Source organism: Myotis lucifugus, unplaced genomic scaffold (assembly GCF_000147115.1).
Source record: "Myotis lucifugus unplaced genomic scaffold, Myoluc2.0 scaffold_70, whole genome shotgun sequence".
Lineage (NCBI taxonomy): Eukaryota > Metazoa > Chordata > Mammalia > Chiroptera > Vespertilionidae > Myotis > Myotis lucifugus.
In genome coordinates this window covers 4,090,818-4,155,995 of record NW_005871118.1, presented here as the reverse complement: position 1 = coordinate 4,155,995, position 65,178 = coordinate 4,090,818, and the positions used below count along the sequence as shown (strand labels likewise).

General features: G+C 38.5%; 1 protein-coding gene, 1 non-coding gene and 1 pseudogene across 2 annotated transcripts; all 3 read right to left on the bottom strand.

Annotated features, from left to right (window-relative positions):
• Positions 1-8,226: 8,226 nt before the first annotated feature.
• Positions 8,227-56,154, bottom strand: GPR149 (G protein-coupled receptor 149). The gene is made up of 4 exons (XM_006090331.3): positions 55,141-56,154; positions 54,027-54,216; positions 51,145-51,599; positions 8,227-8,799 (listed from the first exon to the last, which is right to left on the bottom strand). The coding sequence occupies exons 1-4, from the start codon at positions 56,152-56,154 to the stop codon at positions 8,227-8,229; spliced, it is 2,232 nt and encodes a 743-aa protein (XP_006090393.1).
• TRNAH-AUG lies at positions 45,286-45,357 on the bottom strand. Its single transcript has one exon. It is a non-coding gene; the product is annotated as a tRNA-His (tRNA).
• Positions 56,155-62,341: 6,187 nt separating the features above from the next.
• On the bottom strand, positions 62,342-62,620 carry LOC102440289 (annotated as a pseudogene).
• Between the last annotated feature and the right edge of the window lie 2,558 nt (positions 62,621-65,178).

The window sequence follows — 65,178 nt, the reverse complement described above, 5'->3', positions numbered from 1 at the left end:
AGGAAGGTTGAGAACCACTGTTCTAGGGCTACGTCTTGGAAACTGCCTGGCACCTGTTTCAAATATTTAATTACGTATAAAAACGTCCCTGCCTTTCTAAAAGGATTATCACTACTACCTTTATCCAACAGCATGAGATGAGCATGTTCAGTACAGAGCAGTTAGGCAATTAAACATCAGTTGAAGATTCATAAGTTCATATGAAGTTCTTTGTTGTTGATTGACCAGGCCACTAAGTGTCTAGCTATTCTTGAATAATCAACGGACTGAGACAGACAGGCGTGGATGCTCACAAAGAGTTAATCAGTTTATTTGCACATTTTACTGATTTAAAGGCACTAGGATACTCACTGAATAAAGGAAGTAGGGCATCAGCTTTCGTTTTGTGCAATCTTGAGAAAATAAAGGCTAAAGAAATTAGTGTGCAGTGAATTAAGAAAGAAAATGCCATATGCTGGGAAGGGTTGCAGAATACTGCCTCTGTGGCATAAAACATATTTTGAGAAGATAGATTTGATTTCCTGAAATTGCTTATCTGCCTAAAAGCAGAGCCTCCCCAAAGAACTCAATTTTCATAAATCCCTTCCCTGCGGGGAGGAACCAGGGAAGACTAACTCCTACCACTGGAGGCTATAAAGTCAGCAACACACCTAAACAGACATTCTCAAAAAACTATCATATCTTCCATCCACTCTCATAATGCCCATTTCTCTTTCCTAAAAGTCCTGTGCTTTCCCATAAGAACCTTTTCTTCCTCTTCTTCCTCTGTTAAAATGCCATTAAACCTCAAATTCTAATTCCTTTCTTGAGTCATATTTTTCTTTGAATTCATTTAGGTGTGACTAAATCTTGTCTGTCCTCTTGCTTATTTGTCTGTTGTGGTTTAATTTGCAGGCCTCAAGAACTAAACCTATGAGGATAGAAGAAAAGTTTTTCTTCCCCAACAGCCATGAAATGTTATAGCAAAAAGAATTTAATTTAGGAAGTGGGTAGTCCTTTCTAAAGAATGAGAGGTTAAGTAGTGAATTGCTAGATAAGTAGACTTTTACCAGACTAATGATGAGGGGAGAGATTATTATAGGTGGAGGGAACAATGTGTGTGAAGAGAGATGGTAAAGCATTTGGGAGTGAGAAAACTCTACACTGAAACTTAAACACTGATGGAGAAGGTCAAAAATCTTATGTGGCATATAAAATCATGGAGGACCTTATATGCCACATGAATAGCAAGAGTTCACTTTGAGGAGGGGAGTGATTACTTTGGCTCCTTTGAGTAGAAAGGAATGGAGGAGACAGGAGTGGATGAAGAAAGACTAAGCAGGCTGTGATATAGGGAGGCAAGAAGGGATGACAGAGAAAGATAGGATGTGGTAAGGATTGGAATTAAGAGATAATAGGAGATAATATTGTTAAGATTTGATAATTTATTGAATGTGGGAAAAAGGTCAGGTGACTTTTGAGTTTAAGATTTGAAAGTCTTGCCGAAACCGGTTTGGCTCAGTGGGTAGAGCGTCGGCCTGCGGACTGAAGGGTCCCGGGTTCGATTCCGGTCAAGGGCATGTACTTGGGTTGCGAGCACATCCCCAGTAGGAGATGTGTGGGAGGCAGCTGATCGATGTTTCTTTCTCATCGATGTTTCTAACTCTCTATCTCTCTCTCCCTTCCTCTCTGTAAAAAATCAATAAAATATATTAAAAAAAAAAAAAAGATTTGAAAGTCTATCAAATGAGGAAGTACTATATCCTGAAATGAGAAACAGATTTTTTTTTTTGGTTGGGGAAAGGGTTGAGTTAATGTGTTTCAATAATGTATGTAGAATTTGAGGAGCCTATAAAACATACAAATTGAGATGTCTAGAAAGCAGCTGGTTATGTGAGTTTAAAGTGCAGAGAAAACAGACTAATATTATACATATGGGAGTTTTGGGCAAATATTAAGACCATAGGAATTAATAGTTTCAATTAAAGTACCCATTGGGCATGCCTGATATGACGATATGTGAATTATTCAATACATAAGATTAGGTAGGCATCTTGGAGATGGTAGGGAGAAAGAGTGTGGACTTTGAGTTGAGAGAGTGTTATGGACTGAATGTGTTCCCTCGAAAGTCATATGTTGAAGCCCTAACCCCAGTATGACTATTTGGAGATGTAGCCTCTAAGGAAGTAATTAAGTTAGATCATAAAGGTGAGACACCCCCTCCTCCCAATCAGATAGGATTAATGTCCTTATAAGAAAAGACAACAGACAGCTTGCTCTTTCCTCAAAAGGTCATGTGAGGGCAGAGGCTGTCTTCCAATTAGGGAGAGAGCTTTCACCAGGAATCAACCTGCTGACATCTTGATCTTAGACTTCCCAGCCTCCAGAACTGTGAGAAATAATTTTCTGTTGTTTATGTCACTGAGGCTTAAACCTGAGGTACTTTTAAAAAATATATATTTTATTAATTTTTTACAGAGAGGAAGGGAGAGGGATAGAGAGTTAGAAACATCAATGAGAGAGAAACATCAATCAGCTGCCTCCTGCACGCCCCCTACTGGGGTTGTGCCCGAAACCAAGGTACATGCCCTTGGCAGGAATCGAACCTGGGACCCTTCAGTCCGCAGGCCGACGCTTTATCCACTGAGCCATACTGGTCAGGCCTGAGGTACTTTTTATGGCAGTCTGAGCAGACTAATACAGAGTGTAGGAAAAAACTAGCATTTATTGGTTGCTTAGCATTTGCTAGGGAGTTGGCTAGGTGGTGCACATTGATGATCAGCAGAATAATGACCCCCAAAGATGGTCAATTATAATTTCTGGAATCTGAGAATTTAAAGTTGCTAATTAGCCAGGCCAGCGTGGCTCAGTGGTTGAGTGTGGACCTAGGAACGAGGAGGTCATGGTTTGATTCCCCGTCAGGGCACATGGACTGGTTGTGGGCTCAATCCCCAGGTTCAGGGCGTGCAGGAGACAGCCAATCAAGGATTCTCTCTCATCATTGATGTTTCTCTCTCTCTCTCTCCTTCTCCCTTCCTCTCTGAAATCAATACAAATATATTTTTAAATCAATTAAATTGCTAATCAGCTGACCTTAAAATGGGGATATTATCCTGGATTATCTGGATGAGCCCAGTAGTTATGAATCCTTCAAAGTGGAAGAGGGAGGCAAAAGAGAAGTTCATAGTGATGTGATATGAGGATTCAACCAAGTGTTGGTGGCTTTGACGATGGAGGGAGGGGACTATGAGCCAAGGAATGCAGATAGCTTGTAGAACAAAAAAAGAAAAAAATGAAGGGATCTCCCTTAGGGCCTCCAGAAGGAATACCCTGACAACGCCAGTGAGGACCCTTGTCAAAATTTCTCTGCTATGTGATGGTAAACAAGTAAGTTGTGTTAGTTTAGATTATGAGTTTGTGGTAATTTACTATAGCAGCAATAGAAAAGTAATGAGAGTTCATATTTCATACAATCCTCATGAAAACCCCAGAGAGAAGTTGTGCTGATTCTTTTTGCTGATGAATTGTATTATTTCTCTTCACCTCATGTTTGTTGATTAGCAAATTACTAATTTTTCCTGATGTCTTCAGCATGTAGTACAGTATTCATTGAAGTTGTTGCTTTAGGCAGACACTTAACACAAATGTCATTGTAGTAAAAATCTGCACAAAAGAGTGATTTTCAAGAAAGATATTGGTCAGAAGAAAAGTGTCTTTTGTTCCTTGGTTATTGTTTTTCCTGCCTTGGTTGGAACCACAGGAATTCTTAGGTTAACTAATGTCAGAAAACAAATGGTGTGATTGGTTCATTATAATTTTCATGGCTACTCTTACTGGTGCTTTGCCATTTGTGTGCTCTGGGCAGGCTAAATGTTGTCTCTTTCAAATGTCCTGTTCATTGATTTGTTTTCAAACTCACAGTGCTTGATACTAACTTCCACAGGCATCCACCTCCTAGTCCAGTCACCTCTAATATGCAGCAAGGGGGAGCTACATCAAAGCACACCACTGTGAGAAACTATTACAGTTTCCCAATCTCCGGGAATCTCCTATTCTTCATCTTCTTTACCCCAACGCTGTGAAACAACTCTTGTGTCCTTTGTCATGGGTCTAATATTCCTGAAGGCCTGGGCAGGGATTTTTTTAGTGTTCCCTTGGAAAATGTAACTCTTAATTGATTCTTACTTCCTCTTGAGGTGGGAAGACAAGGGGATATGCTGATATAAGTAATCTTAGACCTCTATAGAACATAAAGATGTGGCTATGTGAGGATGGGAAAGGGGAGAAAATGTTTGTTTCTCTCTTATATCAGGAAGGATATGGAAGAACTTATTATATAACTCAATAGAGTGTCTTTTCATATAACATTTTTTAACTCAAATTGGAAAAGTTTGGTTATGCTGAAAATGAATTTGTAGAGAATGACTCTTCTTGACTATAAGTTATAGTAAAATCACAAATTTATTGAAAATACAACAGAGATGGGCAAAGAAAATGTGGGGTGGGGGGTTCTCTTAATTTCCTTCTTGCTAGAGAAGAAGGAAATAGAGGGAACATCATAAAATTACCAACTCATTTTTTTGTTTTGTTTTAAGTAATTATGAAGTTGCTCTCTCTCTTAGGCCTTTTTTACTCCTTCTTTCCTCTCTGCAGTGGGATGATAGTTTGGGGCCTGAATCATTTGCAAACATCTTCATGCAAACATCTCATGGTTGATGCTGGTTTGGAGCTAGAAACTAGGCTGGTTATGGGCTGGAATTCCTACATGTAGCCTCTCCACTTGGTTTCTGTGTGTGGCACAGTTTCATCCTCCTCCCAGAATAGCAGCTGGGTTCCAAGAATAAGTGTCACAAAGCAGACTGACATATTGATTAACTGGCTCAGAAGTCATGTCTGCTATACTATATTATTTGCATCAGTTATAGATGTCCACCCAGGTAAAAGGGCAGTGAGGCTTCACCATGCTATGGGAGGAGAACCAAGGTCACACTATGAGAAAAGCATGTGGGATGGGAGATATTGTGCCCATCTTTGGAAGATACAATCTGCTATACATCCTCATTCAGGCCTTCTGCAAACGCATGTTACACCACCATTATGAGAATTTTATAGACTTCTCGTGTTTGTATTATGAATTCCTTTTCCCATTTCAGCTTGCCACATTTCCTGCTTAGAGCTTTGCAATCAGACCATATTTTTAATGTATTTATGTGTGTGTGTGTGTGTGTGTGTGTGTATGTATGTATATATATATATGTATAATCATATAATCTCTGGTTATAGATTTCAGTATGTCCAAGCTAAAGAGAAAAATTACTCATTGAAACCTTGTATTCCCCTGGAATTCTAGATTTTACTTTTTTATTATCTCAAATTGATCTGTCCTCCTGTATGTCTGTTCCTACTACCAGCTTCTCTTGCCTTACTTACCTTTGGGGAGTCTTTTTCCTGGTCTTAATACTAAAATTTGTGAGCATTGAGGTCTCTTCATTCAAGAATATGAAGTCTTTGCTAGGCCCAAATCCATTAAGGATATCCTTCTTGAATGAAGAAGAGAATCATGTAATCACAGTAGGTTTTTGTTTAGCCTTCATTTAGTATCTTAGAATGGCTAAAATGTTTTAGAGATCATCTAATCTTTCTGGGATCACTTCACCCCTAATCTTTCTAACATCTAGTCTAGAATAAACTGAGTCCTGGAGAGTTTCAGTGTGGTCAAACTGTGGTAAAGTCAGAATCAGAGATTGAAATTAATCCTTCTGATTCCTAACCCCATGTTCTTTCCACTGTATAAGCAAGATAGTTATACACATTGAGGCCGGGAATGCTATCCATGACTCCATGTGGAGAGGACAACAGAAGCTTCACATTTAGACTTTTTCTGGATTCTGCTGTGTGTGCTTCTTCTCTTGATTAATTTTAATCTGTATTCTTGCCATGCAATACTCCATAACTGTGAGTGTACAGTTTTCAGTGAGTTCTGTGAGTCCTTCTGGTGAAGTATTGAGACTAATAGTGGTTTGGGGAACATTCTGAACTCACAATTGGTGTCAGAAGTGAGTAAAGTTCTGTGTGGACTATGTTGTCTAAATTTGCAGTTGGCTTAAACACACAGTATACTTATATTTGGATTGTTTTTGTTCACAGTTATACTCCTAACTACCTAGAACAAAATCTAGCATGTAATAGGCATTCATTCAATATTACAATAAATAAACGATTGGAAGGCGCTGACTAGTATGAGAAATTAAGAGACTGCTTATGAAATGCAATACTACAGAACCATGTTGAGAAAAGCTTCCAAATAATGCAAACCGGGTCTCTTTTTTATTATATTGTGAGTAATACCGTGATGTTTGCTGTCTTCAAAATGGTTACCTCTGTCAGTCACAACTCTTGGAAGTCTTTGGGATTATATATTATGTGTTTATATTATTACTAGGGAGTTTTAGAGATTAAGTCTTTTCAGTTTATATGAGTTACCACCAGATGGTGATATTTTTATTAAGTAAGTAGCTTTTGTCTGTAGATATATAATTTATAGAAAAAAGAGACAACTTATATGAAATGTAATATTTATTAATAAGAAGAACAATAGAATAATGCAAGGGTAAGATATTTAAATATAGCACAAAATATCTATAAGGGTGTTATATCATTTCTTATTATATCAGGAACACATTTTTATAGTCACAATGACATTAAAGTGTAAGTGGATTTTACACTGATGTAGCTGAACCTTCTCCTCTCTGATCAAGGCTTGGGAGGAGGAAACACTCAAGCTTAGGCACAGCCCCTGTAGAGGGTTTTTGTAGATTCAACCACTGTTGGGTTGGAGTTTGATGTGTTATAGGTTACTAATGTGATACTGATTAGCCTTCCAAGCTGTGGCTTTGGGCTAAATTATCCTGGTATAGTGTCAATACAGCAGAACATTTAAGTGTATCCATGGTGTGGTTAATTCAACAACCAAGTTGTTTTTGTTTTTCAGTTGCCACAGCATAGGCCCAGTTACAGTGGGGGTAGGGGTGGGGGTGGGAAGGATGGGGACACAGAAGGGAAAGAGGATATTACTATTTTCCAATCAAATTCTCATGCTCTTTAAATATTGGTTTTCATTAATCTTAAAATATGTACCTAACAATCATTTAGTAAAATATATTGGATTGTTTCTTTGCTTGAGATACTCATATCTTTGAGAAAGAAAAAAGCACCTAAAGTTGGAATATTATTTGAACTAAAATTTTCTGTGCTTTAAAAATGGCTAAGAAAGTTTGTCAAATCTGCAGCTTTAGAAACAGACACTTTTGTTTTGGACTTAGAGGATTTTTCTCTACTTTACCCAGAAATTTTGTTAGTCTAGTTGGGTGTACCTCACAGAAAATAATTTGGCAGTTTTTCCTCAATTTCCATTCAATTAAAGTGAACAGTTCTAGAAATGATGAAGTTTATATTTACAACCTTTCCTAATAATGTTTCGGTTAAAGACTATTTGTAGTTCCACTTGTAACATACAAAGTATTTGTTTTAAAGGCAGTCTTGACATACTGAAAAGATGAAAAGAAAACACTGTTATATTAAAGAGAGAAAGAAAATTTAAAAATTCAGTAAACAATTTGTATTTTTATAGAAATGAAGGAAACAACTATTTACAGACTAGGGGCATGCATGGTTTGAAGTTGGAAGTTAATTTGCAGTTTTATACAAGAATATATTTTCTAGACATCAGTGCAAAGTTAAAGCTGTAACTGTAATAAGCTTGCTTTGCTAATCACATTTCGGCAAGCCTCTTCCAACACAACTCAAGAGTTTTGCTACATTTCTTTCATTCCCCAAATGTCTTTTCCCCCCTTGCAGTTTAAAGCCCAACATTATGTGTAGAAACATGCATGGGAACAGTATACTCATTAAGCTTATATAATTTTTTGTTTACTCTGATGTTGACAAACATTGGCAAAACATTAATAAACTAGGCCAAGATTTGATTTAGAAAAGATTTTTAGAAATTGGATAAGAAACAAATCTTTTAATTACCACAGTGTGTGATCATTAAAGTGACACATCAAAAGCACTTAAATGTTTGCACTATTTCCAGCTGTTTGCAGTACAAATAAGTAACTAGTATATCTGTAAAGCTTATGTAAACCAACAAATGAAAAAGGAAATCAAAGAGCCTTAGAACAAAGGTGTTAGTTTAGCGGGGTGAAGTTGAGGCACCATTCTTGCCTGTACTAGACCAAGTGGTCACTAGCTACCCTTGCTTTCTTCCTCTCTCTTCCTGTAAGCTTGATTTAACAACTGGATTTCCTCTTGGTAGCCATCCCTCTCTTGATGCTGCCTTTTACTGTTCTGCCTGTGTGCTTCAACGGTGTCTGGGATGGAGATGTTGATATTACCATCAGGATTACTTGTGGGTAAAAAGAGAGAATACGAGGCTGTTTCTCCTAAGTCACATGAAACAAATCTGTTTTCTTTCCGTGAGTAGCGTAGGGATGGAGATCGGACCTGTGTGGAGGACTGGCTGATGTTGCTAATGATCGACACAGTGTCCAAGGCCTCTTCATTATCACAAATTTCAAGAACCTCCAAATGTATTTTTACACTGGTGTCCGCAAATGTGGATGGAGAATCTTCTGAGTTTGGTTCATGGCCAACACTTTTGGATCGATAGACTTCTATTTTCTTAGAGGCTGGGGTTATTTTCTGTCCTTCTGTGCTTACCTCATAGGTAGAAAGAGATAGTGTTTTCCCTGTGGGGGCCTGGAGAGACACCATCCCCTGGAACGCACACAAGGGAATGGCAAGGCCACCACCGGAACGCTGGGGACAAAAACAAAATAGTGATTATTGAAAACTAGTTTCTGAGATTAGGCCATTTAGAAAGTCGTTTTATTCATCAAAATGGTAATTTTTTGCTAATAGAGATCTATTTCCTTAGAAGCCTTTTACAGATAATGGCTTTAAATTCTTCCATCATGCAGTTTGTTCTAGATCAAATACAACATCTAAATGAGGGCAGTCAGGAACCTTTCTTTGAGGATATGGGAGATATTTCTATTGCTGAAAACAAAATTTGTGTATTGATGGGCAGCAGGAGATGTTTTCAAGAGAAGAATATGAGCATAAAATTAAATGCAATTTATAATCTAGAATTGCTTTTATGTATTTGCTACATAGTAACATTGAGAGGTTTGCATAGATTGAAAGCACCCCAGTCCCCCTTAGAATGCCAGAGAGAACTATGATTCAGGTTAGGTACAAAAAATATTTCAATGGTTAGGTTTGCGCACACAAAAGAGGAACCAAGTTTCACTGAAACTGTGCTACAGTATGCTTATTTTTCCACAGAGAAATCACAGTCGTTTAGTAAACCCAGTGATCAGGAACTCCCCCAATATCTCTGCAAAAACTTGCCTAAAAATTTAAACCTTTTTATATTTAAAACTTTGTGTATTAAACTTTTTTAAAAATTGTACTCACCATTGAGAAATATTTAAGAAATGAAGAAAATACCAAATTTTATGATAGTCTGTACTTTATGTTGTTGATTCATACCTTTATTCTTTTAATGGGCTCCTTTTTTGATTACATGTTAGCCTCAGAAGAAGATATGCCAAACTACTAGAGCAGAGGTTCTCAAACCTAGGTCTCTAGATCAAGCATCATCAGTATCACCTTGTAACTTGTAAGAAATGTGATTTTTGAGCTCCATTCCGCAACTACTTAATTAGAAACTCTGAGGGTGGAGCTCAGTAATCTATATTTTATTTAATTAATTGATTTTTTTTTGTTAATCCTGACCTGAGGATATTTTTTCCATTGAATTTTAGAGAGAGTGGAAGGGAAGAAGGGAGAGAGAGAGAAAAACAAACAAACATTGATCAATCTGTACTTTAAATAAGCCTTCCAGGTGATTCTGTTGCATGCTGAGGCTTGGGATCCATTACTGTAACTAAAGAAATGACATAGCCCTTCATTCATTCAAAAAGAAGGGGCTATGGGATGGTTAACCTATACATTTATACATGTGTCACCTGTAAAGCCTGGAGATACTAACTGAGGAGTGTTAAGAGTGTTGGCTTAAGAGTGTTTTTCCAGTAGGGGAATTAGCATGAAGGCTCATGGTGTTTTGCCAATTTAGGATGATCAATCTCCCCAGTGTGTCTGTGACTGTCCCAGTTTTAGCACTGAAATTCCAGTATCCCAGGAAATCTCTCTATCCCAAAGAAACCAGAATGGTTGGTCACGCTGTTAGCCATGGGCATTTTGTATATGGACCTAAGAGTGGCTAGAGAAAGTCCAGGACCAGGGTCCTGCTATTGGTGAATAGTTTGGATTCTCATCTACTTGGAGAATTTTTACAGGAGGATGCCTCATGCCATCATACCTCACTCCTTGAATTTAGGGACCATGAAAAGTACAGTCTAGGACATGTGAGACATGTCACTAGGCTTTCCGTTATTCCCTATGGAGAAATCTTGAGCTCTGTTTATCTATCAGGAAACCTGGGAACCTAACTTGAGGGCCTTGTCCTTTCATAAACTTTGAAATCTTACACTGTAAAGATCAGTTTACCCTTCTGCTGAGGCAAAGAACTTCACCAGCTTCACATGTGTGATGTTGACTGAAGCAGGAGAGACAGAGGGACAATTCTTAGGTTCATTGCAGTACCAGAGAATTGTTTGAGTGGCAACAACTTTTGGCAAAGGAGAAGTGACTTTTATTTATTTATTTTATACATTCATTCATGAAACATTTGCTGAGTACCTATTATGTGCACTATCCTGAATTTAAATTGGTTGTACAGATATACTATAAACTATACATATAATACATATCCTATATAATAAAAGCTTAATATGCAAATTGTCCCCTTGACTGGGAGTTCAGCCAAGGGGCAGGGCTGGCTGCGGTGTTGGCAGGTGACAGCCGCTAGGGACCCTACCCATGCAGGAATTTCATGCACTGGGCCTCTATATAAAGATTTACTATACTTGATTCAAAGACTTCACAGGTAATTGGGTGAGATAGACGTGAAGAAACAAAATAAAACTCTAAGTGTCTATTAGAGATAGGAACCAAGTTTTGTGGGTTTAAGTAAGGCATGACAACATCTGGTAGAAGATTTCATATAGGGTGGTATTTGACATGGATATTAAGAATCAAGAAAAGATTTAGGCCCTGGCTGGGTAGCTCAGTTTCTTAAAGTGCTGTCCTAAAATTCCAAGGTTGTGGGTTGGATTCCCGGTCAGGGCACATACAAGAAGCAACTAATGAATGTGTATAAATAAGTGAAACAATAAATTGATATTTATCTCTCACTCTCCCTTTCCTCTTTCTCTCTAAAATCAATCAGTACATAAACATTAAAAAAGAAAAAAAAGATGCCCTGGCTGGTTTTCTCAGTGGTTAGAGCGTCGGTCTGCAGACTGAAGAGTGCCAGGTTCGATTCCAGTCAAAGACATGTGCCTTGGTTGCGGGCACATCCCCGGTGGAGGGTGTGCAGGAGGCAGCTGATCAATGTTTCACTCTCATCGATGTTTCTGGCTCTCTATCTCTCTCCCTTCCTCTCTGTAAAAACTCAATAAAATATATTTTTTAAAAAAGAAAACAAAAAAAGAAAAGATTTATAGTTTTAAATTTACAGTTTTGAAAGCCATTCTTTCTGAGTAATAAGTCATAAATTAAAGGGCCAACTTAAAGGTTTTCCATCCTGAGAAAATCTTTGTTATCAAAGTCAGAAATTTCTGGTTTTTTTAAAAATAAAAATTGACAGACATTTATATAATCAGAAAATCTGACTGTCATTTAATAATGTGAATTATAAATACCTCGCACAGCCTTCTTTATTCTGAAAGCTAGTTAACCTGAAAGCTGAACTTCCTTACATTACAATTTATTGGAAGAAGATAAAAAAAACCCTACATCAGAACTTGAAAAATTGTTTATAAGTTTTCTCTTTGATATAGAATGTTGCATAAACAGAGTCCTATGGATTATTATATTTAAAAAAAGAAAAATGTGCCCAGCCACTGTGGCTCAGTGGTTGAGTGTTGTCCTATGAACCAGGAGGTCAGGGTTCGATTCCCAGTTAGGGCAGATGTTCAGGTTGCAGGTTCCATCCCCAGTAGGGGGCCTGCAGGAGGTAGCCAATCAATGATTTTCTGTCATCATTGATGTTTTTCTCTCTCTCTCCCTTTCCCTTCCTCTCTGAAGTCAATAAAAAATATATTTAAAAAGAAAAAAGAAAAATGTGATGAGAAAACTGAGTTACCAGTGCCCAGCAGTATTGGCACATCTATTTTAAAAGCACATTTGTTAGAGCATCAACAGCATAACATGTCTTTATACCATATACCAACTTGAATCACTGATGAGCAGTTAATATAAAAGCAAATATGATAAATAATTTTTTGTGTGTCTGGTTTTATACATCCACATAATGCACATTTTAGTAACTCTCCCTTGCTAACCTTATCTTTAAATGAACAAACAAGCTTTACTGAGTTATCAAATGACAGCTCATTAAAATTGGTATTTGAGAGTTGCATAGTGCCAGAGTTTTGCTAAGTATGAAGTCTCATTATTCTGAAATAGCACACTAAGTCTTTTGTTATCAAAATTATTTTGTGACATCTTTTTTCTTTCATGCATGTTTATAATAGCTGAATATATGTGCTGACACATTGTGTATATATCTGTACATGTAACACACTAGTAACATGAATATGAAATATACATATATTTTAATGCAAATATTGAAACATTCTGATTTAAAATGATGGTCTCCACTTGAGAGTCATAAAAGTAAAAACACAGAGACAGATTATATAGAAACAGTTCTGAGCATATATCTTTATACTATTAATCCAAAACTGGCAAGTTAGTTTTAGCAAAATAGTACATTCACTTAAGGCTAATTCAGTAGTTTTAATTTTATTGGTTATGAAAGTATTTAATGTTTAAGTTGTTTTGGTTTTAGATTTATGTAAGAAGTACTAGTGTAAGGTTTATGCCAAATTTTGTTTGTATGTCTTTAATCAAAATCAAAAATTTGATTCAATAAGTTCATAAAAAATGTTTTCTTTAAAAGAGACTATTATTTAAGTTAGAGAAACATTGCGTTAGTGGAGGGAAAATAGGAGCTTGGACTAAGGGAGTAGTAATAGGGATAGAGATTCAGGGAGGGACCTGACAGAATTTGAGTAAAATCAGCAGAATTTTCCACCTCTTTTAGGATATGGAGGGAGGGCTAAAATGGAGAGAAATCGGAAGCTGTGAGAACAGACATTCAATTACTATTAAGTGCTAGCACTGGGCTGGCTGGTAGGCCTGTAGCAAGATGAAGAGGCTTTCAGGTCTTAAGAGCCCATAGAATACAGAAATAACGAAGCTCGCAAACAATTACATTTTCCTGTGATTCATGCTACAGTAGATCCAAGCTGAAAAATTGTGAGAATGTGGAATAATAGCACTTAACCGAGGTGGAGGGAGGGAAAAGGAGGCCTAAGAATCCTTCCCAGAGCAGAGCTCAATTTTTATAGATGAGTAAAGATACCATTTTAAGTTATAAAAGTAAATTGTAAAATAATATTAATAGTATGATCCAGTTTTCTTGTAGAAAAACACCTACCAGAAATGAATCCAGTAAATTATATGTTTACAGGCATAAAAAAAATAGATACACAGGCATACACATATACATATTGTAGGCATAGGAAAAGGTTTGAAAAAACTTTTTTCTGGAAGTAGATGGGGAAGGATTTCAACATTTATATTTTACTAGAGGCCTGGTGCACGAAATTTGTGCATAGGAGAGGGCGGTCCCTCAGCCCAGCCTGCATCCTCTTGCAATCCGGGACCTCTCAGGGGATGTCCGACTGCCAGTTTAGGCCTGATCCCTGCAGTCAGACATCCAGCAGTCGGACATCCCTCTTGCAATCCGGGACCGCTTGCCCCTAACTGCTCGCCTGCCTGCCTGCTCAGTGTGCATGATAGCGATTGGTCATTATATGTGTATATATACATATATTTAGAAATATATGTATATATTTCTAAATTATATGCTGCTATATATGTATATATGTGTATATATACTTAGGTAATAGAGGGGGCAGAGAATATGAAATATTACTAGAGGTCATCAAGATACAGGGGTAGAGTAATGAGTGTGGGTTGCCTCTGATGGTAGTCAACCTCAGAGTTCAGTTTGGTAGTCAGTTTGGAGTTTGTGTTGCTTTGGGGATTTGTGCTGTGTTTGGGGTTTGTTTTGCACTTGGGGTTTGTGAACCAACATTCTGTATTTGGGTTTGCACTATTTTTAGGTTAGGAGAAAGGAGACAAACCAGATGGAGAAAATAATTATCAGAAAGGAAAAAGATCCTCCGGCCCTAGCCAGGCAAAAATTTATAGCACTTTCACAGTGGCCAGGGTCTGTATTAGATTCTCCGCACTTATTTTATTGAAAAAGTATTATAAACATTTGAGTCTAACAAGCTGTCAATGTTAACATTAAGTTAAAATAAACAGAGAATTCCACTTCAAAAAAATAATTATAGTACTTGAGTCACAAGCTGCAATGTAGCCTATAGATTTGCAAACCATTGATAAAGTTCAAGAACAATTTCAAAAAAAGACTAAAAGTAAAAAGCAATAAAACCTGACAAGAAAATTAACATTAATTGTAAGAAGGAGATAATATAAAAAACTGTTAATATTGGTTTAGTTTATTTTTATCTTTGTACTGAGTTGAACAGTGTCCCCTCCAAAGTTCATCTCCACCTACAGCCTGTGAATATGACCTCATTTGGAAATAAGGTCTTTGCAGATATCATCAAATTAAGATAAAGTCATACTGGATTAGGGTGAACCCTAATTTTAGTGACTCCTTTTCTTTTAAGGAAAGAGAAAATTGGACATAGACTGACACCGGGAAGATGGACATGGAAAGGAGACAGCAGTTGGAGTTACGTTGTCATAAACCAAGAAGAAAGGATCCTCTCTTAGAGCCTCAGAGGAGTAAGGCCCTGCCTACACCTTGATTTTAGACTTCTGACCTCCAGAAATGTGAGTCAATAGATTTCTGATGTTTTAAGCTATCTAAGTTTGTGGTGATTTGTTATGGTTGCCCTAGGAAACTAATGTAATGTTTCATGCAAAATATTACTAAAACACATATGTGAATAGACATTTTACAGAGTTTGATAACTGCCCGTTTTCTTCTGGAGATTAGAATTGTGGCATTTCTGTTAAATCCACATAGACTGAAGTCTCCTTAAAGGAAGATTCCTTGTTGCTCTTTATTTTCTCTGCTATCTATCACAGTGGCTGGCATATGGAAACCCCTTAAAAATATGGGTTAGCCTGGCCAGTGTGGCTCAATGGTTGAATGTCAACCCATGCACCAAGAATGACCAGTTTCACTCCTGGTCAGGGCACATGCCTTGGTTGCAGGCTCGAGTTCCAGTAGGGGGCATGCAGGAGGCAGCCATTTATATTAATGTTTCTCTCTCATCGATGTTTCTGTCTCTGTCCCTCTCCCTTCCATTCTCTCTCCAAAAAAGGCAATAAAAACATAATTTAAAAATATGTATTTAGTTAGGTGAATAAATGTGTGCATGACAATGAATCTGAAACAATGACTTTGTAGGCTTTTTAGATCGCATATTTTAACTTCCTAAAGCATAAAAAATAAGATAATCTTTTTAAAATGTTGCTGCTTAAAATTCATTTTTTATATTTTAACAGTGCTATGCATTAAATGATAATAGTTACAAGTACATCAGAAAAACATATAAAAACCTATTTTTTAATAAAAATAAAATAGAATATTAGGGGACTGAATTGTGTGCAAAAGTTTTGTGCATGATAAAAAATGACAGCTTCAGAGAACATAAAACTTCTCATTTAGTACTCTCTGCTTTCTTTCCACTTGAAAGTCAATGAATTAGCATAAACTGTTGGGAATAATGACAATCCATTATTGTTGTATTCCTGAGTGTAGGTGGCTGGAAGCTTTTTTGTTTGAAAATGAAAAGCAGTCTCTAAATCTCAGAAATGCTTCAGGAGGAGAAAGCATGCCATGTAAACACATTAGCACAAACAATCTGCTCTGATAATTGATTCAGACTGACTGGCCTTGGGTATATTGAATCTTTTTTCTTCTTCACTTTAAGCCTCCAGGTGAATTCAGAGTGAAATTACAATATAAAAGAGTTGCTCCAAAATTTTCTCCTAACATGATGAAGTATGCTGTTGATTATCTAAATCATTCAAGAAAAACATATTGGGATAGCACATAGGATCCTAGCAATCAGCAGAGATCATGCAGTTTTAGTTTCTCATTTGATATTGGGAGAACTGACAGCCCTGGATGGGAAACTGCTTGCCCAGGGTCACATCTATATATATAAAAGACTAAGCGACTGTTACTACCGAACAACCGGAACGACCGGTCAACGAGTTGCTATGACATGCACTGACCACCAGGGGGCAGACACTCAATGCAGGAGCTTCCCCCTGGTGGTCAGTGCTCTCCCACAGAGGGAGCATCGCTCAGCCAGAAGCCGGGCTCATGGCTGGCGAGCACAGCTGCAGCGTCAGGAGCCTCTCCCGACTGAGCGGTGGTAGAAGGTGCAGTGGGCCAGGATGAACACAAGCGGCGCCCAGCCCTGGCTCGGGCTCCTCCCTGGCCACCTGCTGCTTGGCACACTGCTACATCCCTCGGGGGATGTTTGACTGCCAGTTTAGGCCTGCTCCCTGCAGGCCAGGGTTGCTGCAGGAGAGCGTAGGCCAGGCTGAGAGCCCTCCCTCCCCTGTGCATGAATTCGTGCACCGGGCCTGTAGTAGGTAATAATATCAGGACTGGTACCAGGTCTCAGGTTTCTCTTTCCACTGCATCATGCTGTCACTTTATAAGAAATCTGCCTTAGCCCTAACCGGTTTTGCTCAGTGGATAGAGTGTCGGCCTACGGACTCAAGGGTCCCAGGTTCGATTCCGGCCAAGGGCATGTACCTTGGTTGTGGGCACATACCCAGTAGGGAGTGTGCAGGAGGCAGCTGATCGATGTTTCTCTCTCATCGATGTTTCTAACTCTCTATCCCTCCCCCTTCCTTTCTGTAAAAAAATAAATAAAATATATTTAATAAAAAAAGAAAAAGAAATCTGCCTTAGCCAAGAGTGGATCATGGGTTTTCTGCCCTGGAAACTAGAATTCTGTTATTAACTCATGAGCAATTCAAGAGACTGACAATTTTAATATAAATTAAGATCGTACAGATTATCTCTAGATGATTTGGGTAACTTAGGCATGTAAAAGTACAGTACTTTGAGTAATAAGTCATGTTGACCATCTAAGGTGGTTTGGGAGATAAGAGACAGGAACACTTAAAAAATAGCAGGGAGAGCAAGAACTCTGTGAAAAAAACAATTCACTAGATTTTTAATAATTTACTTTTGGAATTTTATTTTCATATATTCAACTCCCAAATATTCCTGTGTCATACTGTCACCTTCATTTAAACATTTAGTAAACCTATGTTTGCCCCACCCTGTACATTTTCTTATATACTTTTCACATCAACCATATAAAATAGAAACACTCCTCATCCCAATATTGTGGATGACATAATTGAGTCATGGGGAGATAACTCAAGTTAGTAAATGTCATAGTCAAATCCAAATCAAGGATAATCTGCTCTTAGCTGTTCTGCTCTTACTTCAAGTCATAGTGTTGGCAGATAAAATATGAATAACACCTCACTCTCCTAATCTACCTAGAACCTGCAAAGTCCTATGGGAACAAGAGAGTGAAGTACTGCTATAGAGTCACATACACCTACTTGCCTTTGAACTCAGTTGAGCCCCTATCCCTGTAATCCTTACCTCTCCAAGCTTCAGTTATGTCACTTGCAAAATAGGAAGAATAAATGAGCTCATGCATGTTAAATGATTAGTTGAGTGCTTCACACAAAGTGCTCCATAAGTATTGGGAGGTGAGAGAGGAATCCATGACATTTTTGAGATTTTTAGTGCTAGTGTCTACTACCGGTAGTTGATATAAGGAGCTTAGGAGGATATAGGTAATGTAATGTTACTTTTAAAATGTTCACGTACTATTCAGGCAGCATATTCCTCTGCCCTATTTTATTCTAATTGTCTAAATATACAAAATAAAAGCCAATGATTACTGGAATGGATTAAAACATGACCTGACTATACAATGTCTACACAGAACTCACTTCAAAGGTAATGATATAGGCAGGCTGAAAGTAAAAGGATGGAAAAAGATATAGCATGCAAGCATCAATCAAATAAAGCAAAAATGGCTATATTAACATCAGATAAAATAGACTACAGAGCAAAGAACATTACTAGAGACAGGAAGGATTATTATATAATGATAAAAGAATCTATCTACCAAGAAGATAGTAATTCCGTGTATATGTCAAACAACAGAGCGGCAAAACATGTAAAGCAGACTGCAGAAGAGAAATAAGAAGTGGTCAAATTCACAGTTATAGCTGTAGACTTCATCACCTTTCTCAATATAGATGCAGACATCCTTAACAAATATTTGCAAATGGAATTCAGCAGTCAATAACAAGAATTATACTCTATGACTATGTTGGGTTTATTCCAGAACTACAAGGCTAGTTTCCATATTCGGAAGTAAGTTGATGTGATCCACCATATTAATAGGCTGAAGAAGAAAAATCACATGATTACATGAATTGATGCAGAAGAACTATTTGACAAAATTCAACATCCATTTATTATGAAAGAACACTAGGAATAGATAGTAAGTACCTCATCTTGATAAAGAGCATCTATAAGGATGCTACCACTAACATTATCCTTAATGGTGAGACACTCCTTTCACTTAAGATCAAGAGCAAGGCAAGGATGTCAGTTCTTACCACTCCTATTCAGCATAGTGCTGGAAGTTCTAGACAGTGAAATAAGTCAAGAAAAGGAAATTAAAGGAACACATATCAGAAAGGAAGAACTAAAACTGTTAATAATACTTACAGATGACATGATTGTTCATAGTAGAAAATCCCAAGGAGTTTACACAAACTCCTAGAACTAATAAATGAGCAAGTCAAAGTTGTCTATAAGTTAAACTTCCAGAGTCATTTGTATTTCTATATAGCATTTAACATATGGACATCACAATTGAAAATACCGTACCATTTATAATTACTTAAAAAGTGAAATACTTAGGTATTAGTCTAACAAACCTGTATAGTACTTATATGCTGGGTACAATACCATTTATGAAAGAAATGAAAGATCTGAATAAATGGAGAAACATCATGTACATGGACTGGAAGACCTGACATAGTAAAGATGTCAGTCCTCCCCAAATTGATATATGAGTTTAATGTAATTCCTATTAAAATCCCATCAAAATTTTTTTGCAGATATACACATGATTATTCTAAAATGATTATTCCAAAATTTCTATTCAAGAATAATTAGTTTCCCCCAAATGGATATAGTGGGAATAATAAGTCTACCTAACTTCAATTTAGCTACAATAATCAAGACTGTGTTATTGGCGGAGGGGATAGATCATAGATCAATGGAATAGAAAAGAGAACCCAGGAGTAGTAGACCCACACATATATGCCCAACTGCTTTTTAACAAAGGTGCAAAAACAATTCAATAGAGAAAAGGTAGCCTTTTAAACAAATGGTGCTGGAGCAATTGGATATCCATAAACAAAAAAATTAACCTAGAACTAAGTTTCATACTTTATTCAAAAATTTACTCAAAATGGATCATAGACTTAAATGTAAAACTATAAGACTTTTATTAAAAACGTAGGATAAAATCTTTGAGATCAAGGGCTTGGCAAAGAGCATGATCCATAAAAGGAAATTTATAAATTAGACTTCCTCAAAATTAAAAACTTTTGTTCTGTGCAAATGCAGATTCTGACTCAGTAGGTCTGTTGTAGTCTTGAGACTCTGCACTTACTAAAAGCTTTCAAATGATGCTGAGGCTCCTGGACCACACTTTGAGTAGCAAAGCACATATAATCTGTAAGGCTCTTTATAATACAAATATTACATTATTTTGTGGGTGAATGGATTTTATTTTATAGTGTTAGCAATGCAGAGAAGTAGAGAAAAGAATTCAAGTTCAGTTGAAGGAATAATAGAAGTTCCCCAAAGAATTGAAAACAAAGTCTTATCTTTTCAAATACCTGTAATATATTCTGATGCTTTATTCAGATGACATCTATTGCAAATGATGAACCATTCTGATAAATAATCTGATAAAGAACCATTCTGATAAATAATCTGATAAAAATAAGTTTCAGCATGAATTTTTATTCTACATTGATCTTATGGCCAAAATATAACCTCTAAAATGAATATAGCACTGCATTTAAATTATTTTTTATTTATGGAAAATCATATTCTCAAATTTTCAGTTCATACTTTTAAAAATTTTATCTGAGCCCATGAGCACAACCATCAAGGTTATAAGAAATCCAGTGGGAATTTTGAATTTAAGTGTGTTGTTGTTCTTGAGAATATTGGATAAGTTTTTCCATTCTCTGGTGTAATAGATGCTAAATCTGTTATCTCTAATAATGACATTTCAACTCAGATATGATATATACAAATATATATATATATTTGTATATATATACAAATTTATTTTCATGTGTTGCTAATTATTTTTCTAATGAAATAGAGAATAAATTGTACCTTGAAAGGAAGCATGCGTTGATTTTATTTAGAAAAGAAATATGATTTTTATAGAAATAAATGAATCCTAAGAAATGAAAGTTTTCATCATATGATTTCACTTACATGTGGAATCTAAAGAACAAAATGAACAAAACAGAAACAGACTCATAGAGAACAGACTGACAGTTGTCAGAGGGAAGTAGGCTGGGGGGTTGAGAAAGAAAGGTGAAGGGATTAAGCACTACAAATTAGTAGTTACAGAATAGTCACAAAGATGTAGATTACAGCCCTAACCGCTTTGGCTCACTGGATAGAGCATCAGCCTGCGGACTGAAGGGTCCCGGGTTCGATTCCGGTCAAGGGCATGTACCTTGGTTGCGGGCACATCCCCAGTGGGGAGTGTGCAGGAGGCAGCTGAATCGATGTTTCTCTCTCATCGATGTTTCTAACTCTCTATCCCTCTCCCTTCCTCTCTGTAAAAATCAATAATAATAATAATAAAAGATGTAGATTACAGCATACAAAATACTAGTATAGTCAAGAGTTTCGTGATAACTCTGTATGGGGCCAGGTGGGTACTTGAAGCATCAGGGGGACCTCTCTGTAAAGTAAATGATTATCTAACCACTTTGCAGTATATATGAAACTAATACAGAATAATACTGAATCAAAACGAAGTGAAATAGTTTTTTATCTTAATAATAGTAATTCAATTGGGTATTGTATCAGTTTGGAATATATACTGAAAATGGTTGTATGAAAAAATTTTCTCATACTTCATTGACCAGAATTAGATCAGGAATGAAGACATATTTTAATTTGTAACACAGTTTCAAAAAATAAATACAATGTTTTTGGTAATATTGCTCTTACCCTAGAAAAGATATTAAAATCATGTTGATGTTATTTGTAAAAGTATAGAAAACAAAAATGTTTTTATCAGACAGCATGATATAGTAAAAAGATCAAACCAAAATAATTTATGGAGACAGATAGTTGACTAAGAATATCCTGGGACAGGGGATAGTGATAGATTAAGAGTAGGTGGGCACATGGGAATCTAATTGGTGTAAGAAAAAGATTTTAAAATGGATTTATGGTGATGATTACACCACTTGGTAAATTATTGACTTGTACATTTGAAATGGCAGAATTATATAATATGTAAAATATTCCTCAATAAAGTTATTTTTGAAGAGCATTTCAGTGACATTCAGGAGACCCTGAAATACAGTACATGCTCTGACACTAAATAAATAGGTCTATAGTGAGTACACTAAGGATAACTTCCATGTGACTATAATTGTAAGAATTTTAATCTGTTTTGAAAAAAGAATCATTCAACACTATGTAGCCTATATGGATATTACAAATTATATAAATTAATGGGATTTTCTTCTAATTTTTTTCAAAATTACATTTTTTACAAAGTGTGAAAAAATTCTCCACTTTCTTTTATATATTTTATCTAGAAAATTATTTAAAAGTCTAATGTTTTATACCTTTAAAAAAGACAATACATGCCATTGGACACTGATGTTTTTTAGGCAGTATAGCTAAGCTGGGAATTCCATTCTTCAGAATCCCCTTCCTGTATGCTTCCAGGTTAGACTTGATCAAGACAGGGACTTGCTCAATATTTGGAAGGTGGAAACAGAGCAGTGGCCATAACCATATAAAGCTCTTTTCACAGGCAGATTCAGAGACAGAAGAGGTACCTGGCAAGTACCAACTTGTCATCTACCTTTCCTGCTCCTCATCTATAGTTTCTTCCTGACTACTGGGATTGTTGATCGGCAATGGCCTTGATCTACATCCAGATACTTGGCTGTGGAGCCACAGAGGTTGTAGCTTATTCAGAGGCAACAGTTTTTCATAGACATCTACACAAATTCCCCCTTCATATTCTTACTTTGGTGGCTGGACATACTTGGCTTTCTCAAGTTGACTGATTAGTAACTTCGTCTCTGACCTTCCAACTTCTTAACCAGACCTTCACTTCCCCACAATTCTGAATGAGTCTCTTAGTCTCTTATCCCATAACAGTCATAGTGCTTCTGTTCCTCTGACTAAATACAAAATGCTGCAAAATGAAAGAATAGTAAAAAAAAAAAAAAAAAAAAAAAAAGCAGTGATTTTTAATTAATTAAAAAAACCAAATGCACTTATGGGTGAAGGTGGTTGAATATAGTTCAGCCACAGAATCTCATCTATACTAATAAAAGGGTAATATGCTAATTAGACTGGGAGACCTTCCAGATGTTCTTCTGGACAAAGCCATGGTGGTGGGGCCGAGGTAGAGGCGGTTAGAGGCCAAGAGGGGAGGGCAGTTGTGGGTGATCAGGCTGATGGGGGGCAGGGCTGTTGGGGGTAAGCAGACCAGCAGGGGGGCCAGTTGGGGACAAGCAGGCCATCAGTGGGGGTCAGTTGGAAGTGATCAGGACAGCGGGGGGGGCAGTTTGGAGTGAGCAGGCCAGCAGGGGGACAGTTGGGGATGAGCAGGCCAGTGGGGAGGGAAAGTAGGGGCGAGCAGGCTAGCAGGGGGGGGCAGTTTGGGGTGATCAGGCTGGCGGGGGGGCATTTGGGGGCAAGCAGGCCGGCAGCGGGGGGGGGGAGCAGTTGGGAGCAAGCAGACTGGCAGGCAGAGTGGTTAGAGGCAATCAGGCAGGCAGGCAGGCAGGTGAGTGGTTAGGAGCCAGCAGTCCTGGATTGCGAGAGGGATGTCCGACTGCCGGTTTAGGCCTGATCCCTGTAAACTGGCAGTAGGACATCCTTCGAGGGGTCCCAAATTGGAAAGGGTGCAAGCCAGGCTGAGGAACATACCCTCCCCCGTGCACGAATTTCGTGCACCGGGCCACTAGCTCAATAATAAAATGAAAAAAAAAAAAGAGAGAGCAGCCATGATTCAAGCAGCCACCAAATAAAGAGAGCACTCAGCCTCATGCATAAGCTTTAAAAGTAGTGGCTACAAAAAGAAACAAAAGATTCACCCACTTCCATAAGTAGTTGTACAAAAAGAAGGGTCATATTCTTAAAAATATCCAAGAATTCTGGAGTATAGACTCCATTTTGGCAAGAGGGGATTTGGAGCGTTGGTTCTTAAAATATACAGATAGTCAAAACTATTTTCATAATGCTAAAGCTAAATTATTTGCCATTTTCATTATGTTGACATGTTCACTGATGGTGCAGAAACAATGACAAATAAAACTGCTGGTACTTCAACATGAATCAAGGTGGTTGCACCAAATTCTACTAATAGGCATTGTATGTTTCATTACTACACATATGTGCATGCGCGCGCACACACACACAATCCAGTTTCACTTAAGAATGTCCTTGATGAGGTGATTGTTATTATTACCCCCATCTTATAGATGAGATAACTGAAATACAGAGATCTTAAGTACCTTTTCAAGGTTAAACAGATAACAAGTGGTAGACAAGAGATCCTAATCTGGGCAGTATGGCTCCTGAAAAAAAATTATACAATCTAATCATTCATTCACTGTATTTTTATTGAGTACTTAATATGAGCCAGACACTATTCCAGGGACTTGGATTATAAAATAATGTTCCTTCCTTTCTTTCTTCCTTTCGTCTTTCCTTCCATCCATCTATCTATCCATCTTTCACTCTGTATATGTGCACAGAGAGCTATGTTTCTTTCTAGGTAGTATAATTTTAGGTTATTTGCCTCTCTCTTCTTCAGTACTTTTATGTATTGTTTGATTTTAAAAAATAGTGAGCATATGTCATTTTTATAAAAACAATGAAGTCATTGTTAAGACAAAACCTAACAACTGATTTTGCTTTTGAAGAAAACAGCAAGTAAAATTTCGAATCTTAAACTCAAAGGAGTATGAAAAGACTGCTTTGTTCTTTTGTCTCACACTTAAATTTTCTTTCTTCTCATGACTTACAAAGCAATAGAACATGAACTGTGGAAATTGTTTTCTAAGGCTGATTTAAAAGACAAGGTCTCCAAAATCTTCCCATCCCACACAGCAAACACTATAGTAGTTCTTTTAAAAATATTATTACAAAGGTTCTTTAGAAAAAATTAAATAAAAATCATAGTGATATTATTGGATCTCAAAAAAAAGAGAATGCTAATGATGCAGTTATACATAGAGCATGAGCCATATGCACACTCTGGGAAATTAAACACTTGCTTTCAGTGGAAATGGGTTCTTGAAAGTAAAAAGGATATACTTGACTAGTCTTTTTATTCCTATGGAAAGAATAATCCTATATAATAAAAGGGTAATATGCAAATCAACTGAACAGCGGAACAACCGGTTGCTATGATGCGCACTGACCACCAGGGGGCAGACACTCAATGCAGGAGCTGCCCCCTGGTGGTCAGTGCGCTCCCACAGGGGGAGCGCCGCTCAGACACAAGACAGTTTTTCCAGTTTATAAAATTCTTTCTTGTCTTATGTGTTTATATTTGTCAGAATTGATAATCAGATTTTTTTGTTGTTATTCAAGGAAATTTGGTCACTGTATATTTTAGGAATGCACATAATGAGAATAAGAGATAGAGTTCATCCTGTCTTCCACCTTCTTGTATACAAGGGCTAAAGAGAATGTACATGGCTTGGTTCCAGGATTCTGTATTCTTTTCTGCTTTTCTCTGGACTCTTTGTTTTATGCAACTACACCTTAACTCTTCTGCACCAGAATGATGTGTGGGATTTCAGAAAACAATAATGATCCATGGAGAGAAGTAGATGTCTAGTCGTTGCTTCATTCTTAGTGCTTAAGACAGTGTTTGGCATGTAGTTGTCCCTTAATATTTATCAAATGAATGAATGAAAAGGAAATGGAAGAAGCAATTTTAATCTTTATATCTAATAGAAGAATGGGGTGGGGGGGAAGCTGCTATGGAAAAAAACACAACAACTCCTAAAGAAAATAACTTTTGGGGTGATTAGAGTTGTCTGGTCAGTTTTTAAAAGTCTGAGCTCTTTAAGAGCTTGTCCACATAGCTAAAGAGACTCACACAAGTCTTAACATTCTCCAAGAGTCCCAGATAGTCAGTGATTGGGGTAAGGGCTGTAGTTCCCCATAACACCCAGGAATGAAGCGGTGTTCCAGACTTATACCAGGCTTGGTCAAAATACACAAAAGTGAATATCATATTTTTTATAACAAAGGAGAGGAATACTGACATGCCAAATTTTTTGGATTAGTGTGTATAGCCCAGGGGGCATTTTTAAAAAATATATTTTTATTTATTTCAGAGAGGAAGGGAGAGGGAGAGAGAGATAGAAACATCAGTGATGAGAGAGAATCATTATCGGGCTGCCTCCTGCATGCCCCCTACTGGGGATCGAGTCTACAACCAGGGCATGTTCCCTTGACCGGAATTGACCCCCTGACCCTTCAGTCCACAGGCTGGTGCTCTATCCACTGAGCCAAACCAGCTAGGGCAGGGAGTAAGTTTTAATAGAAGAAACAATTCATGGCAAATCTTAGGAAGCAATGAAAGATTGAAAAGCAGTCAACTGCTGGCTTATCTCTTACTTTTGTGGTACCATGATTGGAAGTGCATCTTCAATTCTCAGAGAAACTCGTGGAATGGGCTGAGCAAACTTACTGGCATTTCCAACAAACCACCCAACCTTCCTAACAAAATACTATTGCAGAGGCACTTAATAGGCTTGTTCTCTCCAGGTAGCCTTCCAAGTCTTACATAATGTGGTACAGTTTGGGCAAAGAGAAATATTTAGAACTAGCTATTTAGCAGCTTTGGACAGAGGTCTGTTTCTGGAGATTCTAATATCCTGTGCTCCTTAGGAAATATTAAATATGAAATTTCAATTCAAATGTTCACCCAAGGGTCAATTTTTATTATTGCTTGCTTCCTTTCCTTTGAGTATTCTATCTGTTAATACGCAATTTTATTTGTGTTACATAGGAAACATTACCTTAAAAATTAATATATGATTTGAAAACATTTTGTCCTTAATAGTTGCATGCCAAAATTTTACATTGTATAAATATTGTATTTTTTCAAATGACTTCCATCATTTAAAAAGCTTTTTTCTCTCTATTGAACTCTATTCAGTACCATCATCAATGCTCACCATAGGGCTCTGTGTAGGTATTAAATCTATATAAATTTCTGTCCAAAATACCTTTAGGCTATTTTGTTATCTTGAAACTAGGACATTATTTTTACCAGAGGACTACATGTGGCAGAATGTTAATGTTTAACATGCTGAATGGATCCTAATACTGAGAATTATCATGAACCATATTATATTTTCTCATAAATCATAAAGTTCATTCCTTTTTATTGCCAAATAGAATCCCATTGTATGGGTATACCACAGCTTTTATTTATTCTCTACTTGATGGACATTTGTACTGTTCACAGTTTTGGGCTATTATGAATAGTGCTTCAGGAATATATGTTTTTATTTCTCTTGGGTATAATCCTAGGAGCAGAATTGCTGGGTTGTATCTATATATGTAAAAGCCCAGCGACCAGAACAACCAGAACAATGGGTGGCTATGACACACACTGTGGCAGCTAACCAGCCTGATCTGGGCCCCGATCGCCCCACTCCCTGCCCCTGAGCTCCACCCCCCACCCCCCGCCGGCCCAGCCCAACCCCACCCGTGCACAAATTTGTGCACTGGGCCTCTAGTGAGTTTATATTTAACATTTTTGGAAACTACCAAACTTTTTTCCAAGATGGGCATACAATTTCACATTCTACCAGTATTGTTCCAATTTCTTTTTATCCTCGCTAACACTTATTACTGTCTGTCCTGTTGATTGCAGTCATTTTAGTGGGTGTGTAGTGGTATGTCATTGTGGTTTTAATTTGCATTTTTTCTAATGATGTTGAGGATGTTTTTTATATTTTTAAATTGAGTGCCAACAAAATAAGTGTGTGTGTGTTTTTTGTTTGAATTGCTGTATTTTAAAGTTAATTCTGTTCTGTTGGTCTCCAAGTTTTTCTTATAACCAATAATTATTCTTAAATGTTCCCTATCATATCAGAAATGTCTAACTGCTATAAGATGTTTAATACAAAGTTATTACATTTGGTGGGAGTGGGGTGAGGAACTGCAAGTTAAAACAGATTTTGCAATGTATAGTGTGGAACGAATTAACAACTTATTAAGATCTAATTGGGGAAATTAACAACTTATTAAGATATAATTGGAGAAATAAAGGTAAGGATTTGAAGTCCATTTATACAAGATCAGGGAAGTCAAATGTTATTAAGTTATAACATTCAAAATTAAATTTGGTGATATGCACTATTTTTCTTAAAAGATGTGATTAAATTCTATCACAAATTTCTTAGGAATATGCATTTTTCTTCACAAGGGAGTAAGGGGAAATATCCTCAATCTAAATCAGTGGTTCTCAACCTGTGGGTCGCGACCCCTTTGGCGGTCGAACGACCCTTTCACAGGGGTCACCTAAGACCATCCTATATATCAGATATTTACATTACGATTCATAACAGTAGCAACATTACAGTTATGAAGTAGCAACGAAAATAATTTTATGGTTGGGTCACAACATGAGGAACTGTATTTAAAGGGCCAGAAGGTTGAGAACCACTGATCTAAATGAATCAAAATGATACCAAAATTGCCTATTTTGCTGCCCTACTTCTTGTATCATTCTCCAAACAGTAAGAAATCTTCCAACAAGGTTATTCTGCTAAAAACCAGAAAATTTATTTTTCACAATAGGGAGTTAATATGCTAGTATTTCTCTGTTGGTTTTCAAGTTTCCTTATAACTCTGGCATTATTATTATAAAGTAGGAAATTTTTTAAAACTTAGTATTTGAAAGAAAAAGAGGACAGGCCTTTGGGTCCACTGTATTTTGAGATTTATCAGTGAGGCCAAACAAGAGGGAGTGGGGAGGAGGAGTTGAATCTCAGCACTATGTGTCTCCATTTGGGTAAGACGAGATAGTTAGCATAGCATTTCAGTCACATAGCTAAGACCCAGCTACATCAGGAAGTGGCGTTCTCCAGTCAACACCAGGGACCAGATGTAGCAGAGCTCAGCCAGGGGTGGGTGGTATAGGAAACACACAGAAATTCTGAAAGGCTGACCATTGGTTTAGGACAGTGATGGCGAACCTATGACACGCATGTCAGAGGTGACACACGAACTCTTTTTTTGGTTGATTTTTCTGTGTTAAATGGCATTTAAATATATAAAGTAAATATCAAAAATAAAAGTCTTTGTTTTACTATGGTTGCAAATATCAAAAAAATTCTATATGTGACACGGCACCAGAGTTAAGGTTTTTCAAAATGCTGACACACCGAGCTCAAAAGGTTTGCCATCACTGGTATAGATCAGTCCATGGAAGCACAGACACAGCACCCATCTGGCTCTAGATCCCTTCACCAAAAGTCATTTTGCAGAAAGCCAATTTATTAAAAGATCAATTTTTCACGAGACCATTTGATCAAATTTACTATTTATAAAAACCTCATGCAAAAAAATAGTCCTTTTGAATATATTCAATTAATACATTTTTCTCTAGCTGTATTTTAAATAATGTTCAATTTAGTAAATGCTGAGGGTCATAAGGTTCATTAGTTCATTGATGGATTCATAAAAGGAGTATTCAAATTTAATATATTCAAGAAGAATATATTCCTGATGATATCCAAGTAAAACTTGAATATTCTTGAACATATCCTCTATAAGGATATATCCAAATTTATTTAATATATTTAAAAAGAATGTTTCTTAAAACAAATTGTTGTTATATTGATACAGTTATTAAACTGAATGAATTAATCATTCAGAAATTGCTCCTTCAGGAAATTGATTGTTGTTGAATTGCTCTGTCTTCTACATGGACTCTGTAATTGGGTGGTAGGGTTAGGGCTGACAAAGAGTAGAAAATGCAGTTTAGATCATAGTGAGGGCAACCCAGGACACAGTGCCTGTGCCCGGTATCTGGTGCCAGTTTTCAGGAAAGGGGCTGCTATAATAAGCCTGAATGAATGGAGACACTGGGCCTGAGGCTACTTATTTATAGCCTACTGAAGCCAAATTGCTCTGAAAATAAATAGTGAGGCTGGATCTGCAGAAGATGAAATGAGTTGACTCAGCTGTGGGAGAACTGGGGAACGTGTAAGCTCTGAAAATAAGCACGGGGCTGGAACAGGCCACATTTAAACCCTCTCAGACCACATACTATCATCTCTGCTTCCTTTAAGTCACGGGTAGTCCCAAGACAGGAGACCATTCAAGTAGGGTTTGGCTGAGGCTGTGAGTACCTACTTCTCTCCTTGAAAGGAAGTGCCATTTTCAATTATTTTGTTTCCGTCTCTGGTAGTGAATATGGTATTGGGCACACTGAAAGGTTACACGTGCTTGTTGACTGGATATAGTTATATGATGACTCTGGAAAACTTTTGTCAAGTCACTTATGGCCTTTCTCATGACAAAGTTCCAATTTATACTCAGTATGGCAAATTCCCCAGTAATCAGAGTCGTATATTCATTCCACAGGCATATGCTTGAGAAACAGAGGTGCTACAGTCATACCTTGACCATTGAGGAGGAAAGAAAATAAACACATAATAAGAAATACCAACCGACGCAATGATATAGTTTAGGCCACGGACGCCTAAAAGTTGGGTTTACATAACTGGGGTAGAGAAAACCCTAATGCTTTGGAGAGAGAAGCTTTTTGAAGTCAGATTTCGGGACACTGCAGTGTGTGGAGGAATTACAGACCACAGTATCTTAAGGCTGGAAAAGACCTGAAGGTTATTTAGTCCCAAACTTTGTTTTTCTTAAATGTCTCATTTTTCAGATGAGAAAACAAAGGCAAAAGCCTGATTAGTGTCACATAGTTGGTTCCAGAGCCAGAGCTAGAGTCCAGATTCTTCCCAGCCACAAGAAAATTATCCAAGGTTCTGGGGCTTATATGCCTTTATGTATAATTACACCTCTGTGTCAGGGTAGAGCTAACTTACTTAGATGGTTGGGATTCCATTACCAGGATGACTACTCTTTTTAGCTACCTAATAACGATAGAATAGTTATTAGTACTTATAGGCAGAAAAGGAGGGTACGTGGGTCACTGCTGACTCTTCTTCACCTTCTTTCCTACCAACCTCTCTTATGGACTCCCCTGCAATGGACATGTAAATAAACAACCTCAAATGCATATTATTTGCTTTGTAAGTATGGTTGTGTGCATGCCTGTGCTTTGAAAAATACTATTTCTTAAGAGGATATGAGTGTGTTTCTTAAAGGATACATGTGTATAGTGCATATCTGAGCTGATGGGTTGTATATGGGCAAGTCTGTGTCTGGGGACTTGGTGTTTAGATGTTGTTAGGTAGAGAAGTTAATGGCTGAAAAGAAACTTGGAGTATGCTTGCTATAGGAAAAGGAAAGGATAATGACTTTGCAGGTTATTCCAATCTCTGGGGACTCTTTGGAGATCGAAAATCCAGAGAAGGCATTTCTGTGTTTTGTTCTAGTGTTGAGTACTAGGAAGCTTACAACTCAGAAGAGGAACTCTTACCATAAGCATGATACCCTTGGGTGCTAACTCATAAAATTTCAGTAAGTCAACCATTTGTCCTCTTTCTGTGACTGCCTAGTCCTCTAATAGCTGCTGGGGGGGAGTGAGTAGGGAGAGAAGAAAGGTAAAAGAGAACCTGGAGTCTGACACTGGGTAGAATCTTGACCAGACTGCTCACCAGCTGGGTGATTTTAGGGGAGCTCCTTTATGTTTCTTTACTTACCATCAAGTCTTCACATGGACTATACCCTTAGGAACTGTTTGAGGGATGGTCATAAATATAAAGCTCTCCAATGCAGTAACTTCCACAAATTTCTATAACTTCCTGACTTTTTGGTGCAGATAAGGGGAATGACTAATGGCTTATAACAAATATTAGTTGGATGAATACATGTATATTTAATGAATAATATTTGAAAGATGCTTCATACTTTTAGTTTATTTCACCCCAATACCCTGTGAGATGAGTATTTTTATTCCCTTCCAGTTGAGGAACTTGAGGGTCAAAAAAGGATGAATTATAGTTGTAGATCAGTAGAAAATTCCAGAGACCAACAGTTACAACTTATACAACTGTGAAGAGGTAGACATCATTTCTGAAGACCCAAGAATACATGTCTGCCTTTGTCCTGACAAGTTCCCACCAAAAAGATTCAGGCCTGACCTCAAGGAAACACTCAATGGAGGAAGGAGTGTGGTGCTGTCTCAGGATGGGACTCCTGATCATAGGAACAGACATTTTAAAAGATATCAGGAATCCACAGTTGAGCTGTTTTCATCTCCCTGACTGCACAGGGAGGCCCTTTGAGGTGTAAACCAGTTCCCTAAGGCAACATTTGTCAGGCCCTTAGGAGAGACCACCTGTCACTCTTTAATTCCACCTAGGGCTTGCCTTAAAGAAACTGTACTTTCTATTGGACAAGAAATCCCTGTGAAAGATATTGCCGAAAACAACACAGGATCAGGTACAAAAAAGAAACAATTTAATCCTCATGGAGCTTACACTAAGATTTGGTTGTCTAAAAGTATTAATTTATAATTGTTCTTGCAAGGGCATTTATAATTAATAAAATTAGGAATGTCTGAAGAGGAGAGTCAGTGTTTTAAAAATATTATAATAATGTATATATTTCCCTTGTGTTCATCTGGGATTAATTAACTTTTCTCTTTTGGAAAAAAGGTTGAAGTATATTTTTGTTTTCTTTTTCCCTTTGAAAGAAATATCCAAGAGAATTTCAGGATTATGTGCATTGCATGTTAAATTTTACTTGGGGTGGTAAGCACACAATACAATATACAGATGATGTATTGTAGAACCGTATACCTGAAACCTACATAATTTTATTAACCAATGTCACCCCAATAAATTCAGTTAAAAATGTTAATGTGTAACTGAATATATATAAACAATACTTATCACTGCAATTTTTGAACAGAAATTTTATACCAAAATGAAATGAGGAAAGTTCCTGGCCTCTTTATGCCTCTGGGTGTTGGACTGTGCTCTCTTCCTCCCGCCCTTTCTGCAGGGTGAACTATTATTCCTTTTAAGGCTCACAGTGAAAGCTGTGATGATTTCAGTTCTCACTCCGGCAGAATCAGCTGTGCCTGTAGCACTTTTGCACAAACCGTAGTAATCAATTATCTTGAGATACTGTCATTGTCTCTGCCCTCTCACTCTTCCTGATCTTTGAGTTTCTGGAGGCAAGGGCTGTCTTTTTGCCTTTGAATATTAATACCTAAACCCTCAGTGAATGTTTGAGTGAATAATAGAGGCCCAATCAAAAGTACCCTCACATTCTCCCCATACTGCCTGAGGTCGAGATACAGTGACCTAACAAACTCAAACCTGACTGGACCCAAGCACAGGTCAGATCTCATGAGTCCTTCAGTTTCTGTAGAGTAGGAATCAGTGAGCCTAAATTATTTTTCCAGTTCAATCATCTACTATCTCTGGATGTTTCATTTCATTTCAGAAAGCTGTACCTTCTTCTCCATTGTGGGAATGGTGGAGTACAAATGAGCTCCCATCTGAAGAACCAGGGTTTCTTATGAGAGAGTACATTATCATCATCACACCAGGCAAGCCTCGGCACTCTCCAAAGTGCTGAAAAATCTATCCTGAGAAGAAAGAAACAGCCTGGAAATATGTGCTGTTCTCTATTATTAAACAGAACACATCCTGCGAACCCCTATGCTTTCACTAGAAAAATGAAGTGAAGGACAAGACAGTGAGAAAAATAAGCCTGAGCATGGTTTGTGTGGAGGACCACTGATTTTTGTAACTCGCCTTAAGGCACAGAAGTATTTAAAGCAGTAGTTCTCAACCTTCCAGCCCTTTAAATACAGTTCCTCATGTTGTGACCCAACCATAAAATTATTTTCGTTGCTACTTCATAACTGTAATGTTGCTACTGTTATGAATCGTAATGTAAATATCTGATATGCAGGATGGTCTTAGGTGACCCCTGTGAAAGGGTTGTTCTACCCCCAAAGGGGTCGCGACCCACAGGTTGAGAACCATTGAATAGTGATTTTTTTTTTTTTGCCTACTTTGATTTGGATGGAGGAAAGCATACTGATGTGTGAACCATTTGGAAACATAGCCCTTATTCCCTCCCCAGCAAGGTCTGTGGAGCTGGCCGGCAGATCATAACCTATTACTTACCATTCCCTGACTCTCTTCTATCTGACTCTATTGCCCACAACTTGACTTCAGTCCATCCGTGTGGGTTGGAGGTTGACTACACTAGCACAGAACTGTGTCGTTTTATGGCCCAGATGGGGGAAGAACAGAATCCTTACTGATGAATTGACTGCTATTAGGAAAACCAGGATCACTGTTAAGCTAAACACTTCACAAATGTAAACACATAAAGTAGAGAAATCACTTTGTTCATATGAGGGCACTCCCTGGTGAGTGGAAGTGGGAGTTAATGCAGGAGAGGAGGAAGAACAAATGGATTTCATCTGAGTTCCAAGAAGATACAACCACTTGCAGGAAAATCTGATAGTGGTTGATGCCCAGATGATTTATTCATTTATCATTATGAAATATTAAGTTCACATCAGGCACCACACAAGACTGGGAAATATAAAGATTAAAAAAGATTCAATCATAATCTAGTGGAGATAGCAGACACATAATTACAAAAACTTATAACTGAAAACAGGGTAGAGAGAGAGATGCATTTTAAAAGGTATAAAGGAAAAAATGATCACTTATGCTGGGGATAGAGTGCATCCAAACTTACCCAAATCACCTGGGAAATGGGTTCAAATCATCTTTGGAAATGACCTTGCTTATCCCCCTAAGGAGAGATGAGCAAGGGAGACACTAGGCCTGCTGGGATCATTATACTTGTATGTATATCAATAATGTTCTTTCATCTGGTGACTTGTGCTACAGTGGGATGCTTAAAAATGTTTCTGTCTATAATTAAGTTAACTTTACTATTCTTTGCTTCAAAGTCTTCCTAAATCTAAAACTTACTGTAACTCTTATTGGGCAGTACTCATATAAATTAAACATTGTATAGTTTGATAGGGTATCATATTCAGATGTTTAAAAATCAAAATTATATCTGGAGGTAATTATATCCACCCACCTGAACCAGAGAGGGAGATAAGTAAAAAAAAAAATGAGAATGATCTATCAGTTCCTTCTTACTTTAAAGAATATAGCTTTTAAAAAGATTACTAAACATTGAACTAAATGATATGGAATATTGATTTCATTTCATTTTACTTATTTCTTAAAGCAAATGAAATCATCTTCCATGACTGTCTAGAGAGAAGATAAGATTAAGCAATAAATGTGAAAGTTCTTTATACATGGTTAAGTGCTATACAAATAATAACTGTGCTAATGATTAAAATACCCTTTTTCCTTCTGATAAAAACATTTTCAAACTTTAAATGGAAAGAATCTTTATTCTTTGAAATAAAGACTCACTGGAGAAGAAAGTTTATGAGGCTCATAGAGTTGTATCCATTTCATCAATCTCTGATATTTTTCTTGCTAATTTTTATGACCTTTAATTCTAAACTAAAAAATAGACCATTTAGAATGGTTATTTCTATTTGTATCTGAATTGAAACCATTATTGTCTCCCAATATACACAGTTGAAAACAGGAAGCTTTGAGTGTAATCTAAAAAAGAAAAGAAAGACAACATTGATACATCATGGGGAAATGAAGTAAGCAGACTATAATTACTAAAATTGAAATTTGGCTTAAATGGAAAGTTCAAAAGCCCAACTATTTCTGTGTATGCTCATGGATCTTAAATAATTAAAAGTGGCCATTACTCATCTCAAGCAATACCATTTGTTCAGTGATGCTCACAGTTATTACCGCTTGATTGAGTTGGCAGGCAGAAGAATGGGTTGTCATCCCTGCTTAGTTTTCACTGTTTGTTTAGATTAACTCTATGATGACAGAATGTCTGTTCTGTTAACTGCTCGATCTACCACTAGCACCAAGCATAGTGCCTGGCATCTATACATTCAAAGAATAGCTGCTGAATGCTGAATGAATGAATGAATGAATGACATAATAGTCTTAAGTGTAGTATGTTATACATTATACACTGAAATAAGTATTTGATATGCATTATTTTATCTAATCTTCACAATATCACTTTTGTTATTTTCCTATGTTTTCAATGAGGATACAAGGGCACAAAAAAGTGAAGGCAAGACTGAACTCCAGCCTGCCTGTTTCTGAGAGGAGAGGCTGGTTCTTCAGGGGGGTGAAATACAAAACACAAGGTTATTTTCTAAAATTCTTAAAAGATTTTTCTCTTTTATTTTTATAACTGCTTAAAATGGTGACCTATCATAAATTGGTGACTTGTTAGTAAGTGGTATTAATTCACTCTTGTTGTTTTTTCAAAACTGTTCTGGTTTTGCAGATGGTGTCAGTGAACTGAATTTAGACTGCTAAATCATGGCTTAATATATAGGAAAGATGGCTCTGGGATAGAGATATAGTCACGAAGGCAGAATCTGTGTTTGCCTAGAGGCAAGATAATATTTTCCAGTGACTCTGCTTGGAGGTATATTTAACTCTAAGGTAGATAGTTTACCATATTTTTGCCTTGCTTTGTTAACACTTTCATCTCATAGAGAGTACAAGAGGCAATAGGGAACAATTTCTTATAATCTAATTAGAGGCCCAGTGGACAGATTTATTCACCGGTGGGGTCCCTTGGCCTGTGGGGGTCAACCCCGACAAATTGCCGGTTTCAGCCAACATCCCCTGAGGGGTCCCAGATTGTGAGAGGGCGCAGGCTAGGCCAAGGGACCCCACCGGTGTACGGGGCCTCTAGTATGCATATAAGATCTTTGGTTAATCTCTTCCCGCCCTTCCCCTTCCCCCCTTCCCTCTGAGATTCATCAGTCTGTTTTATGTTTCCATGCCTGTGCATTGAGCGTCTACCCCTTGGTGGTCAGTGCACATCATAGCTACCAGTTGAACAGTCGTTCGGTCACTTAGGCTTTTATATATAGAGATTCTGACCAATATGGGAAAATAATTGGCAAAGTAGGAAGAGTTGGACACATAAGGAGACAGATAACTATTCCTAGAATCCATGCTGTCTGGAAGGGAAAGCTTGGACAGAGTAAACTGTATACCTTTAAATTTTCAGAAGGCAACTTTGAAAAACAACAACAAACCAGATATGAATGTCAAAACTATAATTCTGGCCCTAGCTGGTTTGGCTTAGTGCAGTAATGGTGAACCTATGACACGCGTGTCAGAGGTGACACGCGAACTCATTTTTGACACGCGAACTCATTTTTTTGGTTGATTTTTCTTTGTTAAATGGCATTTAAATATATAAAATAAATATCAAAAATATGAATCTTTGTTTTACTATGGTTGCAAAGATAAAAAAAATTTCTATATGTGACACGGCACCAGAGTTAAGTTAGGGTTTTTCAAAATGCTGACATGTCGAGCTCAAAAGGTTCGCCATCACTGACTTAGTGGATAGAGCATCAGCCTGCAGTCTGAAGGGTCCCCGGTTTGATTTCAGTCAAGGGCACGTGCCTGGGTTGCAGGCTTGATCCCCAGTAGGGGGCGTGCAGGAGGCAGCCAATCAATGATTCTTTCTCATCATTGATGTTTCTATCTCTCTCTCCCTTTCCCTTCCTCTGAAATCAGTAAAAAACAAAAGAACTATAATTCTGTCTATATAACTGTAAGTGATGAAGTTATAGAAGAAAAAAGTATATTCTATACTTCAGTATAGGTTAGGTCTGTCTTAAGGGGGACCTGTAGAACAAATGACTCATTGCCAAAGATGGAATGATTGGCATTTTGAAGGCTAAATTAAGAAAATGATCTGTGGCTTATAAAAATCGTAAGGGCATCAAAGAGGGCTTTTGGAAACATGTTCAGATCAGAAGATCAAAGAAAGGGATAGGCCCACTGATTGCAGTGAACACCATTAAGTCAAGAGATGATGCAGAAAAGCAGATATCCTCGTTCTAATTTCCTATTTGTGCTTTGTAAAGGAATTTTAGAATATAGAAAGACCTCATATAACTCAACACCAAGCAAATACCAGTTAAAAATGGGCAGAGGACCTGAATAGACACTTCTCCTAAGAAGACATACAAATGGCCAACATATATATGAAAAGTTGTTCAACTTTATTAGCTATTAGGGACATGTAAATAGAAAATACAATGAGATACCACCTCACACCTATTAGAATGGTGTTGTTATCAACAAGATAATTAATAAAAGTGTTGGAGAAGTTGTGGAGAAAAAAGCACCCTCATTCACTGCTGGTGGGAATGTAAACTATGGAAAACAGTATGATGACTCCTCAAAAAACGAAGAATGGAGTTACCATTTGACCCAGCAACCCTTCTTCTGAGTATCTACATGAAAATTTTGAAAACTTTTATTCACAAAGATATATGTACCCCTATGTTCATTGCAGTATTATTCACAATGGCCAAGATTTTAAAACAACTGAAATGTCCTTCAATAGATGATTAGATAAAGAAGATGTGGTACAAATATACAATGGAATATTACTCAGCAATAAGAAAAGATGAAATACTGCCATTTGTGACAACATAGGTGGATCTTGAGAATATCATGCTAAGTGAAATAAGCCAGATAGAAAAAGTTAAGAACCATATGATTTCACTCATAAGTGGGATATAAAACAAAAAGCAACAAATAAACAAACAAGAAAAGCAAACAAACAAAAACTCATAGACACAGACAGTAGTATGGTGGTTACCAGACAGAAGGGTGGTGGTGGAAGGTATTAAAGGGCAAAGGGGGTCAGATATATGGTGATGGGAGAAGATTTGACTCTGGGTGGTGGTCACACAATACAATATACAGATGATGTATCATAGAATTGTATACTTGAAACATATAATCTTATTAACCAATGTAATTCCCATAAATTTAATAAAAAATAAAGAAAACATTTGTGAGGACAAAGGAAGTACAACTTAAAACAAGAAACAATAGGAGAGAACCTTGCTACTGCAAAAGAGTTCAAGATTTCTCTTTCAGAAGAGTTGCACTCAAAAGTTACTAGGAAAAGTTGCTGTATACACACTGTTGATGACCTTTAAGCTAATGGGAAATTGAACACTGAATATGTGCAAATGTTACTCATTTTTCAAATGAGAAGAAGAAAAATCAATACACTAGACAAGTGATATTTACATCTATTCCTGGAAAGTTTCTAAGATCTGATGAAAATTTGAGAGCCAAGAAAAGAAGTTATAAGATGATGACACAGTTTAAGTTTACTAAGACCATGTCTAATTAGACCAATTCCTTTCTTCCTCATGGCTGCTGGACTTATCAATCTATATCCTCTGTGATATAAAAGTACATTCTCTATATTCTGTCTGCCCTTTTCTCACTGAGGTGCAGCTCTCAGTGAAAGTACACCTTTTTTATTTACTTTTTGTTGTTGTTAATCCTCACAAGAGGATATTTTTCCATTGACTTTTAGAGAGAGTGGAAGGGAAGGGGAGAGACAGAGAGAGAGAAACATCGATGTGAGAGAGACACATCCATTGGTTGCTTCCCGCATTCACCCCAACCAGAGTGGGGGATCAAGCCTGCAACCGAGGTACGTGCCCTTGACTGGAATCGAACCCAAACCCTTCAGTCTTCAGGTTGATGTTCTATTCACTGAGCCAAACTGGCTAGGGTGAAAGTACACCTTTTAGGAGGTATCCTTGAAAGTCTAATTCCTACACGACTGTGAAGGCAGGGAGCATATATCTTTATATCCATATTGTTTCTATGAATAGTATTTATGGACTAAACTAATTAACAGCAGATAAAAGAAATGCATTAGAAAAGTTGTATTAGTATTTCATTAAAGCATGTCATAATATCCTAATGACATCCATATGAACAAGAGGGAGGAACATATATTGATTGCAAGGGCAACTAAAGAGATTAATAACTCTTAGAACCAAAATATTAAAGTGTTTTTAAGTAAACCAAAATGAACAAGGGGAATTGTTTCTAGTAGTATGCAGCAGGCCTGTCTTTGGCCCTGTCTTGCTACACATTTTTAACCAACAGTTAGATAAAAATACGGAGGGTGACTTATTAAACCATGGGTAATACAAATTTGGAACGACAGTATACAAGTTAGGTCTTAGAAAGAATCAGCATCCAAAACCATTTTCAGTAGCATTAGAACAAGCTGTTGAAAGTAATAGAAGAGTGGACTAAATGGAACAAGAGAAACTGAACAGAGATATAATTGAGTCCAAAGAATAGACTACAAATGTACCAAATGGATAAGCAGCAGCATGAACAAAGGCCTTAACGGTGATAGTGGATGTTAAACACTATCACCAGCAGTGCGATATGGCTGCTAAGTGAATGTGATCTTAAGATGCATTAAGAGAAGTATGGTTCATAGAGTGAAGGAAGAAAGACAAGTTTTGTGCATGGTATTCTATTATAAAAATACTAGAGGCTCAGTGCACAAAATTCATGCATTGGGGGGGGGGGTCCCTCAACCCAGCCTGTGCCCTCTCGCAGTTCAGGAGCCGTCAGATGGACATCCTTAGTGCTGCAACGGAGGCGGGAGAGGTTCCTGCCACTGTTGATGCACTTGCCAGCCGTGAGCCCGGCTTCTGGCTGAGCGGCGCTCCCCCTGTGGGAGCCCACTGACCACCAGGGGGCAGCTCCTACATTGAGCGTCTGCCCCCTGGTGGTCAGTGCGCATCATAGCGACCGGTCGTTCTGCCATTTGGTTGATTTGCAAAGTAGCCTTTTATTATATAGAATTTAACAATTTATCCATTCTAATAATGGACTTTTATTTATCCTTAAATGTTGGGGCTATTACAAATAGAGCTTCCAGAAACATAAACATGTTATAGGGTAGCACTGTCCATTAGAACTGCAATGCTAGAAATGCTTTCTATTTGTGCTGTCCAACACAGTAGCCACTGGCCACATTTGGATATTGAGCATTATGTTGTGAGTCATGCAATTACAGAACTGAATTTTAATTTTAAAAAATCTTAAATTAATTTAAATTTAAAGAGCTATGTGTGAATAGTGGCTACTGTATTGGATAATGCAGTTCTAAGGTATATACCCGAGAATGGAATTTCTGGGACATGAACCATGTATTTATATAACTTTTATAGCTATTGCAAAACTGTTTTCCAAAGTGTTTTTAAGAATTTACTCAACCAGTAGTTTGTGAATTTCTATTGTTCCGCATTCTCATCAATTCTTGGCATTGTCAGACTGTTTAGTTTTGGCTATTCTTTGGGTACACAGTGGTCTCATATTGCTATTTTAATTGAGATTTCCAGATGGCTAATGATGTGGTGTTTCTTTCTGTATGTTTACAGATATTTATATTTCCTTTTATGTGAAATACTAGTTTAAATCTTTTGCTTATATACTGTCAGGTATCTGTCATTTTCTTATTGATCTATTGGTGTTCTTTATAAATTAAATATTCTAAATAGAAGTCCTTTGTTGGTTATATATTTTGCAAGTATCCACACACAAAGATTTAAAAATATTGATACCCCAATCTTATTCCAGACCAATTAAATCAGAATTTCTGTGGGTGGGGTGGGGGCATATTTAAAGGTTCCCTGGGTGATATTAATTGTCCTATGTGAGGTGAATAGAATAGAAATTAGTGTAAGTAATGATTTTCTAGCCACAAACTATCCTTTGAAGCAGTTATGGTAATGGATATGTGGACTGTCTCTGGAATCAGATTGCCTGAGTTTGCTCCCAGGCTCTGTTCATGATAGACTTTAGGCTTAACTTTTCTGTGTTCCAGTATTTTTTCATTTGTAAAACTGGGTAATAATATCTGTCAGATAGTCCTTGTGAATACTAAATGAGCAATTATATGTAAAGTGCTTAGACCTATATATGACACATAGCAGATGCTCAGTAAGTGTCTGTGTTATTTGGTGATAATAGAACTCTGTACTATTTTTAAAACTGTTTTGTAAATCTAAAATAAGTTCACAATAAAGTTTTTAAAATGTAGTGAGTTTTGCCCTACCCAATTTTTCTCAGCATTGGCCTATGGACTGAAGGATCCCTGGTCCAATTTTGGTCAAGGGCAAATGCCCTGGTTGTGGGCTCGATCCCCAGTGGGGGGCGTGCAGTAGGCAGCCAATTAATGATTCTCATCATTGATGTTTCAATCTCTCTCTCCCTTCCTCTCTAAAATCAATGTGTGTGTGTGTGTGTGTGTGTGTGTGTGTGTGTGTGTGTGTGTGTATAAAGTATGAAGTGAGCCTGCTTTTAAAAAATAAATTGAGTTTCCAGGCACTTGAGGACACATAAGGAATAATCTAGCCACTCAATAAGAGGTTGTAGAAAGGATTCAAGCCCGATGGGGTGGTTCCAATACATAGCCTTTAAGGTTTTTTTAAACCATGAGTTTTTTGTTTTTAACAGAATTCTTAGTTTAAAAGGTGAATTATAGGATTCCACACAAACTTTGATCTAAGACTAATCCCCTTGGATTTATAGAAAGTGAACAATAAGATAGCTCAGTTTTACTTCATTTGAGCAAAGATGCATACTGTGAGGATCACAAAATGTGTTATGAAATATTTGAATTAGTTTATTCATTTCCCTTCATTTTAAATACTTGTGAACAAATTTACACTCATAGATGTTTTCAGCCATACTCAAAATAGTTATTCTAAACTATACCATATATTAGAACACGGGGCTTGAACAATTTAAATCAGGTGAAAATTATACTCTGAAGTGGAGAAAAACATTTCAAACAAAACATGCAATATGATCCATTTTTGTCAAAATTATAAGAAAGAGCTTAGAATTTTATTAGATAAAATGTAAACAGTGGTTAGCTCTGGATGGTTGCAAGTGGGTGTTTTTCTTTGCTTATCAGCAATTTCTAAATTTTCTATAATAATTATATAACTGTATAATCATAAAACAATCCAGATTATAAATGATTATTTTTAAAAGCAGTGTAACAAATTTTCAGATATCTGAACAGTGGAGTAATGAATGAAATACTCCAGACAAATGAACATAACCAGATATAAAACATCTGTACTCCTGACAGTCATTTGTGTTAGGATGACTGCCTTGAAGCTACAGATCTGATAGGTGAATTTTTCTCCAATCTTCACTTTAATTAAAAATGTTGAAAGATATTCAGCAAATAAGTGAAGCATTTGCAATTGTTAAGCTAACAATGTCAGAGAAAACACTTAACATCTCAATGCCCAATTTAATTTTTTAATAGTTTCTTTTTTAAAATGTAAAGAGAATATACACTTTTTTTTGGGGGGGGGAGGGAGTAAAGAGATTATGTATTGGGGTATTTTTTCTAGTCTTATTTCACTTTATGCAGCATAGATTAGAGGGTAAATTTAGCCCTGCTCTTTATTTTTATTTTTTAAAATATATTTTATTGATTTTTTACAGAGAGGAAAGGAGAGTGATAGAGAATTAGAAACATCAATGATAGAGAAACATCGATCAGCTGCCTCCTGCACACCCCCTACTGGGGATGTGCCCACAATGATGGTACATGCCCTTGGACCGGAATTGAACCTGGGACCCTTCAGTCCGCAGGCCAATGCTCTATCCAATGAGCCAAACCAGTTAGGGCTAGCCCTGCTCTTTAAATTAATATCCATTTCCTAGTGATTAGACGCTAACACAGTACTTTTTAAATTTTAATGTGCATCCGAACCAACCCAGGGATTCTGATTCTGTAGGTCTGGTATGGGACTGTGATATAGTACCAGAGTCACCTGTGGGTTTGTTAGAAATGCAGAATCTTGGACCCTACCTTAAATCTACTCAATTACAATCTACATTTGAACATCCCCATTTGACTTACTTGCATATTGATCTTAAGAACCTAATATAGTCTTATTCTACTTTCAGTTTCTACAGTTTTCTATGAAAATTTCTTAAATAAATAATCCTATATAATAAAAGCCTAATATGCAAATCGACGGAATGGCAAAGTGACCAGTGGAACAACTGGTCTCTGTGACATGCATTGACCACCAGGGGGCAGACGCTCAATGCAGGAGCTTCCCCCAGCCCGCAGGCCCCAGGCCAGCCAAAGGCAGGTGCCAGTCGGGGGCCCCTGATCGCCCCACTGGTCACCGTGCAGAGGGAGGCAACTGGTGGCGGTGGCAGGAGGTGGGGCCCTGATAGCCCCGCCAGTCGCCCCACAGATTATCCCTGATTGTTGGCCTGGCCTAGGGACCCTACATGTGCATGAATGTTATGCACCTGGCCTCTAGTAATATTATAAAGATTATAGAAATCAATATTAGCAAATAATGCAACTTGTAAAACTATTCTTAGATAAAGTATTTTTCTTAACATAAAATTTCTTTGATTCTTAGGTGACTTTAAAGTTACTGCTTGTTGGTTTATTCTACCTAATGCCAAGTGGTTTGTGTAGCTAATCAAATGCAAGCACTTCCCCTGCTTATACTCATTTGAGAAGGTTTGTTTCAGAACTGTTTTTCTATATTCTACTGACATAGTGGAGAGCCTTTCACCAAGTGCTATAATGATAGAATTATCAGTGTGATTAAGTGGCATAGTTACCTCATATCTTTGTTTCTAATTTATAATAAATAAATGAGTTTCTAGAGCTTTAAGACAACATGTTAAAAGAAAAGAAAATGAAATCCATGGGAAATTTGTTGAACTTCGTATTAAAAGAGAAAATTATAGTGATCACCCACAAGCCTCTAAATTATTTTATAAATCCAATTTTCTTTATTCACAGATGACAAGTCTTTGGGGTTCTGGAAAATCATTATTTCATTTGAGGTACATTCATACCACATTAAAACTATAACAGAAGAACTCTGACATTTCTGACTATTTTTCTGACTATAATGAAAATTAATTGTGAACTGCTTAGGATTCTACACTATAGGGTTCCAAAAGGAAGTGATTATGTGGCTAAGCTTAACAATGAATTTCAGTCTTACACACACTTTAAAGAGCAGGGCTAGCCCTACTCTGATAAAGTTTATTGGATTACATTTAAAATTAACCCTGCTAATGCCATTCTAATACTATCTTCTTTACACCTTAACCTTGATCTGACACTCACTCCCATGAGGATTTCCAACAAAATGTACTGAGAATTTGTTTACTAACACAAACTCTAATAAAATAACCAATGTGTATTGTAAAGGAAGGCTTACTAAATGTATTTTAAATCAAACCTGATTTTTTTAAAGCCTGAGAACAAAGAACTCACACTATTTTATGTCAGTACCATTAGAGAGGAGCTGATAAATTGAGCCTACATAATTGAAAGCACAACAATAGAAAAATAAAAAGAGATAGTATTTTCATAGAGTTGCTGCAGTGTCTGCTACAGTTTATTTTTTTAAATAGATTTTTATTTGATTTCAGAGAGGAAGGGAGAGGGAGAGAGAGAGAGAAACATCAGTGATGAGAGAAAATCACTGATCAGCTACCTCCTGCACGCCCCCAACTGGGAATTGAGCTCACAACCCAGGCATATGCCCTGACCAGGAATCGAACCAGGGACCTCCTGGTTCATAGCTTGACACTCAACCACTGAGCCATGCAGGCAGGGCCCCTCTGCTACAGTTTAATATATCACTATGAGATACATAAGTTAACATAGCTTTCCGAGCAAAGAAGGTCTTGGAAGAAAAGGATGAAATGAAAGTGCTTTCCAAGTCACCATCTATTCCCAGGAAATATTTGCTGCTGAAGAATAGAGTAAGACTTTACACCTGGCTTTTGTCATAGAAAAAGTTCTCATAAGCTTTTCAATCCTAAATATATTTTATAATGTTAACCTTAAATTCCATAATCAATTTTGCAAAGGTAAAGTCATATCAATAACATTAGCCTGTGGCCTAAGGATTCCTTACTATTGTTTTAAAAATTTATGATAGTATTTCAATTAATTTCAATTAGTCTCTGAAAATGTAAATTTTACCTTTCCTAAATATCCTATTATCTATTTTACCACTAGTAATTTTTTTACAGCCATGATTTTAGATCAGTTTCCTTAATTACTTGCTCTTCACAAATGTTAAAATATTAATATTTAGTAAGCAAATTTTTATAGTTCAAAGATATCTGGATTGATCAAAGTTTTGTGCTTTCCATACAATTTTATTTTTTGATTTACAAGAGGTTTGTGGTAAAGAGGAGACCAAGATGGCGGCGTAGGTAAATACCGGAGACCGCTGCCGCATACAACCATTTCAAAAATACAACTAAAAGACGGAACGGACATCACCCAGAACCACAGGAAGGCTGGCTGAAGAGAGACTCTACAACTAGAAGGAAAGAGAACAGCAAACCGAGGCTCAGAGGAGGCGCAGTGTGGAAAATACAAAGGTACTGAGGTGCGAAAGCGGGCTGGTGGCTGAGGGCGCGGTTGTCGTTTTCGGTCGGGAGTGAGTTTCAGACTCTGGGCTCTAGATCTGGGCGAGTCTCTAGGGATTCAGACTCAGACGGGAGAAGCGGGATTATCCGGCATCAGTTGGAACCTGAGGGCAGCTTTCTCTCCGAGGTTTGCAGCGGCTGCCGGGGTTCTGAGAAGCAGAGCCTCTGGGAACGGGACTGAGAGCGGCCATAGCTGCTCCCTCCCCCCGCCCTGTTGATCCCGCCCCGCCCAAGCCCTGCGCACAGCCATTTGCCGATCGCCTCAGGCAAAGGCTGGATTAGCGCCTTTCCAGAGGACTGAAGTTTTCCACACAGCTGATTCTCACACCCAGTCGGCCTGGTGGTCAAATCTCTCTAGTATTAACTACAACAATTAAGGCTTAACTAGAACAAGACTGCGCACAAAGACCACAAGGGGGTGCACCAAGAAAGCATAAAAGTTGCAGAGACAAAAAAACATGACAGAAATGGAGGATATGGAGCTAAGAATCGCAATTTTGAGGGCTTGCTATAAACTTGAGCAGAGCCTCACGAAAACTAATGAGACCCTCGATGCTACGATAAAGAAATTAGAAAGTAAGCATACACGGACTGAAATAAAGAATATTATACCCAATAGCAGACCAGAGGAGCACAAGAATCAAACCAAAGATTCGACAAAAAACACCCAACTGGAAAAGCAAAATGAAAAAAGAATCCGAAAGTGTGAAGATAGTGTAAGGAGCCTCTGGGACAGCTTCAAGCGCACTAATATCAGAATAATAGGGGTGCCAGAAGATGAGAGACAGCAAGATATTGAAAACCTATTTGAAGAAATAATGGCAGAAAACTTCCCCCACCTGGTGAAAGAAATGGACTTACAGGTCCAAGAAGCGCAGAGAACCCCAAACAAAAGGAATCCAAAGAGGACCACACCAAGACACATCATCATTAAAATGCCAAGAGCAAAAGACAAAGAGAGAATCTTAAAAGCAGCAAGAGAAAGAGACTCAATTACCTACAAGGGAATACCCATACGACTGTCAGCTGATTTCTCAACAGAAACTTTGCAGGCCAGAAGGGAATGGCAAGAAATATTCAAAGTACTGAATACCAAGAACCTACAACCAAGATTACTTTATCCAGCAAAGCTATCATTCAGAATTGAAGGTCAGATAAAGAGCTTCACAGATAAGGAAAAGCTAAAGGACTTCATCACCACTAAACCAGTATTATACGAAATGCTGAAAGGTTTCCTTTAAGAAGAGGAAGAAGAAAAAGGTAAAGATACAAATTGTGAACAATAAACATGCATCTATCAACAAGTGAATCTAAGAATCAAGTGAATAAATAATCCGATGTACAGAATGAACTGGTGATTACAATGAATCAGGGACATAGAAGGGGAATGGACTGACTATTCTTGGGGGGGGGGAAGGGGAATGGGAGATGCGGGAAGAGAATGGACAAAAATCGTGCACCTATGGATGAGGACAGTGGGTGGGGAGTGAGGGCGGAGGGTGGGGCGGGAACTGGGAGAAGGGGAGTTATGGGAAAAAAAGAGGAACAAATGTAATCAGAACAATAAAGATTTAATTTAAAAAAATAAATAAATAAATAAAGGAGAAAAAAAAAGAGGTTTGTGGTAAGTTGTGTTTCTTCATTCTCTTAAGACTATATACATTGATATGTAAAGTGTCTAATCCTTTCATATTTATAAGTGTAGTTATTTGATTATAATCTCTGACCTGCAGCCAAGACTTTTAAATTGTTATGTTTTAGATGATAATAGCCAATGTTGTAAGAAAATACATAAGAAAATAGAGTTGAGTGGAAGAAATTATGTTGAGTGGAAGAAAAGGAAGTCCCAGAAGACTAGGTACAGTATGATACCATCTTTAGAAAGCTCAAAATAAGCAAAACTAAACAATATATTGGGCTAGAATTATGTTCATTTATTATGTTCATTTATGCTAAGACAATAAAACAAAAAAAATGATGAGGAAGATTCAAGATAGCTGTAATGCCTAAGGGGTGTGCATGAGGATGGGATGGGGCAGTGGCACATAAGTAGTTGCAAGTTATTGGGATGCGCGTGCGCGTGCACACACACACACACACACACACACACACACCAGGAGGTTTAGATTATTTAGGAGCAAATTGATGCTGAAATAATAGGAATTCAGGGTACCATATTATTCTAAAAATACTGAGCATTGTGTCCTGTCAATAATACACTTTTCACTGTATTTCTTAACGTATGGAAAATATTTGGTGAGATATCAAATCACTAAACTATGAATAATTATCCTATCTAATAATAGACAAACATGGTAATTGACCATACCTTCACTACACCTCCCATGGGCTAATCAGCACGGTATGCAAATTAACCACCAATGAAGATGGCGGCTAATTTGCATACTGCAGGAGGGGCCAGCAGCGCACGACGCTGCCCGTGGGACCCGGGCCTCAGACCCCTGACCCGGCGAGGTGGGGCCGGTAGCGCCCGACGCTGCCCGGGGGATCCGGGCCTTGGATCCATGACCTGGCGAGGGAGCAAAGCGGGGGAGAAGGAAGAGAGCCCAGATGGCAGAGAAGGGAGGGAGCCGAGGGCTAAGTGGCGAAGGGAGGGAGTGAGGCAGCGGAGAAGGGAGTGAAGCCCACCTTGGTGGGCTTTGCTCCCTTCTCTGCTTCGCTGCAATCTCAGGAAGCCCTATTCTTGCAGGAATAGGCCCGAGGAAGCCCTATTCTTGCAGGAATCTTCCTGCAACAGGCCTCTAGTTTTTAATAATATAGTTTCTTTTATTAACCAATTTTTAAAATGTGATGTCAGAGTAAGATTAGTAGTTTTAATTAATCAATAAGGATAAAAGAAACATAAAAAGAGAAAAGAAATCTCAGATTATTCTGCTCATATTCACAGTTGCTGTTATATAGTCCAATAATGAAGGCATTATTTCTAGCAGATATTTGTAGAGCTATGCTTTTGATTCCAGTGACTGGGAGCAATTGGGCTTCGATTTCTATCAAATCATGTAGGAAAATACTTCTCTTCCTCGTAAATAGTGTGGAAAGCAATAATAAATTTAATTACTAGATATGAGACTTTGGAGGAAAGAATAATCTCATATTAATATAACATTACAAATTTCAGTAAAATAAGAAGTTTCTTTCATTATTCTAGGCAGGTTGGAATCTAGGAGAGAAGGGGATGAAATTAATGTATAAATTCTTTCACTTTTATAAAACACTAGAGGTCCGATGCATGAAATTTGTACAAGAGTAGGCCTTCCTTCCCCCGGCTGCCAGCACCAGCTTCCCTCTGGCACCCAGGACCTGGTCTTCCCTCACAGTCCCAGCTTTGTCTGGAAGGTCATCTGGAAGGATGTCTGATCTAATTAGCATATTATGCTTTTATTATTATACTAGTGGCCCAGTGCACGAAATTCGTGCATGGGGGGGTGTTTGTCCCTCAGCCCGGCCTGCACCCCTCCAATCAAGGACCCCTCAGGGGATGTCCAACTGCCGGTTTAGGCCCGACATCCGTCTTGCAATCCGGGACAGCTGGCTCCTAACCGCTCACCTGCCTGCCTTCCTGATTGCACCTAACCACTCTGCCTGCTGGCCTGGTCGCCCCCAACTGCCACCCATGCTGGCCTGATCGCCCCCAACTGCCCCCCACGCCAGCCTGCTTGCCCCTAACTTCCCCCCCACCGGCCTGATTGCCTCCAACTGCCCCCCACTACAAGCCTGCTCACCCCCAACTGCCCCCCCCCCACCAGCCTGCTTGCCTCCAACTGCCCTCCCCTCCTGGCCTGATTGCCCCTAACCACCTCTGCCTCGGTCCGCCACCATGGCTTTGTCTGGAAGGACGTCCAGAAGGTCTCCTGGAAGGTTTCCCAGTCTAATTAGCATATTACTCTTTTATTAGTATAGATAGAGGCCTGGTGCACGAAATTCGTGCATGGGGGGATGTCCCTCAGCCTAGCCTGCACCCTCTTCAATCTGGGACCCCTAGGGGGATGTCTGACTGCTGGTTTAGGCTAACTGCCTATGCCTGCCGGCCTGATCGCCCCTACCTTCCCCCCCTGCCAGCCTGATCACCCCTACCTTGCCCGCCCTGCCGGCCTGATCACCCCGGCCTATGCCACAGTCTGGCCTCTCTCTGCAGGAGGTGACCTGGCGGATCAGGGGAAGGCGCCGCCCCTATTACCCCACTGCTGCTGCCACTGCCAGCCTGAGCCTGGGCCCTTCACAGCCACGCCTTGGCCCTTCGAAGCTGCCCACAGCTGCCTGAGCCTCGGCCCTCGCAGCCGCTGTGGCTTTGTCCAGAGGAATGTCCAGAAGGTTGTCTGGAAGACATCCGCCCTAATTAGCATGTTACCCTTTTATTAGTATAGATATTATAAAACCTTTCTTTCATCCTTAAAGGGATAGACATTCAGCAGGGCTTGCAAAGACTCACTTGTGTGTATTCTGGAATAGTTCTTTATTTCATTGCTAAGGAGAACTAGAGGGACTAGTTCTAGCAAGATTAAGATGTAACCTGTCTAGAATAGTTGCAGCAGGACTATCCTTCTCACCACTAGTTGTATAAATATTTGCCTTTATATTTAAAAAAGGAAACTTCTCTTGGTGTCAAATACTTTTTGGGTGAAGGAATAATAAAACCTACAAGTTAACTAATTTGAAACAAGTTCTGAGGGTCTAGTCTGAATTTAAGTAGCTTGCTTGCCCTACAATTCTCAAATAATCTATTAACTCTTTTAATCCCCAAATATATATATTTTTTGAATGAAAATGTAAGGTCCTTTTAAAGATACCTTGAAATAAAGTTTAGTATTATGGAAATTAATTGAGGCAAGTGTAATTAGACTTGGACTTGATTGAATAGAATACGCAACTGAGAATTTTTTTTATGCCTGTCATATTTGTTCTCTAATTTCACAGGAAGAATAATCTTTACTGTACCTGACGAGGAGTTCTTTCTGATTTACTCCTACACCATTCCCAGTCTGAAAGGTCTGGTTTCTGATTCTCCTCATGAGAAAGTCTTCTTTCTGGCCCTTCCAAAAAGGTGGTTTCTTCATAGTGAATATCACCTCTTTTTTCATAGAGCAGTGGGTCAACACCCTTCTCATTGTGGGAATCCTGTTTAGCCTCTGTAATATCAGTATTCGTATACTTGTTAATGCCTTTAAGTGTGGAGCTGTCCAGGGAGGGTGTAGTGCTGATTTCCACTTTTATGGCACTGAAGATATTAGGAGTGTCTCTCTGAGAATCTTTTGGAGTTTTGCATTCATAGTTCATGAGATTGTGATAGGATATAGAATTTCCATCATCACCATAGTAGTCTTCATGTGCTATTTTATAAATTCCATAACTTTGTTCAAATGATAGATTGAATTCAAAGCAGTTTCTCTTGGCTAAATAAAAACAAAAACAAAATTCCATGGTTAGGAAAGTAGATACAAACAATAGTTGAATATACATAGTAAATAAAATTAGGAAAGTGCATTCAACCTCATTACTATGAATTTAAAAACTATCTTCATTTACTTCTTGTCAATTATGCAAAGCAATTATGCCTCACAAATTCAAGTCATTTTTTCACTCCGTGCCTAATGTTTCTCTCTTGCACAATGAGAGGCTTGAAATACATCCAATTCCAAGAACCCAGTAGTCTTTAAATCAGTTTTATGTATCAAAAATTTAACTATTAATTAGAAAACTCTCATAATGTCTCAGATGTGCTGTCTTTAAGTTAGGGACAGTGCATTAATTATGAAATGTAACCATTAAAAACTCTTCTTGTTAGTGACTGTCCTTAACATTAAGGTAAATACTGACTGAGTTAACTAATATATGTAATAGGTTATAACAATATAAAAGAGTTAACAGGGCTTGACTAATAACTAACAAGTAACTTAGACTATTAGAATATAGTCAGGATCTTTTGAAGTCTATACTACACTTAAGAAAAGGAAATATAATGTATCTATTCTGAAAAGCAAAACTCTGAAAAGCATGATTAACTCTAGTCTTTTGTTTTAATCATAACTTGCTAATTACAATGTACACATATGTAATTATATCAATTTATAAAAATAATTCTTCAGAGAAATATGTCACCAGATACTCTGATTTTGTCCACAATTAAAGCTTAAAATCTGATTGTGATATAAAATATTTTAACTACTTAATTTAAAAAGAACACATATCATGCAAACAAAATGAGTCTGAAAGCCATATCCAATGCATATGTCTACCACCGGAGACTGTTAAAACCTTTTTTTTTTAACATTTTTGTTTTGAGACATAATACAGGTGACTGCTGGAGAGAGTTGTTATTTCTGTAGAGTATTTTTATTCCTGACGTTTATCATCAGGTTGCAAGTCTCAGTTTCCATTCAGTGAAGCTGAGATGTGGAATTATATTTCCACCTGCATAATGAACCTGTGGTAAGTATGAGTTAGGGAAAAAATCCTTTCTTGTTTCTGGAGTTCACTGATAAAGATTTAAAGGGGGGATCTTAGTTTGTTGAGGAGAAAAAGCTTAAATGTGAAATCGGAGTCACACTCCCAAGAATCAAGGTACTGTAATTGATCAAGCCCCTGCATACTTGAGGACAGACCATCTTTGGGGTTTTCTGTAGTGTCGTCCTAGCAAAAGGAAAATTTATGCAGAATCCTCAGACAGTGAAAATATATCATTTTTATTCAAAGAATGCCCCTTGGATCATAAGAAATGAATAGAGTCATTTGAACTATAAGTATTTTAAACTAATATTTCTCACATTTTATTTTAGAATCCATGCCTCTTTCTGTATGCCTACATATTTCAGGGCCTTCCCTGAATTTTAAAATAAATACAAACAAGAGCAAGATACAGAAAACTATGATTTTGATCTTGAAAAGCATGGTTTTTATTTCAAACATGAAATTTTAATGTTATTATTGATTCTGCTAGTTTGCCCTACGCTCTTCTATCTCGGCCGTATCAGATAGAATACTCCGTAGACCATTTGCAGTGATGTCTGTTGCATTGCTTTACTTTTCAGCTCTGATACAGGTGCTCTTTACTTCTTAAAAGGACTGTCCTGAACCACTTAACTAAGACTTTTCATTTTCACTGGCACTAGACTCTTTTCACAACTTTAAATACTACAAGAAGCTGGTTCATTAATTTAGTGGCAAGAGGTTAACATTTGATAGACTGTTAGAATTTATCGACTTGTTAATGCTTTTTATATGCTTTGTCCTTTTTTTAAAAAAAAACTCAGGTATTTGGTGGGGATTTTGTTTTGTGTTTTTCTAAAAGCAGAGGCATACACTTAAATTTTGTTTTGGAACTGTTTTCAGGCATTTATTCTTACTCTAAAAACTCTCCTAAACCCTGGAAGAATACAAGCAGCAAATAATGAAAATGCTCTTCTGTACTGTTCCATTAAATAATAATGGGCGATAATATAATGAATCTTTAACTCTTTAGAGAGTTTATCTCTTTTCAGATGCAGGCTTCTTAATGTAGACTTGGGAGATGAATTTATTTCCTACTCTGGGCTAAGAGCTATGGTGGACCTGATGCCCAAGAGCCCTCGTTGAATTTACCTGAAATTATTATTCAATGTATAAGCACTTCACAGCGTTGTTTTAAACCCACTCACTTAAAACTTCCTTCCAGCACTGTGCCAAGAATTGTTTCACATTATAATTTCTTTCCTCTATTTTCCATTTACATTTGTCCTTGGACTCTTCGCCCCCTACTTGGGTGGGCAAGTTTCTCAATAGACCACTTTTCTGTATTTGACTGTATGCTATTGCTCCCAACCGCCGCACTGAGGAGGACTTACTTTTTCCCCCATCGGATGCCACTGCATATGCATCCTGCTTGCAGTTGATGATGCAGCCACAGGGCAGGTGGGTCCAGCGTTTGGACAAGACAAACACGGGGGTTACAGTGGTGGCCAGCAGGGTTAGTAGGAAGCTGAGTGACTCGAAGGGAAGGCTCTGAAAGCCCATGTGCTGGACCACCATGTGGATCTGCAAAGGAGAGAGCTTCAGACATATCCCAGCATCACACTTTCACTTCCCCAGACCTTTCCCCCAAGCATGCTGTCCCAGACTCCTTTTCCTGGCCCCTTCCCTGCCAGAGAGAGTTCTGCCTCTGGGCTGGCACCCCTAGTGGTGGTCTCCTGGGATCTCAGATGCTCCTGACAGAACAGGACTTTGGGGGTTTACACTCCTGAGTGTCTGATCTTGCCTGCTGCCAGCTCAAGTCTCCACCAAGGAAGCACAGTCCACAATGGGGAACTGGGGGTGCTACTGGGAAAACAGGAAAGTGTCTGTGAAACCTGAACCTGGTCCCCCAGATGGCCCTTGGTTACTTCCCTGGGATGTCACCTCTGTGCAGGCCAGCTGTCATAGCAGGGTGCTGCCCTGGTACTTCTCACCTGGGATCCCTCTGAAGGCTTGAACAAAAGCCTGTTTAGTCCCTTCGCTTCTCTCTCTACTTCTGATTGAGCCTCTCCTGCTGGGATGGGCGTTTCCTCCTAACCAGGCTGGAATGGAGTGGAGAGAATGGAATAACAACAGAAGATGGGGGAGAAACAACAACACATCTCTTTTTTATAACGGCCTCCTTTTCTGAATACTCCCAGGGATTGCTATGAGAGAAATGAACACCCTTGGCCACGACAGATCTTGGAAAACTCAGTATCCAATGCCCCAAAGCTCTCCTCGCCCCCTCCCCAATTTTAATGTTGAAAGAAGCATTTGGTATCAAGGCTTCTCTGCGGATCAGCGCTGCCCTTCAACTGCCTTCCTACAAGCGCATCTCTAAAACCGCGAGAGGTACATTTGGAAGCGGACTCTCGGTGATTCCCCAAACCAGGGGCGCCCGGTCCCAACACGCACTCACGCTGTCTGGCACACACACCCGCGCGCTGCGAGCAACTGCACTTTTACCATCATGGGAAGCCAAAGGATGACTTTGGTCAGCGCCAGGATCAAAGAGAAGCGCTTCTGCGCTGTGCTCACGCTGAAGCTCCTGGTGCCATAGAGAGTCCCCGGGTCCTCACGCCTGCAGGCTCCAGCCCCAGCAGCTGCGCTGCGCCCTGGCCCGCGCTCCTGCTCCACCCTCCCGGGCGGCCCCGGCCCCAACACGGCGTCTGAGTTCGGGGAGCATCCCGCAAAGCGACGCAGGGCAGGGCCCAGAGCATCCTCTGGGCACAGGGAAAGCACTCTCTCCCCAGTTGGAGGGGTCCCGGGGGTGGACGTTCCGCGGGAAATCTCCTGGTAGTGAGCATGGAGTCTCAGCGGCTCCTCTGAGCACAGCAGCTGGTGAATGAGCGGGACCGAGAGGCCGGCGAGCAGTCCGAAGGCTGAAGTGTACACCGCGAAGAGCAGCAGCACGTAGGAGCTGGAGCAGTCCGCCAGGCAGCCCCAGGGCGTGCGCACGAAGGCGCCCCAGCCGCACAGTGGGAGCGCGGAGAGCAGCAGGCTGGCTGCCCACACCATCAGGGCCACGCCGAGCACCTGACTGGATCTTCTGGAGGCTGCCTGGCTCCCTACAGTCCTGTGCATCGTGTAAAAGTTGTATGAGACTAGGAGAGTCGCCTTCAAGTTGCTCGAGAGGCCCTGGCACAAATAGAGTAAGGCAGAGGTGGTGCACAGAGACTGGAAGTAGTCAAAGACCTCGTTTGGCCACTGCAAAAACATGAAGATGGTCACCGACAGGACGCTCAGGAGATCATCCCCACACCAGGACGCCACGAGCATGGACACAACAGTTCTGTTCTGCGTTTTCAGCAGGGAAACTAGTGAATAGATGCTGCCTGCCAGGGCTGCGAGAGTCAGGAAGCACGTCAGGCAAAAAAGGTAGACGTTCAGAGTTCCTGGTGGATTTAAAAGATCTGTCGAATTATGATTCTCTTTCCATAGACTAGAGTCATTTGTTAAGTTATTGAGAAATACGGACATTGTCCTCAGTCAGTATTTAATTTCCCTTTCCATGAGCCTGTACATATTCTCAAAATAAAGCTGAGCTGTTAGTTGCAAATCAGATCTCATTTTCTCCTACCAAGTTTCCCTCTACATGTTCCCCCGTCAGTCGAGCACAAAATGGTCAGGCATTTCTCCTTTAGATCTGACTCAACCCATATTAAAAATTGGATTCCATTGAAAGCATCAATAAGAAACTTTTCAACATTCCCATTAAAAACAAACCCAACCAAAACCTCCTCCCTAAAACCATCAAGTTTCAGGCATAAAAACAAAAGCTCCTCAGGCAGATTGGAAAAAGAAAATGCTGTCTGGGTCCGTTAGGGTCCTTCTTATGGAGCAAAGCAGTTTGTAGCTGGAGAAAATCAAACTCTTTTCACTTTTTAAGAGCAGTGAAATGATGCATTTGTTTCCATAGCTGGATTCAAAGGCAGAGAGAGTATCAGGTAGGTTTCAGCTTTGCCGATTCAGGGAGAGAGGCAGAGAGAGAGAGAGAAAGTGGGAGAGAAAGAGAGAGAGGATGAGAGAGACACAGAGCACAGCTCCCCTTCTGAACCGCTGTGTTCTTCAATCAGCCAGTGATCCTCAGAGCTGCAGGAAGGAGGGAGGAGCCAGCTCCAAGCAGGAGAAAAGCAGGAACAAAAGGGAGGGGAGTTCAGTGTATGAGCCAAATGATATCCATCTTCTCAGCTTGCCTCATCTGAAACAAGAAGCAGTGTCCTTGCTAAGCCTTCCCCTTTGGTTTTAACATATAAAACTAGCCCGAATACTTGCTCAGGTTTGATGTGAATGACAAATACCATCTTTGAGAAGTCCAAGCTACACCATGAAGGGGCTACTTTTATTCTTATCTAGACCTCTCTGATTCATAATCTGTTGGAGAAAGAATATTATCAATGCCATGTTTAAAAGAATAGAAGGTACCAGCTTTGTTTTTTTTTTTAATAAGGGTGGGGCAAAAGTAGGTTACACTTGTGAGTAGGAAAAACAGTTTATTTTTGTATTATTATTTATTAGTTATTGTATTATTTTCCATACAACTATAAACCTACTTTTGCCTCACCCTGTATATGTTGTACTTAATAATAAATAATAAAAATGTCATTACAGTCCTCATTATACTAAACAAGATTTTGCAGAATCTTTGATAGAGCCATACTAGCTTTAGGAATATAACTATTTTCTGACCATGTCATCAAGTTAAGCGAGCCACCATTTGAATAAGTAATATTTCTTGTTGTTAAAGCCAGATTACATTATATAGGGCCAGACTGCAGGGGTCCTCAAACTATGGCCCGTGGGCCACATGCAAATACAAATATTGTATTTGTTTTTTTTTTTTTTTTACACAACAGAAATTTTATTTATTTTTTAAATTTCTTTATTAAGTTATTACATATGTGTCCTTATCCCCACGTTACCCCCCACCCCCCCTCTCATGCCCTCACCCCCCTGTTGTCTGTGTCCATTGGTTAGGCCTATATGCTTGCATATAAGTCCTTTGGTTGATCTCTTCCCCTTACCCCCACCCTCCCCTACCTTCCCTCTGAGGTTTGATGGTCTGATGGATGCTTCTCTGTCTCTGGATCTGTTTTTGTTCATCAGTCTATGTTGTTCATTATATTCCATAAATGAGTGAGGTCATGTGGTATTTATCTTTCTCTGACTGGCTTATTTCACTTAGCATAATGCTCTCCAGTTCCATCCATGCTGTTGCAAATGGTAAGAGTTCCTTCTTTTTTACTGCAGTGTAGTATTCCATTGTGTAGATGCACCACTGTTTTTTAATCCACTCATCTATGGAGGGGCACTTAGGCTGTTTCCAAATCTTAGCTATGGTGAATTGTGCTGCTATGAACATAGGGGTGCATATCAAATATTGTATTTGTTCCCGTTTTATTTTTTTACTTCAAAATAAGATATGTGAAGTGTGCATAGGAATTTGTTCATAGTTTTTTTTTTTTAAACTATAGTCCAGCCCTCCAACGGTCTGAGGGACAGTGAACTGGCCCCCTGTTTAAAAAGTTTGAGGACCCCTGGGCCAGAGTGTTGCCAGGACTGTTGCATAGAATCATTGCATCTCTGAACTGATTTAAACAGTGGTCAGTTTTGCAAGAGGAGATGTTTAGCAAAGAAGTAACTGACAGCAGTAGTTCTGATCTGCAGTTTCCCAGGATGCTTTGGGGTGGCTACCCTACAGCATTCCTTCTCAGCTCAGTCTCATGACCAGAGGGGTCTGAATGGAAGTGGGGTAAGGGAAAGGAGAAAGTTGATATGATTACGATCTAAATTAATGGAAGTGCTAATAGAGCTCTGAACATGCCGTTCATTTTAGAGATAATTGAAGCTACATTTTGAACCTGAATCTGTTCAAGTGGGAAGTGATTGTATTAGGCATTGCCAGCCATACGTTTCAATAAATACAGTAGGCGCTTTGCTATTCTTGACATGGTGTTTGAGTTCCCCTTTGCTCTGTAAATGGAACACAATCATTGTGACAGCACAACACTCTAGCTCTCCCTACTGTTAACATAGACCTTACAGTGTGGTGCGAGTAAAGATCTGGGGTAAACTCATCTTAAAATAATGTTGCTTCAGAAAGCACAAAATGATAAACAGACCTTATTTTTTTTACTATGTTCAGTGTTCTGTGGCATGCTATCCTCTCTCTTCTCTCAGATCTTATTCTTTCCTGCCATATGCAGAAATATTATTATTTAATATGGTATTTAACTCTGGATTTTCATTTAGGTTGGACAATCAGTATCACACTGTTAAAAATGAATAGGCATTAATAATAGTTGTTGCAATACCATTTGATGTCTAGGGACATTCCCTCTATCATTACCATCATATCTGGATTTTCTATTAAATATAAATTTGGAAGAGAGACATCTTACCAGAATGTCACCCTGGTCTCTATGCTATAACAAAAGAAGCAAGAGTGTTAGCACACATCCAAAAGTTGGTGGAATTATAGCCAGTGGGGGAGCTAGGAGAAATATCTGAATTTTACTCCAGATTTTGCAGTTGTTGGCTGTGTAACCTTGGACAAAAGTTTTTATACTTTCTCTGAGTGTTTGCTTTCACATCTGTAAAATAAGAGGGCTTGAATGGATTATTTTTAGGCCCTTTCAAGTTCTAAAGGGACAATATAACATTTAAATAGTTTGGGTTAACTTCATCTTAATTTTCTTTTCTGCCTGTTTCACAATAATCAATACTGTCACCCAGCTGGTGTTGCTCAGTGGTTGAGTGTTGACCTATGAACCAGGAGGTCACAGTTTGATTCCAGGTCAGAGCATATGTCAGGGCATATGCCCAGGTTGGGTTATGGGCTTGATCCCAAGTGGGGGGTGGGGTGGGTGTGCAGGAGACAGCCGATCAATGATTCTCTCTCATCATTGATGTTTCTTTCTCTCTCTCCCTCTCCCTTCCTCTCTGAAATCAATAAAAATATATTTTTAAAAAAATCAATATTGTCATCAAATAAAAGATAGAAGCTTGTGAGAGATGATGCTTGGATTCTCCATGCTTTCTCTTTCCCTATATGGCATGAAGGCCCTTATCAATATGAAGATGGCATAAGATTTAAGCAGCCTGAAATGTTGGGCAAACTGAAGGATCAGGGTTGCCCTGGAGGTCTGTGGGAACCTATAGTAGCTTTGTATGAGTGAGAAGTAAAAGTTGTTGTGTAAATGGCTGAGTTTGAGGTTCAGTTGTTACTGGGTGCTAATCTAGCTCATCCTATTATAGTTAGGCATACTGTTGCCCCCACACAGGTCAAAAGTGGTAGAGCCAGATTTAAAAATCATAGTCTGGTTCTGCATTCTTAATCGCAACAGACCCAGAATTTCCAATTACCCCTTTTGGCACCTCATGCTTGGGAACATTTCCAGTGGATGTTAATAATGATAAAGTTTTGTTATTGCTTTCCTTTGTCAAAAAGCATGTTTGGAATATCTTCATTTTTCAAAATTTTAACTTATAAATAACTGTTGACCAAGCTTTATGTATATGTATGTGTGTGTGTGTGTGTGTGTGTATTTTTTTTCTAGAAAGTTGTAAGCTCTTCCCTTAACCATAATCTCATTTTCTTTACAATATCCTCATGAGCTAATAATAAAATAATCATTCTAAATGCCTTACACATAACTTTTAGAAAACTAGGAAGAAAGATGTCTAAGAAGCCCCTTGTGCCTTAAAAATGTTTTCCTCTTTCTTGTGAGACTCATTCCTCTGTCTCACTTGCAATAAAGTTATATCTATTTGAATAGAAATTATGATTATGCTGGAACAGCTTAGGTGAAGACTTGTTTATTGTTGTCCTACTGCTGCCTTGATTATTTTTTTAAATGATTTTTAGAGAGAGAGGAAGGGAGATAAAAACATCAATGAGAAAAACATCAATAGGCTGCCTCCTGTATGCCCCCTACTGGGGATCAAGCCTGAAACCAGGCGTGTGCCCTAATCCAGAATCAAACCAGCGACCTCTTGGTGCATGGGTAAATGCTCAAACAACTGAGCCACAATGGCCAGGCTGTCTTGATTATTTTAAAACACATACCAAATATAGCATTACAGACTATAAAACAACCCACAGAGAATTACATGGCAATAATTTCATTAGGCTTTTAGTTTATGAACTCCTTGATGTAATTATAACTTTGCAAAGCACTGCAGGCTATTCATTTCTCTAAAAGTCTACATTATATCTGAAAATCCTCAGAACGGGAAATGGCATAAAAAAGTCTAGTTGAATATGGCAAAATAACATCTGTAGTAAACACAGGACCAATGGAAACATTTAGTCTTATTTCATGAAAATAAAAAGGTATCATGGGTAAGTTAATCATGAAGATGATAATATTTCTCTTTCTAGAAATATAGTGTTATGTAGCCAAAACGTTTTAGAGGACTGGTCCTTATTTAAGACTTTTGCTAACTTAATAATCAGAGGTGAAATGAAAGATCTCATAAATTATCATATATATATATATATATATATATATATACACACACACACACACACACACACACATATATACAGATACATGTACAACAGAGAAGTAAAATCTAGATTTTATAATCATGTATAATAAATGTATAAATTTATAATATATATGATTGTACATATCTAATATCTATATTATATAAAATACATGCATACTCTGCTTTAGCTGATGGTTTTTTAAAAAGTGACTATCAACTTGGCATCATAGGAGAACCAATTGCTGTGATTTATTTTCTCCTTTTTCAATGTCTCATGAGAAACCTACAATATTTAATACTGTGATTACTATGCATATAATTGTGTCCTGTGAATAAGGACACAATTTAATTTGGCTCCAAGTCAAAGAGACTAACTTCATGAATCTAATTTTGAAATCTGCTAAATACATTGTTAATCCAAAGGTCTCTCAAATGGGAAATTTTATGGTTTTTTTAAACCTTTTCCCTGGATGAGACAAAAATTTGGAGGTATTTATGTATGTATGTACATCTATATATACCTATGTATGTTCATATGTTAATGTAGAACAGCTATAGAGAGAAATAAGGTTTGTTATTAATGGTCACTGTGCAATCAATTTTACTCATCTGGTAGTTACGTAAGGTTCATCTAGCCATTAATAAAGATAATATCTGGAGGAGAATTTTTATAGAGCTGTGTGAAGCTGTTGAATAGATTAAGAATGACTGAACCTATCCTACAGCATAAAAATAGCAACAATATGTAGCCATTTTAAATATGATTATATGCTATGAACTTGCATTCATTCATTCAACATCCATTCGAGTGTCTAAAGGTCAGACAATGTGCATTAGTGGTAAAGAACATTATAGTTTCTGTCCTTGTGAAACTATGGTCTAGTCATTTTTCATACTATCTTCTTCCTTAAATTCCTCTCTGAAAAAAACCTTTCATCCTAAGGGATTCAATACAATAAATATCTAATGCTTAGGATGAAAATGTCTTGATGCACAACAAATTGACCAAGCCTTAAATTAGTAATGAGATAATGCAAGGGAACCCCTATACCTTATTTTCACGGGGTCCATTTGAGCTACATGATTTCAAAGAAATTATTTCAATATATCTGTTATCTCAAGGGTAAAATAATATCTTTTTTTAAAAAAAATCCAAAATGTCTTTGATGTTTTCCCACTCATCTTGATTTGAAGTGCTTTTAGTGCTGCTTCCTTCTGAAGGAGCATCCTTCTGTAAGCCTTGCTTTTCCTCCTGTTGGCTGACAGAGAACAGGGGAGCAACCAACACACAAAACTGCTGTCTGTGCAATTGGCTAAACATGGTGGTGATTTCATAGCATCCTGGGCATTTTACATCCATGAAGTAGGAATCGGGGCTCTGCACCAGGTGCTTCTTCTTGTGCTTCCTCTTCTTTTCTGGAGAGGGATGGAGAAGATCCTTAGCGAGAAGCATATTGTCGTGGGGAGGTTGTCACTGCCGGAAAGGCTAGAATAATATCTTGAGCCAAGTATTATCACTGCAAGTGATGTACAAAGGAATTCTGATCTTAATTTTTAAATTTTTTTCACTAGGGAGCTGAGGGGGTGAAAACTTTTCAGCAACTATGAGACTAATTCTTCGTTCTGGCCTGGCCTTGATTTCTTTTCATTTGGCATGTCCCATGTTATGCTGATACTTGATTATAATGTGTCTTCCCCATCACTCCTGTCCCATGTCAGTGTGTACTGGGGTATTGCTTCCTTTTAAGTAAAGCCTTTCTTAGTATTTTCAGAAATTTCTGTCACCACATCTACAAATGGTTAATGTTTGCTTTATGTACCCAAACTTTATTAACCATATTCTCAAAGATGGTTGCTCTTTCCAGTCCTTTGCCAAATGAATGCCACTCATTGCCCTGGGAGTGGCATCTCTTTCTGTGCCCAGTGCTATGGCTTTGCTTTCTAATCTGAGCACTCTGTCTTGTAGGAGTATCATCATCTTGCCTTGAGGTGATATCTGGGGCATGGTAATGGGTAATATGTTTTATCTCATGTGTTTTGGCAGGAGGAGTAATTTCCTTATTAAGGTCCCAGTTTACTTAACTAAATAAAAACAGTGACTTTGAAAGATTTCTTGATTTATTTTAGGAGTTGGCAAACTGTGGTCTCTTTTTTGTAAATAAAGTTTTATTGGAACGTAGCCATAACCATTTGTTTAAGTCTTTTCATGGTTGCTTTCAAGCTACAACAATGGAGTTGAACACTGAGTAGTTGTGAGGGAGACTGTGTGATCTACAAAGCCAAAAATATTTATTATCTGCCTTTTTACAAAAAATTGTTGATCCTTGATATAACTAAAATAGCATTTCAATTCAAAGTAATCTCCAATTGGTAGAATGTTTGAGTCATTTGTGAGATTTAGACATATCTACATTTTATGTAATAATATTATATAGTATATATTATATTATACTAGAGGCCTGGTGCACAAAAATTTGTGCATTTGGGAGGGGTGTCCCTCAGCCCAGCCTGAGCCCTCTCGCAGTCTGGGACCCCTCGGGAGATGTCCACCTGCTGGCTTAGGCCCGCTCCCCGGGGGACCAGGCCTAAGCTGGCAGTCAGATATCCCTCTAGCAGCCCGGAGTCCTCAGGGGATGTCCACTTGCCAGCGGGGAACAGGCTAAGCTGCAGTTGAACATCCTTAGTGCTGTTGAGGAGGTGGGAGAGGCTCCCGCCACCACTGCTGTGCTGGCAGCCATTAGCCTGGCTTGTGGCTGAGCAGAGCTCTCCCTGTGGGAGCACACTGACCACCGGGGGGCAGCTCCTGCATTAAGTGTCTGCCCCCTGGTGGTCAGTGTGTGTCATAGTGACCAGTCATTCCTAGTCGTTCTGCTGTTAGGGTCAATTTGCATATTACCCTTGTATTATATAGGATAGAGGCCTGGTGCACAGGTGGGGGCCAGCTGGTTTGCCCTGAAGGGTGTCCTGGATCAGGGTGGGGGTCTTGCTGGGGTGCCTGGCCAGCTTGGGTGAGGGGCTGAGGGCCGTTTTCAGGCTGGCCAAGCCCCCCAGTGGGGATCCTCACCCCATGGGGGTGTGGCCAGCCTGGGTGAGGGGCTGAGGGCCGTTTTCAGGCTGTCCACAGCCCCTTCAGGGTCGGGGGGTCCCGGTGGTGTGCCTGGCCAGCCTGGGTGAGGGGCTGATGGCTGTTTTCAGGCTGACCACGCCCCCCAGCGACCCAAGCTCCCAGCCTGTCCTTTTTTTCTTTTTTTTTTTTCAGCAGGTATCTGGGATTTATTTATCTTCTCTAATTGAAACTTTATAGCCTTGAGTGGAGCTGAGGACTGGCCAGGGCAGGTGGGAAGCTTGGCTTCCTCCATCACCGGGGGCAACCCAAGCCTCCTGCTCGCTCCAGCTTCGTGGCCGCCGCCATCTTTGTGATGCAGTGATGGAGTGATGGTTAATTTGCATATTACTCTTTTATTAGATGGGATATGTTATAATTAATACTATCAATAACAACAATGCTAAAAATGGCTAACATTTATTAAGTTCTTATAATGCCCTGAACATTTTTCTAAGTTATTTACATGTACTAACTAATTTAATCCCACAATCCTATGATGAGGGTATTAGTTTTAACCCCATTTTTCAGATGAAGGAACTGAGACATGGAAAGTAAATTACCCACCTAAAGTTACACTGCTGGTAGTGGGTTATCCAGAGACAGAACCCTGGATTATGGAAGCATGTATGTACTTTATTTTTCTGCCCTGTTCTCTAGATTTCATGACGTAGCAAACATCCTGTGTGTCAATAAATCAGAGGGATTGCTGAGGAAGAGAACTTCCTGAGGCAATACAAATTTCTGAGGCCCTAACTCTAATAGAATAATAGAATGATGTAGATGGCCACCTGTTTTTTCTTTTCATTTAGTATTATTGAGCTCCAAGGATTTTAAAGAAATTATCTCAGTAGCTCTTACTTCCCTAAGGGAAGTGAAATTGTATCCAAAATCTAACAGCTGAGAAG

What these genes read in the sequence shown, in the direction of transcription:
- GPR149 (XM_006090331.3), bottom strand. Translation starts at nt 56,154, where the DNA reads ATGTCCGTATTTCTCAATAACTTAACAAATGACTCTAGTCTATGGAAA. An exon ending in TCCTTTGGCTTCCCATGATG is followed by an intron (nt 54,217 to 55,140) that starts GTAAAAGTGCAG and finishes TCTCCTTTGCAG; the next exon opens with ATCCACATGGTGGTCCAGCA. An exon ending in CAGAAAGAACTCCTCGTCAG is followed by an intron (nt 8,800 to 51,144) that starts GTACAGTAAAGA and finishes TTTTGTCCCCAG; the next exon opens with CGTTCCGGTGGTGGCCTTGC.